At 38.8% G+C, this 69,798-nt stretch overlaps 8 protein-coding genes across 12 annotated transcripts in view; 3 read left to right on the top strand and 5 right to left on the bottom strand.

Moving 5' to 3' along the window:
* LOC122884285 (neurofilament light polypeptide) overlaps positions 1-1,335 on the top strand; it is a 5,363-nt gene extending 4,028 nt beyond the window's left edge. The window contains exon 3 of the mRNA XM_044214006.1: positions 1-1,335. This exon is cut by the window's left edge and continues 762 nt beyond it. Within this exon, the coding sequence (XP_044069941.1) occupies positions 1-568 (568 nt within the window). The 3' untranslated portion in view covers positions 569-1,335.
* A 2,022-nt stretch (positions 1,336-3,357) lies between these two features.
* On the bottom strand, positions 3,358-10,417 carry vdac2 (voltage-dependent anion channel 2). The gene is made up of 9 exons (XM_044214012.1): positions 10,130-10,417; positions 8,429-8,500; positions 8,268-8,317; positions 6,898-7,050; positions 6,740-6,792; positions 6,080-6,307; positions 4,721-4,871; positions 4,558-4,615; positions 3,358-4,351 (listed from the first exon to the last, which is right to left on the bottom strand). The coding sequence occupies exons 2-9, from the start codon at positions 8,493-8,495 to the stop codon at positions 4,260-4,262; spliced, it is 852 nt and encodes a 283-aa protein (XP_044069947.1). The 5' UTR covers positions 8,496-8,500; positions 10,130-10,417; the 3' UTR covers positions 3,358-4,259.
* A 3,358-nt stretch (positions 10,418-13,775) lies between these two features.
* LOC122884286 lies at positions 13,776-17,175 on the bottom strand. Of its 3 annotated transcripts, none has more exons than XM_044214008.1 (8): positions 16,983-17,174; positions 16,396-16,716; positions 15,707-16,006; positions 15,502-15,562; positions 15,135-15,232; positions 14,953-14,987; positions 14,792-14,826; positions 13,776-14,607 (listed from the first exon to the last, which is right to left on the bottom strand). In XM_044214008.1, exons 1-7 carry the CDS (start codon positions 17,026-17,028, stop codon positions 14,818-14,820), a joined length of 870 nt encoding a protein of 289 aa, XP_044069943.1. In that variant the 5' UTR covers positions 17,029-17,174; the 3' UTR covers positions 13,776-14,607; positions 14,792-14,817. The 3 variants fall into 3 exon arrangements, with proteins under 3 accessions (XP_044069943.1, XP_044069942.1, XP_044069944.1); XM_044214009.1 differs by having other exon boundaries at positions 14,063-14,138; positions 16,983-17,175; XM_044214007.1 differs by lacking the exon at positions 14,792-14,826 and having other exon boundaries at positions 13,776-14,138; positions 16,983-17,171.
* A 1,234-nt stretch (positions 17,176-18,409) lies between these two features.
* On the bottom strand, positions 18,410-22,927 carry LOC122884288. Of its 3 annotated transcripts, XM_044214010.1 has the most exons (8): positions 22,821-22,927; positions 22,248-22,568; positions 21,712-22,011; positions 21,442-21,478; positions 21,242-21,339; positions 21,060-21,094; positions 20,255-20,311; positions 18,410-20,071 (listed from the first exon to the last, which is right to left on the bottom strand). In XM_044214010.1, exons 1-8 carry the CDS (start codon positions 22,864-22,866, stop codon positions 20,000-20,002), a joined length of 966 nt encoding a protein of 321 aa, XP_044069945.1. In that variant the 5' UTR covers positions 22,867-22,927; the 3' UTR covers positions 18,410-19,999. The 3 variants fall into 3 exon arrangements, 2 of the variants coding, with proteins under 2 accessions (XP_044069945.1, XP_044069946.1); XR_006379853.1 differs by lacking the exon at positions 21,242-21,339 and having other exon boundaries at positions 22,821-22,925; XM_044214011.1 differs by lacking the exons at positions 21,242-21,339; positions 21,442-21,478 and having other exon boundaries at positions 22,821-22,925.
* A 3,119-nt stretch (positions 22,928-26,046) lies between these two features.
* LOC122884754 lies at positions 26,047-36,246 on the bottom strand. Its single transcript, XM_044215063.1, has 16 exons — positions 35,602-36,246; positions 33,786-34,109; positions 33,334-33,651; positions 32,966-33,095; positions 32,429-32,520; positions 32,304-32,338; positions 30,595-30,672; positions 30,390-30,458; positions 29,226-29,364; positions 28,629-28,949; positions 28,177-28,476; positions 27,911-28,025; positions 27,612-27,709; positions 27,457-27,491; positions 26,907-26,963; positions 26,047-26,461 (listed from the first exon to the last, which is right to left on the bottom strand). Exons 1-16 carry the CDS (start codon positions 35,657-35,659, stop codon positions 26,399-26,401), a joined length of 2,232 nt encoding a protein of 743 aa, XP_044070998.1. The 5' UTR covers positions 35,660-36,246; the 3' UTR covers positions 26,047-26,398.
* Positions 36,247-39,434: 3,188 nt separating this feature from the next.
* On the top strand, positions 39,435-43,963 carry polh (polymerase (DNA directed), eta). Its single transcript, XM_044214078.1, has 10 exons — positions 39,435-39,762; positions 40,697-40,831; positions 41,006-41,238; positions 41,384-41,562; positions 41,677-41,780; positions 41,909-42,028; positions 42,151-42,274; positions 42,374-42,439; positions 42,591-42,763; positions 42,859-43,963. Exons 1-10 carry the CDS (start codon positions 39,626-39,628, stop codon positions 43,838-43,840), a joined length of 2,253 nt encoding a protein of 750 aa, XP_044070013.1. The 5' UTR covers positions 39,435-39,625; the 3' UTR covers positions 43,841-43,963.
* A 571-nt stretch (positions 43,964-44,534) lies between these two features.
* Positions 44,535-56,523, bottom strand: gtpbp2a (GTP binding protein 2a). The gene is made up of 12 exons (XM_044214079.1): positions 56,093-56,523; positions 54,856-54,882; positions 54,200-54,384; positions 53,861-53,969; positions 53,563-53,760; positions 53,015-53,189; positions 47,947-48,166; positions 47,651-47,786; positions 47,466-47,524; positions 47,187-47,358; positions 46,792-46,956; positions 44,535-46,600 (listed from the first exon to the last, which is right to left on the bottom strand). Exons 1-12 carry the CDS (start codon positions 56,291-56,293, stop codon positions 46,418-46,420), a joined length of 1,830 nt encoding a protein of 609 aa, XP_044070014.1. The 5' UTR covers positions 56,294-56,523; the 3' UTR covers positions 44,535-46,417.
* Positions 56,524-57,605: 1,082 nt separating this feature from the next.
* Positions 57,606-58,976, top strand: LOC122884305 (otoraplin-like). The gene is made up of 4 exons (XM_044214080.1): positions 57,606-57,809; positions 57,998-58,137; positions 58,419-58,529; positions 58,671-58,976. The coding sequence occupies exons 1-4, from the start codon at positions 57,695-57,697 to the stop codon at positions 58,692-58,694; spliced, it is 390 nt and encodes a 129-aa protein (XP_044070015.1). The 5' UTR covers positions 57,606-57,694; the 3' UTR covers positions 58,695-58,976.
* The last annotated feature ends 10,822 nt before the right edge of the window (positions 58,977-69,798 follow it).

Raw genomic sequence — 69,798 nt, forward strand, 5'->3', positions numbered from 1 at the left:
CCAAGTGTCTACAGAATCAGACAAACCTCAAGAGCAAAGCAGTGTTGTGCAAGATAAGGTTCACACTTCAGAAACAGCTGAGAAAACCACAGATTTGACAGCAGAGACAAAGAGCTCTCTCTCCGCAGAGACAGAGGAGCTTTCTGGAAAAGCTGAAGTATCTTCAAGTGCAACACCCAAGAGTGAGGAAAAGGAAAACAGTCACACAGAGCCAAAGGAAATCAGTAAATTCAAAGTTACCGAAGGTGAGGGTCAACTAGCAAAGATCATTCAAGATGCTAGATATGACAGCAATAAAGGCGAAGATATAGAGTCATCTCTTAAATCTAATGTGAAAAGTCTTCCTGAAGTGGAGGATCAGAAGCCAAACAGTGGGGAGAAAACCCAAACAGTCCAAACTTTATTGCCAAAGGAAAAGACAACTGTCAATGCAGGAATCAAAGAGTTACATCAGGGGGCACCAGAAAGCAGCCAGGGTCAGAAATCAAAGCTGTCTGAAGGGTCAGAGAAAATAAATGATCCTCAAGGTAAAACTGAGAAGGTGGAGAGTAGTAAGTTAGAAAAATGAGAGCAAAGTGTACTCAAAGCCAAATAGAGGAAGATATCTGCTGAAGTAGAGGAAGTGAGGATAAAAGACATTTCCTTAAGTCATTTTCACCTTAAATTTAACGAGACAGCAGTTGATAAGCAAATATCAGGGATAGTGAAGCTGAAAATAGAGAATGGCTTAACTAATGCAGGTGCAAATTGAAAGGCACAAGCTAAGCCACGCAAAGAGAAGGAAGCTCAAAGATGTGATCTCTCTTCAGAACAACCACTTGAAAAGGAGAGAGCATGATTCTTCTAATGCAACAGCTTTGCCTTTGAACTTTAAAACCAACTTGTGATGTATTCAGATATTTTGACTCACCACTTAACTAATGTAATCACGAATGTAAAAGATGCAAAGTTACATTTGAATTTGTGTTCATCTTTATTTGCTCTGGTATGTGCTAACAAATAAATGCAATATCAAAAAAATCTTCTGAATGTTTTGCTGGCCACCCTGCCAAGAGCTACAGTAGATAGAACTCTTTTGTTTCTGCAATGGACAACTTAATATGTCTGCTTACACTGACGGGGCTGCTTCTGATTGATTGAGTATATTCTTAACCTATAAATGCTTGCTTTCCCCCCTCTTTCAATAATATATCATCTACCATATTTCTTGTAACCTTGTACCATTTGTGGGTAAAACAATCAATCTTGTTAGCGCACACATGATCATCTTTGCAATTAGAGGGCAAGACAAGTCATTCATAACTGGGCATTAATAAAATGGTGATCTCATCTCAAGTATGACTTACTGTCATTCAAACGTATGAATCTAGAAAATGGGGCGATGTGAATGGATGCATATTACAGGCTAAATGTAGATCATTGTCTTTCATTTATTTCCTATCTCTTTGTATCATTCATCATCTCTCTGAAGGTCTTTTGGTCTCCTTACTTCTAATGACAGATTGTTTGCTCACATTTCTCTAGATTGTTAGCTTGTTTATTATCTGGTGTTGCTTTTATGTTCACAGAAACAGTCTCTGGACCAGTTTGTGTTTAAATTCAGTTTTGCTGCTTTGTTAGAAAATGTCTCAGTTGGTCTCCATTTGGCTGAGTTTCCTTTATAGCTTCCATTTCCTTTCAGACTTTTACTCTTGCAAGGTTTTAAGTCTACACGCCTGAGACATTCATAATAGACTTTAGAGTGCAGACACTGCAGACACCCCTAACTACCCAATGTATAAGTATAAACAAATATTCCTAAAATGCAGTGGAGTTTGCAGTAAAATTATGCATCCTCCTTCCCAAAATATCACTTAAAACACCCCTTAACATTCATAGTACACAGCCAGGACCTTGGCTTCAAGGCAAGTTCCTGAAATACCTGAGCAGCACAATAGCTCAGACTTCAAGAACATTAAAACTGGAATTACCACCCTGCAGTTGTATGCCTCTGCCAACCAGTCAAGTTGCAGTTCATATCCATGTCTGTCCAGACTCAAATGTAGTGAATACTTGGATAGAATTGAATAAAAGGTATATAAAGTATATTTTTTGACTAAATGGAAGTTATGACTATATTGATGACACATATGTATGATTCCAGTGAATATACATTGTTGAACTTATTAATCAAGGATTATCATAGATGTATTGGCTAGACAGGTACACGTGTAAACATGGATTCTTATGTGTTGCTTTTGTTTTCACCTGGCATTAGTAAATTCAAAGCCTCTCTGAGCTGTAGGTGAAACTCACTTACGATTAGCTAGGCGTGCTACAATACGTTGTTTGCACAAACCTGTTGTCCCCGTCAACATGTGTGCGAAATCTGGAATCACCCAATTCATTCTTAAATTATGGCTAAAAACCTATTTTGAGGTCACAATGACCTTTGAGGCAAAAGTGTCACCTATTCAGTGTCCGACCAACTGTGAAATAGGGTCACAATCTCCCCGTCCGTTCCAGAGTTATGGTGTTGAATAATGCCCAAAAAAGTGCTTTTCCACGACATTATGTCAGTGAAGTTGATCTTTGACTTTTCGGGTTAAATTGTCAATTTCCGCATCAATTCTTGAGTTATAGCCAAAAATGTGTTTGTCAAGGTCAGTGAGGTCACAGTGACCTTGACTAATCAGTAGTCTAATCAGTTCAGCCTTCAACATTTGTGGCAAATTGAAGAAATTCCTTCCAGGCGTTCCGGAGATCACTTTCACGAGAATGTGATGTATGTAAGGACAACCCAAAAACACAATTGCTCTGGCCATCGCGGAGGCATAAAGAGACTTGAAAATGGTAGTTTTGACGTTCCCCATTAAATATGGCGGAGCTTGAGCTGATTCGCATGGAAGTATGGCAGAAAACTGCTTAAATTCAGATGTGCAAAGCGCATACAAGATTGGACACTCAAAAATTGACTGCTGTTAGCGGAGCTTCAATTATAAGAAACTGGTTAATCTGAATATACAGTGACTAGATGTTTGAAAAACCTTGCAGGATTTTTAAAACGTGCTTCCATGTTTTCTCTTTGGTGTAGAGTGTGTAGATGTCCAAACAAAAACAACTTTATATCAACTGAATAGAAAAGTTTCTGAAGCTGCTTCATTCATCTGCATTAAAAAAAAAGGTACTTAAACATGTCAGATAAGCTAGTAAATATAATTATTACTGCCTATTAAAAAAAAAAAATCCATTCAAGCGCATTTAACTACGACCAATCACATCCCACTCTACATGCTACAGGCCTCTAACAGGTTAACATTAAAACAAGCAAGCTAGTTGATGAGTTGTTGTTAATGGAACTTCAATATCACATTCAAATTGTGTTTGTGGAGTTCAAAGACTTTATTGAAAATTTATACATACACATAAGGACCTCCAAGACTTCCTGCAGGCTCTGTCTCTGCCCAGTACAGGGAAGCACTTTACGAGAGTGCACACATGCAACTTTACGTTACACCTCTTCCGGACAATGATCGTTTGGCATTACTGTGAACATGAATTACTTGCCCCCCCAATTGTATGTTAGTACAGAATAAACAAAAACGAATTCTGCTTGGTCGGCCAAGTGTACAGGTTTCTCTCAAACTTAGAGACCCACCTTTAAGCACCCCAAAAACAACCCAGTTAAAGGGAGCTTTAACAGAACATCACAAACCCTGATGGCCGACGCAAAATAAAACATTACAGAGGTTTAGTTTGTCCTTGTGTGCATGAACAGGAAGGGTGCAGCAGTATTTAAATAATAGCAGAAAGAACCTAGTGTACTTAACAAGGTCTGCAAATGAAAACTGTATAGATGACAAAGGAATATCAGATTGAGAGAAGGTATGACAACGCTCACCCCACAAAACAGTCAACTGATGTTCTCACAAAAGACAGTGTCTGGGATTATCACAATAAAGCCACACAGAGTTGATGACAGGCAAAGGGATTGTATTGGATATTATTATTATGGCAGTGCTTGACAGGAACAATGACATGATTTATAAATAATATGCCACCAACTGTCTCTTGAATAGATCTACAAAGTAAAAAGCAACAAAGGTAAAATATACCAGTGACAGAAGCACCAACTTGAAGTGGTACTTAACACGTTAGAGTTTGTTGTCGCAGCCTTTGAACCAATCTCTCCAAGATATCCCCTTGCTGGTTTGAGTTGGACATACATTTAAGGCCAGATTCTTCTGATATTCCCTAGTCCCTTGCAGTATGCAGAAAACTTATGCTTCCAGTTCCAAACCCAGACCCAGCTTGTGGCCTCCTGCGTTGATGTTCTTACCGTCGACCAGGCCAGAAAGGGTGAGTTTCACACCTGTACAGGTAAGAGGGACCAACATTACCCATTACACGTGCAATAGCAAAATAACTTTCCTCAAACATGGGTTGTGAGACTTTAGAGAATAAAAAGGTTGACAGAAAAACCTAGGCTGTTAAGTATTGCTATAAGTGACTCTATTCTATTCTAGGCAGCTGAATTTGCGCTTCAGCTGTCCATTAACCTGTAAAAAACAAACAAACCTGGTCTGAGTGTCTGGGTGTATCCAACACCAACAAGGCTATTGTTGTTCACTTTAGCCTATGGAGAAAAATAAACAAACAAACATAAGGCAGTTGGTGACAATTGTGACATTTTTCTTTGCATCATCTGCCCCACTCTGAAAGCCTCTGCTGCAATACTTACACTGACAGAGGCATCCTTATCCAGCTGGTATTTGGCTGCAATACCGAAGCGTGTGCTGTTGCTGCCAGCGGTCCATGCCAGGTTGACTGCCGTCTCGAGCTGGTCGCTCACCTTCTGGTAGATCGAGCCTCCGAACTCAGCTCCATCATTGCTTTAAAGATCATAAGCATAGGAAAGATCTCATGGTACAGAACTGGAAAATTTGTAATTTCTAACTAAAGGAGGTGTTTATTGTGTTGGAGGTGTTGCCTCAGCTCACAGAAACATATCCATACACTTGCTTTGCTTTCAATTTCTGATGTTTTATTAGTTTGAAACAATTCTGGACTGTTCGGCACAGACGGGGAAAGCTTCCAAATATGGAATACTTCTTTCCCTGGAAACAACCTTTTATTTGTGATTAACAGATATTAATTAGACAAGTACACCTCAGAGAAATGGCGACTTGCCAACCTCTGTAGTGTTGAGCTATGCAAGGAACATTACAGGAGAAACATGTCATTCAGCCAGGAATCAACAGCTACAAAATTAATTGGGATTGGTAAACAAGAGTGCCAGACAAAATAGTTCCATTGTTGGCATTTTGTGGAGTGTAGTAACAGTTAAATTTTTCCACAAGAGCTGTAAACTGGCAGTGTTGGCATATGACTATTCGATTAAATAAAACAGCCACCACACATTTTACCGTTATAGCTACAAGTTTGGCTGGAAATGAACATTTAACATCTTGTTGGCATTGCTAAATTAATGTGCCCATCATCTTCCCTGCAGTTTAATTAGACACCAACACCAGAATTTGTTTTCATTCATTCACGCATTCAGAGGGTTACCATGTTTAATACATTTGATGAACACAACAGATACAATCTGTGCCTTTTCTCACTTGTAACACTCTGCACGCGTTTAGTGCAAGTAAACAAACTTGCTCAGTTACTTGCTGGGTTGAACGTGAAGAGGCTGCTCTGCTGCATTTTTACCCCAGACTGTTAAAACTCTGCACATTGTATAGTTGTTGGGTTTGTGTGTCATCATGGCACACAAACCCAATGGGTAACCATAGTTTGTATTGTATCTTTTGATAGTTTCATTTTAATTCTTTGTGGCCTTCTTGATTTATTAGCATATAATAAAAGACCATAACCATGTTTGCAGTTAAAAATCTGAACTAACCTATTGTCATCTGTTATTCAACACTTTTTATAACTTGTAATGCACAATACATCACATGAATAGCTATTTATAGATAAGGGGAAAAACAAATTCTAGATCAAGTGAACTGAAGGTTTCATCCTGATGCAGAATGAAAAGGGCAAACAGATGATAAAAATCCAATCTTCCTGTGAAAGGTATTCTACTCACACATTGGTATGCAACTGGAAGTCTCCCGTCTTGTAGCCAATGGCAAAGTTGTTCTGGGTCATCTTGGATTTGGCAGTGTCAAAGCTCATCTGGTAACCGGCGAGCCAACCCTCGTAGCCGATGACAGCAGCTCCGTGGATGGTGGGGCCAGCGAAGTCAAAGTCGACATCACAGCCCAAGTTAACGTACTCACGCTTGTAGGCGGTCTTAACTTTGCCACTCTTCTTGCTGTTGATGAGAAACATAGATTTGGTTAACCTTAACTGAAATGAGGCCACCCTTCCTCTGGGCCATGTGCCATATTCCTCATGATTTACACTTCATAGAAAGCAAACACATTAAGGATTGCCCGAACATCTAGGCACACTAATAAAACAAAGATTTCTTTTTTTATTCCTCCCAGAGAACAACATACTGCAAAACATAATTTAAGCAAACATGTGCAAAACCTGACAGCAAATCAGAGTAATGTGTTACAATAGACTAGTTCCATATTGGGACTAGGGTCACATGGCTGGCAACTGCACAGATCAGGTTGCAGAAGTTACTCATGTAGAGAGGCAACAGGCAGAGCAGACAATATTTGCTAATCATGTGAATTATAATTGAACTGATTGCTCAACATACTTAATGAATTATTAACTGTAACTTCCATCTTACCCAGTGTTTGGTGAAAAGGTTGTGTCAAAAGTCAGCTTCAGTCCCTTGGCAATCTATGAAAAACAACATGGAAACCATTTGACAATAAAATAAATTATGTCCTGCCATGCTCACTGTAGACACTTACTTTTTAGGAGATGTTTGAATATTGTCCTTACCTGATCTTCAATGGTGATTTCTGTTCCTAAGGTGTTGTCAGTGTTCCACTTCTCAGTGAAGGTCAGGCCGTATTCTGACCTCTTGTATTTAGTTTCCAGGCTGCCTGCAACTTTGCTGGTATCAGTGTTGGAGGAACCAGCTGTTTTGAATTCCTGCAAGGGACAATTTTAGAGAAATGACAATCACGAGACAAGTTACTCTGGATGAAATAACTGAATGAAAAACTCATTCAGTGTTCTTTCATTTCATTTGGCAGTCAGTTATACTTTGGCTCGTGTCCTTTCGATGATCTATTTCTCTTTTTTTTTTTTGCCTTAAAGCCAAACATTCCATTTCTTAAGTTAAAAACAAAAATAGTGTGTAATCTAGAGAGCTGAAACAACTGGTCATATCGACAGAAAATTAATTAGCAATTTTGATGTTCGATTAGGTAACTCATCAAGCCACAAATCCAAATGGTTGCAGGTTTCAGTTTCTCAAACATGGGGCTTTGCACTTCTGTTTGGTATCATTGTAAATTGATTATCAGTGGGCTTCAGACTGTTGATCAGACAAAACATGCAATTTGAAGTTGTCACCTTGGGCTCTGGGAAATTGTGAAATGCATTTTTTTTTTACTTCTTTAATATAAAAAAAACAAATACAAATAATCAAAAAAAATATGGATTATGTTAATAAAAATAATCAGAACTTGAAACTTGTAATCAACACGGCTGAGCTTTGTTAAAAATTGAAGACGTGGCGGATTGCTACTTTTATGGCTGACAATGCCAATAAAGTCTTTTTAAAAACAGAGCCATAAATTGCTGTGAACTTAACTTTCATATTGCAAAATCTATATCATCCTATGAGACTTTAATGTGCAGTTTCATCACTTTAGCGACTATTAGGGGTGGGAATCACCAGAGGCCCCACGATACGATAAATTACATTACATTTTGCGATATGCTGAGTTTTGCGATATATATTGTGATTTATTACCTTTATTCATCTGCAAATTATGTCCCCAAAGGAAAACTTTGTAATTATCTGTTTTATTTAATGAGAAAGTTAACATTATTTCCATCTCACAGTTTTGACCAACTTCCTACCAATCCTGCTGACTATGTCCTCTGCTGACCTCACCAGAAAAACAAACAAAACAAACTTCCGCACCATCTGGTGGACTACAACTGATATTATTCTAGTACCAAAAGGTAATTTTTTTATGACTGCAATATTAATAATTTATATAATAAAAGATTGATACTTGGCATCCATTATTTTAATATCGCCACGCAAAATATTACAATACTATACTGTATTTTGTCCCCATCCCATGAAGTAAGTTCTAGTTTTGTATTCTTAATCCACAAAGAAATGACCTTACCACTCCACTGGCTGACTTTGTCTTGACATCGAGCTTCACCAAGCCAAATCCTGAAGAAAACAATTGTTTTGTTCAAATCATGTCTTCAATATCAACTAGACTTGGCAGTACAGAAGTTTCAACATCACAACACTATTCGGTCAAACTGTAAGAAACCATACCATAGCCTTTGTTGAAGATGTCCTTGGCAGACTTGCCTAGGTCAGCATAGGAGGGAGGCACAGCCATTGTATCTGTAGACAGAAGCAAAACGCAATGCTCAAATTATTCTTCTAACCTAAAAGTATATTTCTACCAGCTTGTGTCCAGTTATAAAGAAACCCAAAATGTAATGATGAAAAACACCATTAATTTTCCAGAATTCCATGATCAATTTAACAATTCACTTCCACTGTGTAATAAGGAGTGACATATGCATAACACTGATTTAACATCTGCAAATGCAAGGTCTGTCAGTGAAACTATCAAGTAGCAAGCTATCGGGCAAGTGTCTTTGACGTAAAGGACACCAATATTTCATTACTCAAGGGCAGGGATTTCTGTCTCATAAATGTACCACTCATGCTCACATATGTATTATATTGTGAGGTTACAGTATACAAATGCCATGAAGCTATGTACACATTGTGAGAATTATTTATGCATAATATTATGCAACAATATGAACATGTTTTCAAGCTATACACTTCTTACTCTTTTTAAAAGAATTCTAAATTCACTTCAGCTTTTTTTGTGGAATATCTGCTTTTTTGACGGTCACAGTAGAGAGAACCAGGAAAGGCAGTGGAGAGAGAGGATGACATTCAGCAAAGGGCCCTGGGCTGGATTTGAACCTGGGCTGCTGTGGTAAGGACTCAGCCTTGATACATGGTAGACGCTCTACTATGTGAGCTACCACTTCTTACGCTTAAGATTTGTGGTAATACTGGCTAGTATGGAAGATGCATTTTTTCTTAAAGCAAAAGAAAACAAGCCTGGTTCACATGAGAATGTCAACTGCTACAGTTAGCTGTTCTTCCTGCATTTACAACACATCCACCTGTGTTCTTCCACCTGTTGAGTGGAAAACTAGACATTGCTTTTGTGGCGATTTATAGCCAATATCTCACTATTATCCTGTTTATGACCAGATGCATGGTTCTCCCTTGCTGCACAGACTGACCTGTATCTACTGTATCGGTCAGCTCATACTGTACTAACACTGTGAGATACTCTTATATGGGATACGTTTCGTTTTACCAAGTTGAGGGTGTAAGCTGACAATGACAATGTTGGTTTCACTTTAAAAAAACACCGCTGGCACAGTAACCGCATTCCGGTGCAGCAGGTAGTCACAGCAGTACAAGTGTCTGACAACCGATGGACAAGGTTACTGAGCGTGAGAGGAGCCATTTTGCCGCACTGGAGTGCCTAGTTCAGGCGTGGCCTTTATTAAACTACTGCTCCACTTGAATTGGCAGGCACAGTTAGGCGTGGCAAGGCAAATGCCTGCGCCAATTGTTGGGATGTGTTAATTTACTCGTTCGCTTGCACTATCAGTCAGCTACCTCACTACTGCTAACTAGGCCATAGGGAGATTAACACAATTATTGCTAACATTAAAGTAATAAGTTGTGAATTTTATACTGAGAGTAGCGTTACAGAACACCTGCTGCTTCATCAGCAACATGAGACGTGTAATAAAACGCAAAACTCCCCTGCTTTTACTTGACATGTGTCAGACGTAGCATGCCGAGTGCAGCTAGCTCAGCTAACTTTACTAGCCTGCAGAGTACCGGTGTGTGTAAAGCACGCTTAAACATTAATTCTTGCTTGCTATGGAGTTAATTAGCAGTGTCATACTGAATCAATGACTCTCTTACCAGTAGAGAATTGGGCTAGCGGTAAACTTGAAGTGACTTTATTAGAGATGTTCCTCACAACGCACGGCCGAGGCAGGCGTCACCGGTTGGAGGGCGAGCTGAAGGAGACTGCACTGCAATGAAATCCAGACCTATCACATCCCGGCTCAGGACCCGGGACGGCCACATATGTGCCTGAGTAAAAATGGTTTCACGTCATGGCGTGGTTGTGTGTATACCTTGTTTCTTATATGTCTTGTTGTTTACCCCTTAAAAAAGTCAGTAAGATAGACAGGAAAAACTGACTTGTGTGCACGGATGGCGGAAATGGAGTCAGAGGAGGAATCAGAGCGCGAAATTAGAAATGAGGACCTGAGAGCATTTGAAAATAAAAAGAAAAGGAAGAAGAGTAACTCAAGTGAATCCAGTCAGAAAGATAAGTATCTTGTTGGTATGGTAGCTGTGACACAAACAAACGGCATTTTCAAGAATCCACATGAGGTCGGAAAGTTTGTAGGAGGAAAGCTTGGAGATGTACATCGGTCAGGATAACAAGTGGGGCGGTTATCATTGAATGTGTGTCATAGCGTCAGAGAGATAAAGCCCTGAAGATTCATGCGTTTAGAGGTCACAGTAGTGTGACTTGCTTCCCACTCGGAGCAGAAATAAGGAAGAAGGGAGTAGTAAGCGGCGTGCCACTGACAGTAGAGGCCGAGTCATTTCGGGAGGCTGAAGGGGTGCGTGAGGCAAGAAGGCTGACAAGATTCAGAAATGGGCAGGAGGAGGACAGTAATTCAGTGTGTTTGACGTTTGACGGGGAATTACCAGAAAGAGTGTATCTAGATTATGTGTGTTATAGGATGAGGCCATATGAGAGAGCGCCTCTCAGATGCTTCTGCTGTCAGGAATATGGACATGTTGCTGCAGTATGTAGAGGTGGCAGAAGATGTGGGAAAGACAACTGTAAAGTGGAAAAAGAGCAAGCAAAGTGCCTGCACTGCGACGGAAAGCACCATACGGGATCAGTACAATGCTCAAAAAGAATTAAGGAGATAAAAATGAAAAAGATCAGAGCAGAAAAGAGATTCTCATATGCTGAAGCTGCTAAGAGTATGGAGAGAAACGGTGAAATGGTGGCAGTACAAAGGGAAAAGGAGAGGAAAGGAAATGGAGATGAGCAGAACATCAGTATAGACAAACGATTTCTGGCATGTATTGCCATGGTTATAATGAAGGGGAAGTCAGAAAGGATTAATATGGTGCTGGATGCTGCAAGAAGATACTTGAATGTTGTGGACATATCTGGAGAGGAGCTGGATGTTACATTGAGGGAAGGAGTTGCAACAACTCAGACAATTGGGTCTGGGTTATAGAATGGACTATGGCATGGGATCACGTTGGGTGGACACTGTAAATACTTTAAACTGTGAAGCTGTTAAAATTCAGTAGGTGGCGGTAATGCACAATTAGGGATGCCAACCGCCATAAAACTCAACAGAACATGAAGAAGAAGAAGAGGTGTGCACAATTGAAACAAAGTATGAAAGCCAATTTTATTATGACACTAAATTAAATAGCCTACTGCTTTAAAGAGCCACATATTGTGCATTAATTAATTTATGTGTAGTAGTACTTAAATGCACAAAATAATGAGTGCATTAATCTATCATACCAGTAGATGTTTCTTAAAATAGCTTTAATGTGTTAAGCTACTTTTTCTGAGTAGCTTGTAGTGTAGCTTGCAGCTTTTGAGGAAAATGTATTTTTTCTGTAACTTAACTACTTCCAATGAAGAGTTGCTTTCAACTTAACCAACTACAGTTTATGAGTATCTTCCCCAACACTGCAAATGATATACATGTAATGTATACTACTTACAAAGTCAGTGGATCCAAACTTTCAAAAGAAAAGGGCAGCTCTCTGAGTATACTGACATGTGGTGTAGTCTTTCTCTTCACCAATAGTCATGAAAATACTGTTTTATCAACATCACCGTCCCTTCCATAACTCTACAATGCACTGATAATACCAAGTTACATGTTGCTATTTAAGTTCTAAATGTTTGTAGCTTCACAAAGCTGCTGAAATAAAATTATTTTGTACTCCACTATGCACTGCAATGGGAGTTGTTCTCAACCTTTTTTGGGCCAGCGCCCCCCTATCCATTATCCAGGTCCCTTACTGCCCCCCATCAAATAAAATGTAGGCTAACTGTCTTCCCTGAATATTAATGTTGATTATTATTCTGTATTATATCATTAAAAAAGCATGTAATTGAATGCCAAATAACATTTTATTTAACTGGACAGTAACTTGGAATATCATTATCACATGTTTAAAGGCAGAATGAGTAAGAATTTCTTAAAAAACACTGTAGGCTATAGATATACAAAACATTAAAAAATAATCCCTCTCAATCATCACTTATGACCGACTAGAAGTGTGTGGCGGTGTCTGTCCTCTGCCTGTATTTTCTTATTATTTAGCTGTGTTCGGGACATTTCTGGGTGTCAACCTGTGGGCAGTGGGTGTGTAGCCACCAGCCAATAACAGCACGCAGGGTGTGAGGTCGGGACTGTATAAAAATGTACCGAACAGGTTAGGCTGTATTCACACCAAATCAGGAGATTTGGAGATTAGCGCAGGGTTGTGTGGCGGTGTGGGAGTGTCGCAACATGGCCCATTTGTGTGACGTGTGTGCTGTTTGTAGCACAAGTAGAAATACTAACCAGGATTCCCAAATTGAAGAGCGCTACAACGCCAAGCGACTGCATGGCGATTAACGTCTTTGTACTCCCTCATGGCAGGGTTGTACCACTCTGGAAAGGTCAAAGCGGCAAACAGTCTCTTTTCCATCTTCAGTTACTCTGTAAACAGTGGAATGCTACATGGTAAACAAGGTTCTTCTTCCGTGGGCGTCTTCCAGTCTGATCGCCAGCTTACTTGATTGGCCAACTGAGTGTGACGTCGGGGTTGCGTTTTTGTTGGTTTCAACTTTTCGCCGCAGGGCCATTGTGTTTTCCCCCCCACAGCCTAAACACACTTTCATATGAACGGGAGGACTGGCGTTTTTGTCGCAATGCCTAATTTTGTGTAAATACAGCCTTACGTTGCTGTCTCCGTCTCTCTCTCCTCTGCACTTTGTGTCATGGCTGTGTAAAGAGCTGGTCTCACGCAGAGCAGAGAGGCCACAGCAGACAGGATGAACCATGTGCTTCAGCTGCATGCACAAAATCTGGCAATGCGCCACCTTCTCACAGGGCTATGTGGAGGTGTGGGGGCGTGTTTGTGCTTTAGAACGTAACTGCCATGAAACAGAAAACAACATTCTCTCTGATTCACTGCTTTGTTCTAGAGAACTGGGGAGGCCAGCTTTGAATAACAGCAACCGACAAATCCTACTCATTCTGCATTGAAGGCTTAAGCAGGTGTCGTCCCCCGAACACCTCAATGCCCCCCCTTTCAAAAATATTGCTTCCAGCACCCCCAACATTCACATTGAACACCTCCTGGAAGCGCTAAATTACATTTAACATCATGACTTATTCTCTAAACATGCAATATAAATGTGTATTGATTTTTAAAAGGAATGAAAACAGTATATACACATTTAAAAAGAAAGTTAAAATACATGGCTAGTGTTACAGACAGAATAGCAGGAGACAGATGGAGACACAGATGGTTTTATTGTACACAAGTTTAAACAAGCAGTGAGTAGAATGGGTGATGATGGTTACCGATACCGTCCTTTGTTTAGTGGGGTAGGAGACCGGGAGTCAGGAACTCAGGAGAGGCAAAAACACACTGTTCAACAGCTGGAGTCCACTGCATTGTCTGGTAGGGAGGCGCATAATGTCCTTGCAGAAACAAGACCAGACACTGACTGAGGTGAGTGGGGTGTTTTTGTACTGGAGCTGAAGCGATGCAGATGAGTATCAGGTGTGTAATTGGCAACAGGTGTCTGATTAGAATTCTGGTGAGGGAGTACGCTGTGGTTGTGAGGTTGTGGAGCCTGGCGTGTCCGTGACAGCTAGTATACACAATGAATTTATAAACATCAGTTTTATAGAATTGTATGTTGATGCCTATTAAATAAAAACAGTAAACCCAATATACTTGTACTGCAGATAAAGACTTGTGACTGCCCTTGTCAAACAAACAGGTCAGTGCTTGTTTGTGATGTTTTGCAGCTATGCAGAGGTGGATACAAATGCATGGCAAAGGAGAAAAAAACTAAATAAACTTGGTGCTGAGACATCATGCTATACATAACACTATCATCTTTTCAACCTGTTGGAGAACAAAAGAAAAATGAAAATGAGGACAGAAGAACAAAGAAGCTATGTCATGCAAAGCAAAAATGATGCAAGTTTGGAAAAATAAAGTAACTCAAAAAAAGTGCAACATTTTGACTTGTGCAGAAAATACAGAACTACAGTATGTGAAAAGTGTTCCTTTGTCTGTTGCTTTAACCACACACATCATTCCACATGTGACCTCTGGGGAGAGAAGGAGAGACAGATGTGAAAGTTTCTGTTTTTGATGAATTTCAAATTTGCTTCATTTAGATTTTGTTGTGGATTGTAAAATAACAAAAACGAAAAAAAACCCATACTTATGTGTGTATTAGCATGCTGCTTCTGTTGTGTATTACATATTAAGGTTTGAATGGTTAAGGGTTACCTCGTTTGAAGTTTTTCTGAAGCATCTTAGTTCCTCTTCCGTCCGTGTTGAAGGAGAAAAAACAAATGTCACAAATGACAATGAAATCCTCTCTACTTCTATGGCGTAATGCAGCCTTCTCTGTGAAATAATATGTTGGGAAATTAATCTGCATATCTTACCGTTGATGTGGCTGATGATTCTGCTTTGGTCTGCTCTAAAAGAGACAGTAAACCACCTGTTACTGACTCTGAATGCTTAATGACAATAATGCACAATAGTCCTCATTTCAAACTAAATATTTCAGAATAACGAGATTTTTTTTTTTACATGAATTTGATTTATCAGTTCACCGTATACTTACTGTGTCTTTTGAACATAAACCAGATGAACAAGGTCACCATTACAAAGATCAACAAGCTCAGACGGATGCTGAAACTCTTTAAGAAACTGGAGGAAATGCTGCAAAAAATTATAAGTACACAATGCAAATTAATAAAAAAAAAAGAACTGTTATTTAAACAGTCCTGCGATAGCGTCTAAAATCTATTTATCATCCTGGTCATTTACTGCACTACAGTTTTACAAAATCATATATGTTATTGTTAATTAATAGAACTTATCATCTAATATCAGTTAAAACACATGTAGATTCCCACAAAGACTGTTTTCTGGAACACAAAATGGCCACATTTCTTTAAATACTGTATGTCAATGCAAAGCCTACTGACCTTGGGTGTCCACCATGAGCTGTGGGTGCTTCGCTTGGAAAGACAGAAGGTTGATTCACTTCTATATTAATTCAAAACATTTAGAGATTGTTACCCGACAAGTGTGTATATATATATATATATATATATATATATATATATATATATATATATATATATATATATATATATATATATATATATATATATTACTTGTAGTACTTACTAGTGGTAGGTTGCTCAGTAACAGTTACATGCACTGGCATCTGTAAGTCTCCTTTAACACACAAATACCAGCCGCTGCTCTTTGTCTTCAGTCCACTCATAGTCACAGTAAAAACATTGTGGACACTCGTATTGATGGTCACTGTTGTTCCATCTATTGATCCCCATGGCCTTGAAACACAAGAGCTGCCCAGCCTACACCACTTTCCTTCTCCAGAGTTACTATATTGACAATTGATGGTTATTTTTTCTCCATTAAATCCTGTAATCTTCTGATAATCCACATAGAGACCGGGCGTACCTTAAGGGAAAACAAATAGTATTCAGTAGAAAGTTGTGGATAGCCTTTGGTAAATAAATAAATACTTTCCTCAACGGTAAGACGGTGTAGTTCCTCATTCGTCCAGGAGTGTTCTATCGTAGAAAAGGTTTCAGTCATAGTCATCTGGGCACTGTTTTCAGAATCAAGACGTTTCGGCTCCCATCCGACTTTCGTGTCCAGATGACTACGACTGAAACTTTCCTCAACCTTTACATTTATCCTCATTACTTTTGGCTGACAAAGTAACTATATGAAAAAGAATTGTATCTGCAGCAAACAATGAGACCCTCCTTAGTGTTTTTCCTCCAAATTGTTAAAATTTCACAATGGATTTGAAATGTGCATAAAGATGCTTTAAGGGCTCTTACCTCTGGTGACTGACAGGTGAAAATTCTCTCTGATATCTGCCCCCCCATTAATCCCCACAGCACACCAGTAATCAGCATCCTTATCCGTCAGATCTTTTATAGTCACAGTGAAGATTCTTTGGTTTTTGTCATCAGAGATTGAAAACTTTCCTGGATTCTGTGGTTGGTTTGTTTGAACTGCATATGAGCAGGAGGACCAATAATATCCTTTACACAAGTATTTCACCTGGTTTTTGTATTGTGAGTCATAGAGACATGGGATAGTGATCGACTCTCCAACTTTCACTGATACTTGACTGACTGTAGTTACACTGTGAATTCCTGCAACAAGAACAAATACAGCATGGTTATATTCACTAACAATAATTTTCCTTCACATGACCTGCCTGCCTATTGTAGGTGTTCATATTAGCTGTTATTTTATGTCATTATAGTCTTCAGAAAATATGAACTAAAAACTGTGGGGTATTACTTATCTAACTGATATTTAAAGAATCATAATATTGTCGTCATTAACATAACTGCCCTAACCAGTAGAAACATAAAAAAACATATATACAAATTGTAACATGACCCTTGTGACTGACCTGTGAGTCCAGTGAGGATGAGGAGAAAGCTGAGATGAACAGTCATGTCGGTGAGGGAGCAGAGTAAGACAAAACTACACGAACCAACGCACTGACAGACTGATTTTCTACTTCCTGATTTTCCTAAATATGCTTTTGCAACAGTTAACCTACTACTGTAAGACAGTTGCAGTTGGTCAGATGATGTATAGAAATAGCTATCCAGCTCTAGCGCACTTTCAGAATAAAGTTTACAGTAGATACAACATTTTAGAACAAAAGACCAGCACTCCAAGCAAATGGACTGAAAATTGTTCATTTATTAAAACATGGCAGAAGCAAATATTGCAACCTTTCAGTCCTTGTATATCCAATAGTGATAGAAATAATAAAGCTTTAACAGCATCACCCTCCTTTTAATACCTCTTAATTCCAATAATAACATTTTCCTGTTGACGGTTGTCAGTGCTTTAAGAGTATAACGAGTGTCAAATGTTGATTTTGGCTTCTCAAAAGTGGTGAAATAAAATAATAAATCTGATTTCTGAAACAACCCCTCAGTGTGACTGTTGAAAACCACTAAGCAATTATTCAGTTCTCTACAGCACCGCAGGACTCAACTGTTTTCCTACTCATTTTATGACACTGCAAGTTTTTTTTTTTTGCCTTATTCAGTTACATTTAATAATGATTTATTTTCTAAACATGCAATATGCCTAAATGTGCACTGAGGTATGAAGACTCATATATTGAAAAATAAATTAGGTAAAACACAGAGAAAATACACTATAAGTTTCTAAACATTCATTCAACAGTGAATGGTCTTGTCAAACACTTGGCGATTTTAGGATTTAAAAAGTTTCTAACGTGTTTCTACGAACACTAAAATTTCTACACACGTTTCCCACAGCAGCACTTAAGAGCGATTGCACGTCTCCTGTCCGTGGTGTCGAAGATGCTGAATATGCTTTAAAGTAACTTCTGTCTATAAGCCGTGCTATGTATTAAAACTACATACATCACAGTGTGTGGTAAACTAAATGTTTTATACTTGGAATTGTTCAGTATAATTAAACAAAGTAAACAGTTTGTTGCCCTTTATAAATCAATGTCCCTGGGTGTAAGTCAGCTTAAGAAAGTAAACTTTGATTGACCTGCTACTCAGGCAGACCTCACTCTTAAGCACATATTAAACCCAAAATGAAGCAGTGGTCGTTTCTATAATTTTCATGAATGTGCACGGCATCCATTGTGAAGGTCATAATTACTGTTTTAAACCTATAAGTGTGTGACAAACACCACACACACCATAAATAAAAAGAAAAGGGAAGATATGGAAACTGAAAAAACAACATTAGGAAAGTGTCATTTCAGCCAGAAGAGATGAATATATTAGATGAGAAGGGGGACAGGAGGATGATGATGACAGAAACAGGAAGATCAATGAATTATTTGTGTTGGTTTAATTTTATTTTCTTACTTTGTCATTTAAACATTATCATTCATTTTACATCAAACGTCACTTAACAGAGAAAATGAGTGTTCATGATAAAAGTATAGAATAAAAAATGAACAAAAACAATTAAAACTTAAATAAAACATGTAGTTTTTGGTTCCTCCTGCAGGTTATGGAGCTTCTTAAGATGCTCTTAGGCTCCTACGAGTGGGTAGGAGGCACTCGTTAATCTACAATCATTTCTGAGAGTGCAGAATGCTTTTGTCGATGCTTTTGGGAAACACCTGTTAGGCTCAAGAAGGTTCATAAGATGGATTTTACGATCATCTTAGCTTTAAGTTGCTTTTGGGAAACAAGGCCCAGATCAGTACTTGCTTGAAATGCAGCTATACAGAGGAGGATAAAAAATAGAGAGATGGTGTAAAACCTCAAAATGAAAAGGAAAAAGTTACTGAAAAACCAAACAACAACAAATCTACCCACTGGTTAAATGCCACCTGTAGTGTTGCCATGAATGTGTAGTTTTGTAGTTAATTACAGTATATCAGTTACAGACACTGAACTGTTTTAAGTAATGCTTTCCAGAATAGCAAGGTCATAGTCTATTTGCGAAGGCAATGGCCTTTACTCTTTATTTTCTCAGTGCTGTGTCAATATCTCTTGTGATTGCAGTGGATTATCTATTATCTTATCTTTCTGAAACAATCCTGTTTGTGGAAAAGTTTTGCCCAAAGCAAGTGTGAATGTAGCACATCATGTAAGAATTATGTTTTCAAATTGTGCCATATTCAGCTGTGTCATGTACTATTTCAGAATGTATTTAAAGATAATTATGACAAATTCTTGTCTCTTACAGAACATCTTTCACATGGTTGTTGAAGAACCAAGATGGACAAATGCAAAGATGGAGGTACACATTACAACACTGCTGAGCCAACCTATTCTATGTTACATCTTCAGTTTTTGCATTAACTTGTTGGAAAACAGAAGACAAAATGACAATTAGGAAGAAAGATCGAAGACAAAACAGAGTCTGCAGCCATACTAGCAGCTCCGTGAGCCTGCACTTAGGCACAGTGGTGCTTTGAGCTAAATGTTAACTTTAGCACGCTAACATGTCCACAATGACAATGCTAACATACTGATGTTTAGCAGGTATGTTTACCATGTTCAACGTCTTAATTTAGCGTGTAAACATGCTAACAGCTAATGAGAAATAAACACAAAGCAAAGCTGAGGCTGATGGGAATGTCATTAGTTTTGCAGGCATTTGGTCATAAACAACAAATTAAAATTTTGACCTGATGATGGCAGTAGATGAAAAGTGGATCACCAAAGTTGTTTGGATACATCCTCTGGACACCAGGAATGTCTGTACCAAATTTTATAATAATCCATCCAATAGCTGTTGTGATATTTCAGACTGGACCAATGTGGTGGACTGACTGACAGACAGAATTACAGTGCCATGTAGCCACGCTGCTAACGTGGTTAAAAAAATGTGTGAAAAAAGCTTCATAAGGTATGTAAGAAATGGTGTGAGGCTGGGCTTGGATCTCTTAAAATATACCCTTTTGCTTTTTTACCCATTTTGCTGTTCTGCAAAAACCACAGAGCTGTATGTCATGTCCTCATCACTCTTAGCATCTGACCTCTGGGTAAGAAAGAAGAGACAGATGGGAAACAGAGATCAATTGAACAGGTTTAACTTTTTTGTGCTTTATTCAATTACAAATGTATATGATGAAAAAAATCATTCTATTTGTGTGTACTTATGTGTCTTTTAGTGTACTTATATTGTGTAATACAAGTTATGGTTTTAGTGGATTTGGACTACCTTGCTTGAAGTTTTTCTCATGTGCTTAACAGTACTGTATGTTACTTCCTCTTCAACCTGATAAAGGAACAAACCAAATGTTAGTTACATAAAGGTTACAATGTTAGATCTAGATCAGATTAGATTACATGAACATGACCACCTTTGTTAAAAAGTAAGCATGAAGCATTTCATACACAGTAAATACTTCCTTATTAAAGCAAACACATGAAAGGAGGAATTACCATAAGAGTTTACCAAAACTTTATTCTATACAATTTGTGGGGTCACATAGTTTCATTGAGTTCTGGTAGTGGAGGTCAAAAGAAAATATTAATAAATCTGAGGAAGAAACATAAAGTTCAGTCCCCATGACTTTTTTTTAACAGTACTGTATGTTACTTCCTCTTCAGCCTGTGTTGAAGGAGCAAACCAGTTGTCAGTGGACAGAAAAAGAATGGCAAGTATAAACCAAAAAACATAATTGGTTAATTCATTATCATTATCTATTACCATATTTGTGATCACAGATGAGCTCTATTAAGTTTCTATCTGTTAATGCTTACTGAATTCTCCAATTAAAAAATCCACAAGGATGATATTAATTATCAAAATGTATTATCAATCTAATGTAACTATTAGATATGAATCTGCAGTGATACATTGTAGTCCTGCAGCTGCAAAGGGACAGTACAGTATAGTTACAGACATTTTTACTCGTGATTTCACTTGGTATCAGTGCAGTGTTAGATTAAGAAAATGACAATGATAGCACGTCTCCTTCTTTGTAAAAAATTGTATTGGGAAATGAATCTGCATATCTTACCGTTGTTGTGGCTGATGATTCTGCTTTGGTTTGCTCTAAAGGTGAAACAAGGAAAACTCCTTTTACTGACTCCCATTGACAATAATGCACAATAGTCTACATTTAAAGTAAAAATATGTATGAATAATAAACAGTTTTGGCATTAATTGGATTTATTTATTGTCTGTTCAGCATAGACTTACTATGTCTTTTTAACATAAACCAGATGAACAAGGTCACAATTACAATGAAGATCAACACACTCAAAGGGATGATGAGGCTCTTTAGGTCAACTGGACGACTGCAGCATACATTTAAAGCACACAATGCAAATTAATTAAGATAAACAGGCTTGTTTAAACAGTCCAAAAATATAGTTGCTGCAAGTGCTAAGCCTTCTGACCTGTACCGTTCACCCTGAACTGTGGTTGGTGTTTGGTCTGCAAAACAGAGGTGAAATTCACAGACTCAGGAGTGGGTGATATGATGGTTAAATGGCTTGTTGCTGTAATTGTGAATATAATCCAAAACAGCACAATGAATACTGGAGTAATATGATAATATTGAATCCTAATCCTTGTCCGTATTAAATCAAAACATTTACAAATAACTGTACAAATATTTATAATTTACAATTTTACATTTTAAATATATAATTACTTATAGTACTTACTAGTGGTAGGTTGCTCAGTAACAGTTAAATGCACCGGCATCTGTAAATCTCCCTTGACACACAAATACCAGCCGCTGCTCTCTGTCTTCAGTTCACTCATAGTTACAGTAAAAACATTGTGGACGCTCGCATTGATGGTCACTCTTGTTCCATCTATTGATCCAGACTGATCTGTCACACAGGAGCTGCCCAGCCTACACCACTTTCCTTCTCCAGAGTTACTGTAGTTACAACTGATGGTTATATTTTCTCCTTTAAATCCTGTAATCTTCTGATAATCCACATAGAGACTGGGCGTACCTTAAGGGAAAACACATAGTATTCAGTAGAAAGTTGTGGATAGCCTTTGGTAAATAAATAAATACTTTCCTCAACCTTTACATTTATCCTCATTACTTTTGGCTGACAAAGTAACTATATGAAAAAGAATTGTATCTGCAGCAAACAATGAGACCCTCCTTAGTGTTTTTCCTCCAAATTGTTAAAATTTCACAAAGGATTTGAAATGTGCATAAAGATGCTTTAAGGGCTCTTACCTCTGGTGACTGACAGGTGAAAATACTCTCTGATATCTGCCCCCCCAATAATCTCCACAGCACACCAGTAATCAGCATCCTTATCCGTCAGATCTTTTATAGTCACAGTGAAGATTCTTTGGTTTTTGTCATCAGAGATTGAAAACTTTCCTGGATTCTGTGGTTGGTTTGTTTGAACTGCATATGAGCAGGAGGACCAATAATATCCTTTACACAAGTATTTCACCTGGTTTTTGTATTGTGAGTCATAGAGACATGGGATAGTGATCGACTCTCCAACTTTCACTGATACTTGACTGACTGTAGTTACACTGTGAATTCCTGCAACAAGAACAAATACAGCATTTTAATGGTTATATTCACTAACAATAATCTTCCTTCACATGACCTGCCTATTGTAGATGTTCATATTAGCTGTTGTTTCATGTAATAGATCATTATAGTCTTCAAAATGTATGAAATAAAAACTGGAGGATATTACTTGTCCCACTGACAGTTATCATCATTATCATCTTCTGACAAAACCATTAGAAGCATAAGACATATAGTTATAAAAGGATTCATGTGACTGACCTGTGAGTCTAATGAGGATAAGAAGAAAGATGAGATGAAAAGCCATGTCAGTGAGTGAGCAGACAAAACAAAATTAACCAGTGATCGTCTACGTCCTTACTAAATATATACAACATTACAACAGTTCAAAACTTTCTTCCTCCTACAGTAGGAAGTTGCATTGCAATGGGTAGTTGGATGATGCATTTACATATCTATTCAGCTAGAGTGTACTTTCAGAAAATGCTAATTACAGTACATGTATATACAGTATATGATAGTCTTGATTTGAATTTACGAATAACCTTCCTGTCCGAGACACCAAGCTCACCAGGACCCTTACAAGTACTGAACTTACACACCACCCTAATTGTACTTTGTACATATCGGTGGTTATGTAGCCTTGTGATTTCACAAAGCAGGTGAAATAAGATCATGACCATTATTTCTGAAACAGCCCCTCAAATTTGACTGTTGAGGACCACTGAGCGATCTCTAACTGAAAAACCTGTGTTTGAGGAGCTACAGACGAGACACATATTAAGTTGAAGAGATGAGGAAGAAAATCTGTTGCCCATAGAAATATTCTATACACTGCAAGCTGGTTCTTTCAGTTGTATTCAGTTACATTTTATAAAATGATTTTCTTTAAACACAGTATGCCTGAATGTACTCTACATGTAGGAAGATAAATATATTAAAACCAAGATCTTATATACACTATGAGTTCCTAATCATACTGAAAATAGAAGTCAGGATTATTCATAAATATGAGTTTTATGCCTAATAATTAATACAGTAAAACATGCAGCTATGCAGAGGAAGGTAAAAACAGAACTGTACATCATGTCCACATCACTTTTCTGACTCTATTTTACTGTAGATGCACTGGAAGTTCTTAATAGCTATCCTGCTCAATGGAGTGAGTGGTGTTACTGAAAGTGATGGTTGTTCTGATAAAATAAACAGGAAGGAGATGCATTTGCATCACTTACAGTCTTTCTTCATCATAAGTAACACAGTTGCATTACACAAGTTGGTTGATGAAGTAAATATTACATGCAGCCACATGGTGTTTTGGGTATATAATTAGTATTATTGATAAACATAATTAGAAAATAAGGTACAGTGACAAAAAAATATAGAAGATTTAGTTAAAACTGGTGTGTGGAGGGGGATAAGGGGTAACTAAGCATCTCTGTTGATCAAGATAGTTTTCAACAGTAAAATGCCAACTCAGTGGTTGAGCAAAAAACACTTCCTTAATTAGGGCAATTTCCGTGGCCTCTGATCTGAAGTGCTCTTGTCTTTGCTCTAACTCAACTTGTCTTGCAAAAAAAAAAAATCCCCACCCCACATCTTTATCTTTAGAGTCTATTGTTTCATCTGGTTTACTTTCTTTTGGGCTGCTACATGTTGATTATGAACAATGGTAGCGGAGAGCACATCAGGATCACTCCCAGTTGATGTCCCCACAAATGGCAAGGTGGTACTGAATTGTCCCTATAATTTTCTTTGAGCCAAACAATCTTTTATCATTTTAACTCCACACAGGGTTAAACAATAAGATCTATGCAAACCTGGCAAAGGCTTGTTAGTTTTCTGCATAAAGTGGGTTATTTTGATGGAGAACTGAAGAAATGTTCTGTGGAGACAAGTGAATCGCCCCTAGTAGCATTGTAGCAAAACTGGTGATGTGGAACTGACCAGCAACGCAAACAAACGGAGGGTTTGAAAATGACAGAAATTTTAACTTTGTGTAAATAAGGATTGAGATTCAGTAAAAGTAAATATATCAAAATAAAAGCCAAGAAGATAGAATGGCCATTCTATAAAAGTGTAACATTACGCAAGCACATGATCCTATGCCAAGCAGGGAAACGTTAAAAGATAAATAAATATATATGTGCATACATAGGCCTACATCGGCTACATAAATAAAGATCTTTTTTGTTTTGTTTTTTTCATTTAGACATGAAATAGCCTTTCTTTTATCCAAAAAGGGTGTGATATATTATTTAGTTGTGTAGAGTGAATTAGCCTAATAAATTATGTATGGAAATAACATGTGTGGTCCTTCCGAAAGATAATATAGATATAGCTAACATTAAAAGCCAAAAGGAAGTACTTGTTTTTATTGTCGTATGTATATTATCTGCTCCTACTGCATCTCTACAAAAATATTGTCATTGGTTATGCTTGCAATAGATCGATCGACATCATCCGAATCCGCACGTACGCATAAATCATCCAGCCGCCACCTCTCCGAATGAATGATTTTTTTCCGATTTAGAGACCCGCACCCGCATGGACATTTCTCTCCACCTCTACCGGGTTATATAGCTTTCCAGGTGATTTCTGTATTGTGTGTTGTATTGATGTTATGCTGTGAAGTTATGCTCTGTGAGTTGAGCGCGCACGTCTGTCTTAATGGGGAGACACTTCACCCTATTAAAACTAACTGCCAGAACGGACGGGACATGGACCCTAGTGTCTTATCATCAGCCACTTCTCGATCTCGGCGCTACTGGGAAAAAAGCAAACTACCAGCCTATCTTTGTCCTCTCCTATAATCAAAAGTGACAATTCCAGCTCTGAAACAAAAATATGACGCTAACTTAGTCCAGCCAACGAGCAAACCGCAAGGAGGGAGTGAGAGTTATGACCAAAACAAACAGCTCATTTCTTAAAGTTCTCCTTACAAATAATCGCATCATAACACAAGCTGGGTCATCCATTTTCCCCCAGTCACTCAGGGAGGCTTAAGGGAAAATATCTGTAGCTCCGGGAGTAGACAAGTCCCTTAGCTAATAAAAATGTGCTGTTGTCATATCCTTGCAAAAAATTCGGCTTTTAAACAAGTAATTTGTAGAGTCCATTGCTCCCGTGATTTTAACATAATTTCCAGCGTATCAAAACACGGAAAATTAAGTCCTGAGCTTTGTATTGTGAGCCATTCATTGCCAGCCCCTTTAGAGAGAAACAGTAGCCATAGGTAGAGATTTCAGAGTAGATGGCTGGACTGAATAACTAACAAATGGAGAAAGATGTTATAAATCTACAAAACAACGGCCATCTACTCTGAAATCTCAACAACATTCACATTTCTGGAACCTGGTAGATCCAGAAAATTACATGAACCTTCACCAAGCCGCCCTGGTATCGACTTTATTTGGCTCTACAGTATATACTTTTGTGAAGCAGATTTTTCCGACACAAATGTAATGAAATGAGAACAAGACAGATGAGGATTTAAATGCTTTTATAACAGTGAACCTGAATGGATATATTCTAGCATACACCTATCAAACAATGCACTTATTACCACACATGAAGTATAAAATGCTGATAAGCTTTTGATTTGTAAAGGGTGTGTGATACATTGATAGATGAAAAAAAGTAATAATTAAGAAATGACTGTGAATTTAAGAGATACAGTACACTGAGTGATCTTCACACATTAAAATCTGAAACATGGATAGGGAAAGTATTTGACAAGCTACTGATGAATGAATTTAAGATGTTTCGATACATGTAGACCCCTGCACTGTGAGTCAAGATTAGATAAAAAAAATAGACATACAAATATTCAACATGTGCTAAACTGTGCTGGTGCTACAAGCCAATGTGCTGTATGTAACACTCTCATCATTTGCCACAACCTGTTGGAAAAAAGACGTAAAGAATTACAACAATGAAGGAAGAACAAAAGAATACAATTTGGGGGGAAAACGTGACATAATTTAAAGGCAACATCTAGTGAGACAAACAGCAAAATGGTTAAAAAAAACTACTGAACAACAGTATGTAACAGTCAGCATGAGACTCAGTTCTCGTAATATTTAGCCTTTGTACACTTTGTGGCATCATGGTAACCACAGAACTACACATCACGTCCACATCACTCTCAGCATATGACCTCTGCATGAGGAGAGACAGATATGAAAGTTTTGAGTGTACTTATTTCCATTAATAGAAATATATAAATAAATATGGTACATATGGTCTCAATGGTACAACCATGCAGCGTATACGATAATGAAAAGAGTAGATTCCCTGAAAAAGTTACGCTTGATTGTTCTTGGTATCTCTGCAGTAATGGATTACCTGTCTTGATGTTTTTCTCATGTGCTCAGTATTAGAGTAAGTTACGTCCTCTTCAGCCTGTGTTGAAGGAGCAAACCAAATGTCAGAGAGGACTGAAAATGAAGTCATTCACTTTCTCAACCTTTAAATTTTGTTTCAACGAAATTTAATTTACAATAAAAAAATACTAGTTTATGTCATTACCACGCTTAAAATGAGCCATTTTTACATATTGCTTTTTAAAGTGAAAGAGGGATTACCATAACTAGAACACTTTGTGATCACATACCTGCTCAGTTAATTCTCCATCTGATAATGGGTACTGTAATCTATATTTTATCTCATAGACATATTAGTTATCCGTCTGCAATGATATAGTATAGTCCTGCAGAATTTCTGCAAAGTGACAGTATATTCTATAAAAAAATTTACACTACAATTCTAACCCTACCACTGCAGTGTAAACAGAAACAAATGATCACTCTCCACTCGCACACTTCTATATTTTCTGCACTGTGGATCCTTAGAGCTTTCTTTGTGAAAAATTGGGAAATTAATGAACGTATCTTACCGCTGTCATGGCTGATGATGCTGCCTTGTTCTGCTCTGAATGTGAAACAGTAAAAATTCCTGTTATAGTCTACAGTCTACATTAAAAATAAATATTTAAGAATTACAAACATACATGGTATGAATTGGATATATCAAAGTTCAGCATAGACTTACGGTGCTTTTTCAACATAAACCAGATGAACAAGGTCACCATTACAATGAAGATCAACACACTCAAAGGGATGATGAGGCTCTTTAGGTCAATTGAAGCACTGCAGCATAAATAAATAAAGCACACAATGTAAAGTAATGCTCCTGTTCAAACAATGCTACACTATAATTTAAATTCTATTCATATTCTTATTTATCATACAATACATAAAATACGGATAAAGATTCCTTTACAGCGATTGTTTTATTTGACCATAAAATGGCCACAGTAAATATTTTATGTAAATGCAAAGGCTTCCAACCTGTGCTGTTCATCCTGAACTATGTTAGGGGCTTTGTCTGCAAAAACAGCGGTGGGGTTCACAGGTTCAGGAGTGGGTGATATGGTGGTTAAACATCTTGTTGTTGCAAGAGCGGCTGTAATCCAAAACAAGACAATATTAAGCAGAGTAAAATTACAATATTTATTCCCAATATCTTTTCTATATTGAATCAAATAATTTACAAATGGCTATACTCTACAATTATTTATAAACATATATTTGAAACTTTTAAATGCAGTACTTACTAGTGGTAGGTTGCTCAGTAACAGTTACATGCACTGGCATCTGTAAGTCTCCTTTAACACACAAATACCAGCCGCTGCTCTTTGTCTTCAGTCCACTCATAGTCACAGTAAAAACATTGTGGACACTTGTATTGATGGTCACTGTTGTTCCATCTATTGATCCCCATGGCCTTGAAACACAAGAGCTGCCCAGCCTGCACCACTTTCCTTCTCCAGAGTTACTATATTGACAGTTGATGGTTATATTTTCTCCATTAAATCCCGTAATCTCCTGATAATCCACATAGAGACTGGGCGTACCTTAAGGGAAAACACATTCAATAGAAAATTGTGAATAGCCTAATAACAATTAGTCTCCTAGCAAACAGACCCTCCTTAGTGTTTTTCCTCCAAATTGTTAAAATTTCACAAAGGATTTGAAATGTGCATAAAGATGCTTTAAGGGCTCTTACCTCTGGTGACTGACAGGTGAAAATACTCTCTGATATCTGCCCCCCCAATAATCCCCACAGCACACCAGTAATCAGCATCCTTATCCGTCAGATCTTTTATAGTCACAGTGAAGATTCTTTGGTTTTTGTCATCAGAGATTGAAAACTTTCCTGGATTCTGTGGTTGGTTTGTTTGAACTGCATATGAGCAGGAGGACCAATAATATCCTTTACACAAGTATTTCACATGGTTTTTGTATTGTGAGTCATAGAGACATGGGATAGTGATCGACTCTCCAACTTTCACTGATACTTGACTGACTATAGTTATGCTGTGAATTCCTGCAACAAGAACAAACAACAATTTAATGCGTATAACAATATTCTTTCATATTACTTGCCCACTGAAAATAATTATGTTTACGGTTATTTTAGATGATACATAATTGTCTCCAAATTACATATAATTTGAAGATAAACTGGTGTATAACTCATCTGACTGACATTTAAATTACAGAATTGTGTATTTAATTACTCATCCCATAATCATCTGACATAACCAGCTAAGGCATAAGACTTTTAAACATCTGTACACATAAAATGACTCCTGTGGCTGACCTGTGAGTCCGGTGAGGATGAGAAGAATTCTGAGATGAACAGCCATGTTACCGAGAGTCAGGCAAAGCAATGTGGACTGAAATGTTCTACTTCCTGTCCTGAACATGTAATAGCAACTGCAAAATGTCTCTTCTTCCTCCTTTTAAGGAAGTTACATTAATTTGATTTGATGACAAAGCACATAGTTATAGAGCTACCTTTTGCTTTGAATATGTGAGCATCGTACACAGTGAGCAAGTAAAACTTTATTGAAACCTGAGTTACAAAGTGCTTTACATTAATGGAAAAATAAACATCAAAGTAAAAACAAACAATCAATAAAAAATCAATAAAAATGCCTTAGATAAAAATAATAGTTATAAAGACATATATTTTAAAATTTTCAGCTTTTATTTGCACAATAATGAAGGGGCGACACTTTGTTGTGAGAATCAAAACACAACTTTGTCACATTGTTTACCAAAAGAAGCAGAATTATTTTTATTTCTTTCACGCAGTAATACAATACAATAGTACAATAAATGCAATAGCACAGTGTGGTGGAGGATTAGGGATGAAAATGAAGTAAGGTTCTCCCTGGATCATGATGTCTTCAATGGCAAGATTTTTGTCACAAAGCCACTTCACTGCTTTTGGTCCATATTTAAACATACATCGCACTTTTAACATTTGAGGTCTAACACAGCACCACTATGCAACTCTTGCCCTCCTGAAGTCTTGACTTTTAAGCATGTGCTTGCGGGGAAAAAGTCTGGGGAAATCTTATTTTTTCAACATTATTTGATATACTGTGCATGTGCAGGTTTGCATAAAATAACATCCGTGACCGAGAGTCTCTAAATTGCATGTCTCCAATACAGACTGCTGTAATAATTGATTTATCCAAAATGCTGTAAGATACTACTAATAAAGTGCCTATCAAAATGACTTAATGTTGCCGTACTTGCAGGATTAATGTCCTCCCATCTTATTATATTTTAGTGTGTAGTGTGCTGTAGATCACGCTTCCATCAGCTGGTCCAGTCTAATGAGAGAAAACAAGCACAGAGAAGAGAACGCTGAATAATTATGGACTAATCATAGCAACAATACCAATCCATGTAAGTTATTAACAGACAGTCGACGTACTGAGATGCCTGTATGAGTGTAAAATTAATCACATACCATTTGTGGCACACTATCCTTCATTACAATGGTACTGTACGTCACACTCTCTTCGGGCAAATAGTTCTGCTGGATGAGATTCACAGTGAAAGTGATACAGTTTCAGGGGAAAGACAAACAAATACAAATGTCAGGAACTGTGTTTTCAGGCACTGTTCTCTTTTATACTGTGTTAAATAAAATGAGATTTTCTCATCTGGTTTACCTTCCTCTGGGCTGCTACATGTTGATTATGAAAAATGGTACCGTAGAAAACATCAGCATCACTCCCAGTTTGTGAGTCCTATGATGTATGAATTTGAAATTTGACATTAATATCATCATATATTACGTTATGTTGCAATTATTTGCTTTCTCCTGTCTAACTGCACAATTGTTTGGTTAATTTGAATATACCTGGACTAGTTGCTTTGCACTTCAGAGGTTTGCTGTTATGGAGTGTATGTATGTGTTATGCTGAATACTGATACCTACTGAACCGTAGGTATCTCTGGCAGGACTGCCATTAACCCCTTCCACACCCAGTTTAAATGTAGTAAACCTATTTTTATTTATATGATCTGGAGTTTTACTTATGTGAGGAGCATTCATATGCATTATCATTATCATACATTATTTGTAATTTCCTGTTAGAGTTTAAAAATTCAAAGTTGTTTTTCACAGGTCTATTTACCCTACTTTACAGCACTTGGTGGATAGTGTGTGACAGTGTTGTTTAGCGTGGCACAGAAACCCTAGGAAGACATTGTCACTGCAATTACATTTTTTTAATTTGTGCTCTTGTGTATCTGCCCTCCCTTGTGTTTCCTGGCTGTGCCCTGTCCGTTGTTGTCTGTGTATTGTATATGATTGCTGTTAATGTGGCACCTGTAAAAATATTTTATAATACCTGCCCAATTCCTTCAATTTAACATTCTGTTTAATAGTAACATTTACCATAGTTCTTTTGTTTAGTTTCACATTATTGCACTCGCCAATAGGTGGCAGAGTAAGCTATATGCGGTTCATTACTGCAAGCCAAACAAAGTTGCAATTGTGAGTTTTTAGTCCATAGTCTGTGATGGAAGTGTGTGCCTGTTGCTGCTGTGCCGACAGCTTGTATGTCTTGCCAGTGAAATAATAAAAGTGAACGTTCTAGTGTCACAGAATCTGATGGGTCACAGCTTTTGGAGTACAGTAACTTGATAAACTCTCTCTAAACAATGTCCTCTCACTATCAAGCTGTCATAATCAAAAGGAGAAAAGCTCAGATACTCATCAGGGTTGTCTCCAGCTGTTAACATACTCACAGCACTGAGCAGCAGCGAGTACTTTATCAAGGACTTATTTGCACTGGATTTCACCTCTCAATCTACATAGAGGCTGCTTGGGAAAGTGCAAACTTGCAAAGAACAATTATTTGAATGTTTGAGAAGGATTAGCTGCTGCTGAGTCTAAATTATTGTTCTGATCATAAAATACTTCATTTCATTTTATCAAGATTAAAATTTTAAGATAATGTTTTAGCCAGACTTTCCAGCTTTTCAATTTTGCTGTATTGAGCTGAAAATGAGCCAGGTATGTAACATCCATAGATCCATTGTGGGCAGGGACAGTTTTTTTTCTGGTTTAAATAGTGCAACTGTCTGTATTATCTATAGTATATTACCATGTACCAAGATAATGTAGATCTAGTCATTTAAAGTCAACAACTCACGCTCAGTGTAGTTATATTAGAACTACTGTATATTATACACTTGATTGGTCATGTTTCTTATATGCTATTCACTTCATGTGTTGTATGATCAGTCCAAATTTGGATATACTGTAAAATGTTTTGTTATTTACCAAGCAAAGAGGAAATATGCCAGTGATGAAGATGACCATATGTTTATTACCAAACATACTAATGGGAAATACATGGCTATATCTTACCACAGTGATTTCAGGCCCCTCAGATTTGGTCCTATCTAAAACACATTCATTTTTGAAGAGGATATTTTAAAATAACAGATATTTTATTCCTGAATTTGTTTTAGTGGAGTTTACAACAGACTTACTACGTCTTATCATCCTCCATCCAAAAAAGGCAGCAATAACAACCAACAGCTGTAAGATGAGGGTGGTGATGAGAATGGTCAACTTAGTGGAACTAGAAGATAAATGGAGATCAGAAGTACATTACAATTATAATAAATTGAAATTAAAAATAAAGGGGCAAGCGTATTTCCAAAACTCATAATGTTTTATGCCTATGCATACATTCTTCTTTCATAGGTCTAAATTATAAAACTGAAAATCATTCAATGTAGCCACATTTAATCTATGAGTCGCATAGAGTTTGACTGAAAGAAAAGGATGTGCTTTATGCAACAAAACAATCTGTGCTCAAGAATGAATGATTAAAAAAACATCAAAAATTAACTTCCATTGTCAAATATGTGCTTTAGTGTTTTGAAGAGATTGTACAATATACAGTATATCAGTTGTTTTGCATTAGGAAACACAAAGGGTGGAGAGAGGATGATATGCTGAAAAAGTTGAAAATCAGATTTGAACCCAGTTAAGCTGTTCAAAGTGAAATAAAGAGTACAGACCTCTTGTGTTCATCTTGCATCTCTCCGCCTGCCCCGTTTATGGTAGAGTTTGTGAGCTGAGCTGTATGTGGCTCTGTACTCGTAAGCAGGGAGGAATGCTGGGTAGTGGTTGGACGTGTCCCTGTAAAGTCTGAGTATTTAAAATGTGAAAAGCCATGTTAATCCACATAGTAGATGATATCAAGGTATTTTTATCCTGTATATTGTGGATTAGTATACTATAACAATGAATATATCCTATGCTGCAAGATGCAACACGCATTATTTCAGGGTTTTATTTGTGTTACCTTTTTGGTGTGACGACTTACTGGCTTCATTTTTATAATGAGTCCCTAATTTATGAAAATAGAAAATGGTTTGTATCTTACTTGCTGTACTAGTTGTGGTAGTTGAGGTTATTTCATGAACAGTTAAATGCACCGGCATCTGTAAGTCTCTGTTGGCGCACCAATGCCAGCCACTGCTCTTTGTCCTCAGTTCACTCATAGTCACAGTGAAAACTTTAGGGACACTTGCATTGATCGTCACTGTTGTTCCATCTATTGATCCAGTCTGATCTCTCACACAGGTGCTGCCCAGCTTGCACCACTGTGTTACTTTTGGATATTTATAGCGGCACTTAACAGTCACACTTCCTCCTTCAAATGCTATGATTTCCTGTTGGTCCACGTACAGACTCGGCATACCTTGAAAAAAGCAGAACACAAAAATGTAGCATAGTCTGATTTTATTAACTGAGACATGTGAGTAAAACAGTTTCTCCACCAAATAGTTCACAGAAAGCATTTCAGATGTGTTTAAAACATTTAAAGGGTTTTACCTGTCGTGACTGACAGCTGAAAACGTCGTCCGATATCCTTCTTATATTTAATCTCCACAGCACACCAGTAATAAGTGTCCACATCCGTCAGATTATTAATAGTCACAGTGAAGATTGTTTGGTTTGTGTCATCAGAAATTGAAAACTTTCCTGAATTATCTGGCTTGTTTGTTTTAACTTCATATGAGCAGGAGGACCAATGATATCCTTTACACAAGTATTTCACATGGTTTACGTACTGCTGCTCATAGAAACATGGGATAGAGATGGAGCCACCAGCCTTGACTGACACTTCAGTCACTGTAATAATTTTACAGTGAATTCCTGACAAAACAACAGCAGACACTTATTTTATAGTGGTGTCAAATGCATTGTGTATATCACTATCAGTTACTGGTTACACATAAGACGGTGTAGTCCCTCATTCGTCCAGGAGTGTTCTATTGTAGAAAAGGTTTCAGTCGTAGTCATCTGGACACTGTTTTCAGAATCAAGACGTTTCGGCTCCCATCCGGAAGTCATTCTCAATTGTGAAAAAATGGGACGGGAACTAGAAATTTAAGCTACTCTGTGTTACATAAGCCCTGCCCTCAGGAAGGAATCTGCCTGAGTTATCTGTTAATAGCTAGTTTCACCTGAAACTGAACTAATAGTTTCCAAGATGGCCCAGTAATCAGTAATCAGGCCTATTGTTTTCTGGCTGCATCTACTTCATCACTGTTAAGTACCTGATTAGCAGTAGAGAGAAGAGTTGGTTTGAACGGGGCGTCAAGGAAGCCATTTTTGTGAAAAAAGAGAACCCCTCTTTGAACAGAAATGGTGGTCTGAGATTTAATCTGCCCAAAGTCTATCAGAGTGTATTATCACCTTGGTCACGCCAATCACATGCTAATCAGGTACTTAACAGTGATGAAGTAGATGCAGCCAGAAAACTAGAAACTAGCTATTAACAGATACTCAGGCAGATTTCTTCCTGAGGGCAGGGCTTATGTAACACAGAGTAGTTTAAATTTCTAATTCCCGTCCCATTTTTTCACAATTGAGAATGACTTCCGGATGGGAGCCGAAACGTCTTGATTCTGAAAACAGTGGTTACACATAGTTACATAAGATAAATTAGGATCATGACATCAAATTTTTATCAAACATGATATTAATGATTATTAGTGGCTCGTTGTCACTTTAACTGTAAGACTAAAATTGTATTACTCAACAACAATATATCAGTACCAAAAATATTATAATATTATAAACCTGACTATAATTTATGCATAGCGCCCTTATTAAGGCTTAGCTGACTTACCTATGAGTCCAGAGAGTATTAGATGAGGAATATATGAAAAAGTCATGCCTGCATTAAAGTTGTCAGTGAATGAGCATTTTCAGTTTTACAGTGTGTAATTATAACTGGGTCGCTTCCTCATTTTTAACACTGTTCTCTTGGTCCTGCTGTAAATCTACCGGTCACAGTTTTTATGGCTTTTAAAACAATGTATTACATTACATTACATACATTCATGAATACATGAACATTTATGTTAAATAGTTTATCATTCATGTTCAATATTGTACATTGTCCCTTACATCTAAAAGGGGGGAAAAAAGCTGGAATTTTAAATCTAATTTAAGAAAGTTTTTTGTGAGGAAGAGACACAGTACCTCACAAATAAATTAAATAAAAGTAAAATAAAGTTGAAAGTTCAACAATGTCCCAGAACTTTTAAAAATAATTTGAGATGATGATGAAGACTAAATGATGAGTTTGACAAATGAAGCGCTAACAATTTTGGCTGTGGTTGCTGGAGTGCAAACTTACCCAAATCCAAGAGCAGGACAGAGTTGCTTAATTTTCCTAAACTCTGACATAGTAGCATCCAGGACTGGCTCCAACCCAGCGGCTGTTTCGGTCCTGAATAGACCACACAAAATAATGTACTCAGCTAATGATAAGCTAACTCTTGGCCTTAGAAGTAATAGTAGGTTACTGAGGTGGGTAGTTGGGGGGCTGCAGTTTGCCCAGGCCTGTAGTGGGTTGATCTGGCCATGGTAGTGGAGTATTTTTTAAGGTTCAAGGTTTTTTTTGTCATGCATTCCAGTGCAGTGTACTCTCTGGTAATGCTACTTTTACTGAGGTAAAGGATCTGATTCCTCCATCACTGTTCTCAGGTCAGTGTAATTTGCCATTCGTTCAGATTTTGCCAGAATGTGGTGATGTTTTGCCCACTATCCTCAGCATCTCGTATGGTAGGCCTATCTTCAAAATATCACAACAATCCAAATATGACAGCTCAACAAATGGCCAAACTTGAGTTTTGAGGTGTAATAGCCTAAAGTTAACAGATTATTTTTACAGGGTACACACTAAGTAAGAACAGCAGGCCGTGTACAGCTTCCGTAGTTAAGTTACGACAGTAGACACCGACCTCACCGCTATGGCCGACGTAATGGCCGACTGTCTTTGTCGACTTTTGATGACGTTTTTATATGACTTCGGATGTCCACGCGAATATAAAGCGACAGGAACAGAAGCATATTTCGGCGAGTGGGCGCTGACACGGAAGAGTGCTGAAGTTTGTTTGGTAAAAAGTTAAAACCCATGAACCTGGCTCAGCTGCTAGATATAGGGGTGTCATATCTGGAATAGCACTCTTTGTCTCAATGGAGGATCAGAAAAACAGAACTGAAAGGAGGGAAAGTGCTTGATGCTAAACGTAGAAAGAGTAGAAACGCTGTCAGTAACCATCGATTTGGAAAACAACCTCCCGAGAAAAGTTATGCTAGGCTTCTTCAGCTATGTAGTAAGAGAGTTCATTCCTCCGGCATTAAGATGCTTTAAATGTTAAAGAATGGGTCATACTGCCAGCCAGTGCAGAGGAAAAGAAAGATGTGCAAGATGTGGAGGTATTTTATTTGGAAAGTGTGGGAAAGATGTGCCAGTTAAATGTTGCAATTGTAGAGAAGACCACAGTGCAGCTTATGGGGGATGCGCAGTTCAAAAGCATGCAAGAGAAGTCCAAAAATAAAAAACAAAGTGTCATATGCAGAGGCTGTTAAGAAGGTCAACAACGAACATGTAGCAAAGGAAAACAGCACTGAAAGTTATAACCCAGGAAACAGTAATGATCCCCCAAGTTCAGAAAACAGACAAACACATCAGAGGACACATCAGGACTACATGAGACCTCCCACAAGTGCAGGGTAAAGGAGGGAACCATGTTAGTAGATAAAGTCAATTTTATTGCATTCGTGTGCAAAGTGGTGTACATTGGATTACAACAAAATTACAGGAATGAGAGAATCAAAACAATTGTGGAAGCAGCAAAAGAGTACCTCAAGATGTCAAATACAGAATGTAAAACGATACAAGAATTGATGAACCCCTTCATATATGGTGTGTCTAGTGATTAAACTAGTAATGGTACTTACCATCTTTCAGTGGAATAGCACAAGTTTAATAGCAGATGTAGAGGGATTTAAGAAGGTCATAAAGGATTTAAAGGACAAACCAGATATATGCATTCAAGAAACATGACTGAGACCATGTCTAGAGTTTGTATTGGCAGGATACAATTCAGTCAGATATGATAGAGATAGGTGATTTCACTGCACACAATAGTCTGTGGGGAATTGATCATACTGATTATAATGGTACAGTGATTGAAGAAGTGATAGATAACAGAAATCTTTTTTGTATAAACAATGGTAAAGGAACAATATTCAATATAAATAGGCATAAGATGTCATGTATTGATTTAACATTGGTTTCTGCAAATATGGCTAGTCTATGTGAATGGAAAATATGCAACGATAACATATGATGTGTAGTTGGCTATTAAAGAAAGAAATAGTGCTTTCAGAAACTTGAGAAACAACATGAATGTGGACAATTTCATGGAATATAAAAGGAAAAGAGCCATAGCATGCAAAATAATTATAACCGCTAAAAGGAATACCTGGAGACAGTGTTGTTCTGCTATTGGAAGAGAGAGAGAGAGATGTGGGTTGTGTATGGAATATGGTTAAAAAGATGAGTGGGAGAAGGATAAGCAATAAAATATCAGTACTTGCAGATGGAGACAAATTAGCAATAACAGATATGGAAAAAGCCAACCTCCTAGGAATAGTATTTGCCAGTGTTCACAGTGGAAATCACCTTACTGAGAGACATAAACAAAGGAAAGAAGAAATCCTAAAAGATAATGAATGGTGCTTGGTAAAAAGGTAGAAATCAGTGCAGCTCTGGATATGGAATTCACCTTGAGGGGAATGAGAAGGGCATTAAAGGGCAGCAGATATTCTGCTCCGGGACAACATTAATTGAGTTATGCTATGTTCAGTCAGTTACCAGAGGGAGCATTAGAAATAGTGTTGAATGTTTTCAATAAGATATGGACAGAAGGAAGACTACCTGGTAATTGGAAGATGGCATTAATTTTACCATTTGCTAAACCAGGAAAAGATACATCAAATGCTGAAAACTACAGACCAATAGCACTAACCTCACACTTATGGATGGAAAAAAATGATTGTCTTCATGCTATTATACTTTTTAGAAAAAGAATACAGGCGGGTGGAGATGGAAATTTTTGCATCAACTGTTCTGCAGAATTGTTAGGAATACACAACATTTTCTGGTAAATGTTTTGGGTGGGACATTAACAAGAAAGTGAAACAGTACAAATTAGATACTATACAACACAGTATATTATTAGCAAGTATTCATAGCACCATTTCCCCAATGATATTTCCACAACCCAAAATAAGTTACTATAATTATCTTAATATTTTTACAAATGGATCAAAACACTCAAATGACGAACATGCACGGGTGGGTATATACATCCCAGAATCTGACAAAGGAATTGTTAAGAGAATCTCAAACAGGTTATTAGTATACACGGCAGAAATTACAGCAATAATCATCAGTCTTCAGTGGGTAGAGGAGGTTAAACCGATGAAAGTAGTGATATGTTCAGATTCTGCTGCTGTATTATGGATGTTGGAATAGAGAGAAATGAGATTGCAAAAAAACTTGCTAAAAATGCACTAAACAAAAATGATAATGACATTTTAGAAATTTGTTTTGTGAGATCAGAAGCAAGATCACTAACTCATCAGGGAATAATGGCATCTTGGTAGAAAAACTGGAATAAAGACATTAAAGGTAGAGAATACTATAAAATCCTAAAATAAGAGTCAGAAATAATCAAGATAAATGTAGGAAAGAAGACGTTATCTTTTCTACATTAAGATTAGGACACACATGACTCAATGCTACCTTGTATACCATGAAAAGGTCAGTGTCAGATAAATGTGAGGAAGGAAACTGTTGAACATGTGCTGATGGGATGTAGGAAGTTCAGTGTAGAAAGAGAAAGACTGAAGGGCAGAGTAGTAGAGATGGGCAGGGTGTGGAGCATCAAAGGTCTGTTAGAGACAGGGGATAAACAGTTACATGTTCAAAAAGCTTTATTCAAATATTTAAAAGAAACAGGTATAATATCTAGAATATAAAATCTTTAAAAAGTTATTAGTATCTCCCCCCGTTTGTTAGTTTTGGTTAAAGTCATGATGTTACACACTCCCATACAGTAGGTGGCGGCATGCACCTTTAACGTTGGTTTGTAGCAAGCCAGTAAAATCAAAGAAGAAGCGGAAGCAGAAGCAGAAGCAGAAGAAGAAGAAGAAGAAGAAGAAGAAGAAGAAGAAGAAGAAGAAGAATAAGCAGAAGTATATTTCGGCGCCCAGTATAATGAACATCCCCGCGCTGTTGAGAGCTGTCAATTAACAGCAGTGTGTGTGTATGTTTTGTCCTCGCTGACTGATTCACTTCTTCAGTGATGGAGTACGGGAAGGAGAGAGTGGTGGCGTTAGTAGACATGGACTGCTTTTACGTCCAGGTGGAACAGCGGCTCAATCCAGCTCTGAGGAACACTCCCTGTGTGGTGGCCCAGTACAAGACGTGGAAAGGAGGCAGGTGAGTTTCTGACACAGAGACACTGTTTTTATGATCAACGCAACTGAAACATTGGCGAGGAGAGCAGGATTGTTTTGCCGTCTGGATAACAGCGTGTAGCAAAACCCCATTGTCCCTCGATACGAAAGTGATGCAAAAAGCTGTATGTATAGTGCCGTTGTCCAGTAAGCTTAGTTTATTCTGCTGCTTGAGACAGCGGTGCAGTTCAGTCAAACGGAAAAAAAACCCTCTTTCTCTCAAAACTCAGTTCAAGGAGGCGGAAGTTACTGTTGTGATCATAGCGACTCCATATTGCCACAGCACGCTGACAGTATTGAAAGGTAGTAGGAGCATAAATCATAGAATACAGTATTAGTAAATGATTTCAGAAAGTAATAGTCAAAACAAGAGCTGCAGAATGAGATCAGAAAATAACTGACCAGAATGACAAAACTTAAGCATTGAAGTTCATTCTTGAACTTAGAAATAGTAGCTTTTACAGAAAAATCTGTACTCAAGGTCCACTTACTAGCTTTTCCACACCTTTCAGTTATCTCATAGTCTTCCTCAGCAGATGGAGTTTGCTCAGTTGTCATGGAGATGGCTTAGTTGTCATCACGTGACCTAAATATGAATCTGAGAGGGAATCATAACCCCTTCTGCTCTGTTCACGGATGGTTTTTGGCATTGGATGTAAATGGCCTCTTCGATCTTTCTCCGGCTGTCCACTGACATCTGGTCGATGACTTTTACTCCGTCCCAGTGCTGTGATTGGACAGCATGAGGCTTGGTCTGTTCAGTTACATGGACCATTTAAATAGCTGTCTCTGTGTTGGCAACTCACCCGCCTTCATCTCCCACAGATAACCACCTTGGACTTACTGCTAACATGTTCTCACGGTTTGTAAACATTATCTAACAATGCTGTTCTCAACTAAATATCATCCTCTGTTAGTATCATAGCTGTGAGTTACGAGGCCAGGGCCAATGGTGTCACCAGGAACATGTGGGTGGACGATGCAAAGAATCTGTGCCCAGATCTCCAGGTGGCACGAGTGCGCGAGTCTCATGGCAAGGCAGACCTGACGTAGTAAGTGCTGGTGATGTACTATATAACCTCTACACCTATTCACAGTTCCTGGGATTGTGCCATAAAATCTTTTTTATATTTATTTTTTCAGAAGATGAATAGTAAATATGTTATTTTAATACCTCGACTCCTGTGACCAGTTGTAAAGTAAATAACCTATTCACTCCTGTGTAGTTACAGGGAGGCGAGTGTGGAAGTGATTGAGGTGATGTCTCGCTTTGCTGTGATTGAGAGAGCCAGCATTGATGAGGCCTACATGGATCTGACTGCTGCGATCCAGCAGCGGCTGAAAAACATGGCCGACAAACAAATTGATCCTCACATGCTGAGGACAACCTACATCCAGGGGTACCCACAAAGCTCACCTGAGCAGGAAGCATCTGCAAAAGACGCTGCCTTGGATAAAGGTAAGCTATAACCAAACTTTGATTAATGGATTACTAACTGTTTCAGAACTGGACACAGGAAGGTGGTGTTGAAAAGTAACACTTGACAAAACCGCAAAAACTCTGGTAGGATTTATCCCCCTAATGGCTTTGTGTTTGTCCCCAGAGGAGCAGAGGTCCAGAGGTCTCCAGCAGTGGCTGGCATCCCTGCCTGTCCCTCCATTAGGGGAGCAGAGCTCCGCAGAACTGCAGCTAACTGTGGGGGCCCTCATTGTCGAGGAAATGAGGGCTGCCGTGGAGAAACACACAGGTTTCCGCTGTTCAGCAGGGATATCGCACAATAAGGTAGGAAGACCTCATTGTTTTACTCCTATAAATACAGTATAATGCTGGTGCAATACTTTTAAAGAGCAGCAATGAACTTTGCTGTGGTCATAGTTTACTGTCTGCTTTTTCCAGGTATTGGCCAAACTAGCCTGTGGTCTGAACAAACCTAACCGACAAACGGTTCTGCCTTTGGACTCTGTGACAGAACTTTTCAACTCTCTACCCATCAGCAAGATGTGAGTTCAAAGTACTACTCTGCCATAAATGATTTACTCATCACAAATTACACTTATTCAGACATAGAAGTGTAAAAACAGAAGTTGACTAACAATACATTCTTGTTTTGCTTATTTCACCTGTGCAGCCGTAACCTGGGGGGTAAGCTGGGTGTCTCCATTACAGAGACTCTAGGAATAGAGAACATGGGAGATCTGACTCGCTTCTCTCAGGCCCACCTGGGACAGCAATTTGGAGAAAAGACAGGGTAGGGACAGCTATTAATTTAAAAATCAAAAGTGTCACAAGATAACTGGCGGACTTGATCTCTGAGCATTTTATTTATACTTGATTTATCAACCACATTTACCATTGAACCTCTCTTTGCAGCCAGTGGCTGTATGACTTGTGTCGGGGGATTGAGTTTGAAGCAGTAAAACCCAGACAACTTCCTAAGTCCATTGGCTGCAGTAAAAACTTCCCTGGGAAGACATCGCTGGCTACAAAAGAGCAGGTACAGGTCATCAGTCTGTTTCCCCAGTGTTACACCAGGGTATGAATTACATTTCTTTTTTAATTTATGATTTGCAAGATTGTTTTCATTATTGTGTAGGTACAGTATTGGCTTCATCAACTGGCCCTTGAGCTGGAGGAGAGACTGACCAAGGACAGAGAAGTGGTGAGAGAAAGCTGTGCGGTTGTGTAATTTGTTCTGTTTTTGTTATTACAGCAGTATTACCTATTCCATCAGCTGGGTTTCACAATGATGTTATATACAGTAATATAACTTGGTTTCACATCAGTGCCTGTCATTTCTCAACACCTTGCAGAATGGTCGCGTGGCTAAGTTGTTGACAGTTGGGGTTCGTCAGCTTGGGGATAAGAGGCTGAGCAGCTTCTCTCGCTGTTGTGCTTTAGTGCGCTACGAAGCCACCAAACTGTCGAGTGACAGCTTTGCCATTATCAAGAGTCTCAACACAGCAGGAAATCACCAGGCAGCATGGTATTTAGAACATAGTAACACTTAATATTTTAAAGTCATTGGTTGAAAGGAAACCTGTGTGATTTATTACACTCTGTCTTGCATCATATCCACAGGACTCCACCCCTCACCTTGCTCCACCTCTCAGCTAGCAAATTCAGTGATGCTCCTTCTGGGGGGATTGCTGGCTTTCTTTCCAGTGATGTCACTTCAACCCAGAGTCTTTTCCCCACCACTCAATCCTCCACCCAGCCACCCTCTGAACTGAAAAATGACTCCAGATGCAAACAGCCCGGCAACATCCAGTCCTTCTTTCAAAAGGCAGCTGAGAAACAAAGACAGAAGGTTACAAAAAACGTAGATGAGGAGGATGACGATATAGGCTTCACAGGAATTCTCCCATCTTCCTCCTCTCACAAACCCTCTGCATCTGATAGTCAGTTGGAGACAGATACCAATTGCCCTGTTTCTTTTACACGTTTTTCTCACTCTAAAAATGGTTCATCCATCCCTCATTCTGGCATTACGTCATTCTTCCACAAGAAGACTCTTGAAAAAAGTTTACAGGCGTCAGCCTCAACTTTGAACAAGCTGGAAAGCGGACAAATGCCTGGGCCTGTCAAAAAAGAAGACTCTGAAGGCACCATTGCTGCTGTGTCAGGCCTACAAGCAAAACATAGCTCAGGGTTTACGTCTCACCAGTCGCCATGTGAAGAGTTAAGGGATGAACTGGACATTGATCCAGAGGCAAATCACCATCCTCCCAGTGTGGCCAGAGAAGACCTGTTAAACTGTGAACGCTGTGGCCAGGAGGTTTTGGTCTGGGAAATGCCTGAACACAATGACTATCACTTTGCTGTGGACCTCCAGAAGTCACTCTCTTCATCCACAGGTTCAGCAACCATCTCTTCCTCTTCCTCCAACATCTCTCCTTCTTCCAGTGCCTCTCTAACTCCCCTCAGAGTAGGAGCAGCAGGCTTAGCCCAGTCCTCCAGGGGCAAGACAAAAACCAGAGGCCAGTCAGGACCCCAACCAAAAAGGCATCGCTCCCAAGGTGGACTTACGGGCACTCTGGATTCTTTTTTCAAGAGGAACTGAAGATGTGCTGTAGAACTGCATTTTTATTTTATTTTTTTAACTAAATAAAATATCCTAATGATCAATGTTATTGTGCTTTTATATTACAAGAATGTGTACAAATTAAAGAACATGTTTTATTTATGTAATTTGTTTCACATATGCTTTTTTATTATAAAGGGAAAGGCAATCATTTTAAGCAATAGTTTTGTATAGCTTTGAGTATATCAAAGATTTTGTAGTAGTGTACGTTATGTTGTAGTACTGACATGCCAGCAGATGCCGCTAATCAGTTGAATGAAGAGCAGGAATCCTCACGTGAGTGTCAATATTAAGTTTTTTTGTGAACTCCAAGAGATACAGAAAATGTTTGTTTTGTCAGACAAGAGAGTATATACTTGAAATACTGATTGCCAATAGGATGAGAGCAATTGTACCATTATGAGCTATGACCTATTGTTCTGTAGTGCGTGGGCGTTGAAAGACAGCTGAATGAAGAAATCATTCTTGCATTGTCTTGCATCAGCTGGGGAGCAGATTAGGAGGAGCGATACTAGGTCAATGAAACAAGCCTTTTAAACCTCAATTTTGTGTAGTGAGTCATGGCTCTGTGACATGTGAGCCAGTAGACAAAACACTAGGTGCATGATGACATGGTTGAAAACATTGAGCAATTGTATGTTTTGCTTAAAATACAACAAAATCAAACACCTGCTAAAGAGACAATAAAACGTTTTATTCATGTACATCATGATACACAAATTGGATCTGTACATAAATATTGCATTTCACCCAAATAATTAAAATATTACACTTAATTAAAAGGAGAACAGGTCTTAAACGTGATTTCAAAAAAGTGAAGTTGTGTTGGTGTCATTAAGGAGACTGCGAAAACAGTGAAAAATGTGTGAATGATTTGTAAAATCTGGAACTACAAGAAATCTATAAAATACTTCTCAGATGCATTAAAACAAACACCTGATAGAACTCTTCATAAAGGCTAAAAAATATTTTGGTTGAAATGCCGTCTTTTCCTCTTGCACTCAAACTGTGCATAACAACAACATGGGTGCAACAAATCAGGGCACATATTTCAGTTGTCCTCTCTGTCAGTGGGACAACAATCTATGTATAAATCAACATGCTATGATAAGACATGATAAGGCCAACAGCGGCCTTGAACAGAGTAGCAATTAACATTCATTTTCAAAGTCATCTTCTAAATATCAAAAGCTGTTTCAAGGAGTAGCACCAACTTAATTAGATCTTTTACCAAGTAGTAAAACTTTGGGGTGTAATGGAAGGCTACTCAAACGGTAGTTCCACCAGGCACTGTGTTAAACCCCTTCACAGGCAGTGACATCAGTAACTTGTGAAGAGAGACATCAAGTACCTCAAACATAATTGCTTTTAAACAAAGCTGCATCAGTAGGTAGCTTCATATGCTTTATAATCCATTATCAAACATCTCTTTGGGAGAAACACCCTTGTCTTTTTTTCCCTCAAACCTCCCTCTCCCCAAGTCAGCAACAGAAACGTCCAATGGAGTAGTTCCGTGAGAGTGGAATGCTGTCTAATAAGATATCTACACTGACCTGAGTAACTAAAGCACTTGAAACGTAGGCAGCAAGATCATTGCCATCTCACTGCACTATCGTGAGGCATTTTTTGTGAATAAAAAAACGTAATTCTCACAGACATGTGACATAACAAAACCAGTTACAAGGTGATTGCCAATGTGAGTTATCTTGGCAGGCTGACATACAAACTGGGTCAAGTTCTAACTTTGCATACCTTGCATACCTTGAGCTTATATACAACTGACAAGCTGTGTTTGAGAACCACAAAAGTATCTCAATGCTTTTACTATTGTCTCGCATAATTCTTTAGCGGTTACTAAGAAAAGGGTATGATTTAAGAGTATTCAAATACAGTGAGATCAGAGGCTTGTCTTTCTCAGTCAGGCACTATGCTGGTAACACAGACAAGCTGCTGTGGCATGATGACAACAATGACATTGGTGATACAGGTTACACCTTAATGTCCAAGCATCTCGTACAACTGTGGAGTTTGTAAACGATAATCTGCTAAAAGTATATCAACACTGGCATTTATGTTTCAGTGCAAGTGTGCGGGTGCATCTTTTTCGACGTGTGTGTTAGGAGTGGATTTAGGTGTAAACTGTGTAAGTAGCACTTCAACTTAGGTGTGAGAAAGCAACTTCGTAGTTGCCACTTATTGATCTGTGCATTGCAACTATGTGTTCTTGACAGTCAATCACTTTGGTAGATGTTGCTAAGTGAATGTGTTACAGAGGTGGCTGAGGGGTTTCCTCTTATCAGTGCCATGAAGAGCAACACCCAACACCAGAAAGCAGAATAAAATATAAACAGTTATTTAAAAGGCTGAAGGGGACAAATGAGAAGGATGGTGACAACAAGGCTTTTGAACAGGGTGATAAAACAACAAAATCATGTGACAGGGATTTACTGCGCAGAGAGCAGGGCAGAGTGGCCTTTGGAAAAAGCAGGAGGCTGTTAATAAAGCACCTTGTTTTTGGGTGGGACGGTGTTTTCTGTTGTGGTTCTCAGAGAAACTTTAGGCTTCGTCGTCCTCGCTTTGGGATGGCCGGTACTGGGCGATGGGCTGCAACTTGGTGACGTGGCCGATACCTTTGGTCACGCCCTCTCTGAAGAGCATCTTAGCCCCCAGCTTCAGGTATTCTGGGTGCTTGATGAACTTGAAGAGAACCACTGCTTTCTCACCTGTCCTCAGCTCTTCCTGTGGTACAGAGATGTATCATAAGAATAAGACGAAAAGAGAGACAGCATTAAGAATAAACCAAATGTAAGAATAGTTGGACATAATCTGCTTAAGGTAACACATTGGGATATAATATTGGGAAGCCCAGGTTTTAGAAGTAGAGGACAACTTTCAGACAGTAGCAGTTGTAGCTCAGTGGATGAACTAACCTTGCCATACACAGCTTCGACAGTGGCGGTCTGTCTCACATTGCCAGTGTGCACAGTAACCTGGAAGCCCTTGTGGAAGGTCTTGGCATGGAAGAGCAGCACAATCTCAGCCTCAAACATCCAGCAGATGGTCGGATCCATCTCCGGACTCACCATCACCATGCCCTGTAAGTGGAAAACACACGGACATTGTACACACATAGATTAGAATTCAGTGTGTAACATAATAAAATGTATTTTTATATATATGAATCAGTGATAAAGTACCAAATCGGACATTTTTATTTTCATGAAAATACAAGGAACACACACTCCCTCTAAATACTGAGACAGGCAAACAGTATAGGGAAAAAATAAGAGTTAGACAAATTTGGCACAAACATTAAGTGTCTGACCTTGCGTAGTAGTGACCGGTCGAAGTCGCCCAGGGCAAGTGTGGCAGCCTGGCCGGCCCTGAGTACCCTGCATGCAGAGCGGTTCCTTTGGATGCTGCCGATGGTCAACTTGTGGAAATGGCCTGAGTCTGTGGGCCCTACTACAAGATTATCTCCCTCACGGCAGATACCACTGCACAATCAAAGAGAATAGTGGGTTAGAGAGAGTCCAAGCTAAACAAAAACAAAGAAATGCAAGTTGAATGGAAGAACGTGAAGTGAGCATTTCAACACACTGACCTGTACAAAGTACCTCCCACCACAGTCCCCACCTCTGGTACCGTGTAGATCTCATCCACCTGTAATGATGCACACTGTTTTCAATCACATCAAAATCATGTGTATGTATTTACACTGCATCTGAAAGAGTGTGTATGTGCCAGCTGATCAGTTGCATGCATACACAAACGTCATCTCAGACCTACCTGAAACTCGGTTAGCTGTTGCATAAGCTCCTCCTGCTCCTTGCTGTTGCTGAGAGGAGGGATGATGTTGAAGAAGACCTTGAGCAAGTCTAGACTTTCTCCAGACACACTGGACAAGGTGAAGATGGGTGTGATGCTGCCAGGGAGAACACAAGCACGTGACCAGGATGCATATCACTGACTAGTTCCTACTTCTAATTTATAGAGGGAGCACACACGTAACTACAAAACATTAAATGGAAAACATTAAATTATTCATGTACTCATTCATTTATGTATATGTAGTTGTCTCATACTTGGGCGACTGGGCAAACTGCTGTGCTGCTGTGACGGCATCGTCCGTACTGCCTATGACCATGGGCACCTTGTTGCAGCCCGGCTGCTTCAGGACACGCTCCAGCTGCCGCACAGTGCGCTCCACTGTGGCCCGCGTACAGAGGTCCACCTTACTGATGACGATGAAGATGGGCACCTTCAGGGCCATGGCAAGGCCAAGATGCTCCCGTGTCGTACCAGCTGGAAAAGAGGAAGGAAGGAACGAAAGTAAGGATTAAGTTAGGTCTAGTCAGAGGGTTTCACTAAATTGAATTTACTCGTTCAGGTGCACCTCACTCTACACCACTTCACATCATCAAAGCTCTCACTCACACACACACACAGTTAATTTTAGGTATTGCATATGGTGTTCTTATACAGATCAATTTGCATTAAATGAAACGGAAGGGATCCAGTGTCCTCGGCAAACATGCCTTTGGACACATAAGGACATCCACATCCTTAAGGGAAAAGACTGTTGTGACCTAATATAACACTGCTTATCTGCGGGAAACATAATGTGAGATTAAGGGTCAAAAGACCATGTATACAAACTGATAAGACCTCGACCATGACGTATGATTGTCATGCCATCGGAGGAAGTAGATAGGATAGCAGTACAGGAATATTCAACCATATGTGGTAATTATGTCATTCATGTCTAGGTTGTCCAGAATAACAAAGACAAACTTTTCTAAACACAGTGACTTCTAGCATAGGCAGCAGTGTCCTGGAGGCATGTCTGGTTTCGTTGTAAACAAAGCTGAAACGTGAGAGAAAGCGATATGTATAGTAGGTTATCTCTAGGTTCAGATATACAGTTGTATGCAAAGTTTAGGAACCCCTGACAATTTCCATGATTTTCATTTATAAATATTTGGGTGTTTGGATCAGCAATTTCATTTTGATCTATCAAATAACTGAAGGACACAGTAATATTTCAGTAGTGAAATGAGGTTTATTGGATTAACAGAAAATGTGCAATATGCATCAAAACGAAATTAGACAGGTGCATAAATTTGGGCACCCTTGTCATTTTGTTGATATGAATACCTGTAACTACTTAGCACTGATTAATTGGAACACACAATTGGTTTGGTGAGCTCATTAAGCCTTGAACTTCATAGACAGGTGCATCCAATCATGAGAAAAGGTATTTAAGGTGGCCAATTGAAAGTTGTTGTTCTCTTTGACTCTCCTCTGAAGAGTGGCAACATGGGGGCCTCAAAACACTTCTCAAATGACCTGAAAAAAAAGATTGTTCTACATTATGGTTTAGGGGGAGGCTACAAAAAGTTATCGCAGAAATATAAGCTGTCAGTGTCCACTGTGAGGAACATAGTGAGGAAATGGAGGACCACAGGCACAGTTCTTGTTAAGGCCAGAAGTGGCAGGCCACATAAAATATTGGAGAGGCAAAGGCGAAGGATGGTGAGAACGGTCAAAAACAGCCCACAGACCACCTCCAAAGACCTACAACATCAACTTGCTGCAGATGGTGTCACTGTGCATTGTTCAACAATTCAGCGCACTTTGCACAAGGAGAAGCTGTATGGGAGAGTGATGCGAAAGAAGCCTTTTCTGCACACACGCCACAAACGGAGTCGCTTGAGGTATGCAAACACACATTTGGACAAGCCAGCTTCATTTTGGAATAAGGTGCTGTGGACTGATGAAACAAAGATTGAGTTATTTGGTCATAACAAGGGGCGTTATGCATGGCGGCAAGAACACAACGTTCCAAGAAAAACACTTGCTACCCACAGTAAAATTTGGTGGAGGTTCCATCATGCTGTGGGGTTGTGTGGCCAGTGCCGGTACTGGGAATCTGGTTAAAGTTGAGGGTCGCATGGATTCCACTCAATATCAGCAGATTCTTGAGAATAATGTTGAGGAATCAGTCACAAAGTTGAAGTTACGCCGGGGCTGGATATTTCAACAAGACAACGACCCAAAACACTGCTCAAAATCTACTCTGGCCTTTATGCAGAGGAACAAGTACAATGTTCTGGAATGGCCATCCCAGTCCCCAGACCTGAATATCATTGAACATCTGTGGGGTGATTTGAAGCGGGCTGTCCATGCTCGGCAACCATCAAACCTAACTGAACTGGAGATGTTTTGTAAGGAGGAATGGTCCAAAATACATTCATCCAGTATCCAGACACTCATTACAGGCTATAGGAAGCGTCTAGAGGCTGTTATTTCTGCTAAAGGAGGCTCTACTAAATATTGATGTGATTTTTCTGTTGGGGTGCCCAAATTTATGCACCTGTCTAATTTCGTTTTGATGCATATTGCACATTTTCTGTTAATCCAATAAATCTCATTTCACTACTGAAATATTACTGTGTCCTTCAGTTATTTGATAGATCAAAATAAAATTGCTGATCCAAACACCCAAATATTTATAAATGAAAATCATGGAAATTGTCAGGGGTTCCTAAACTTTTGCATACAACTGTAGGTCTCAATTCGGCCTATATCACTAAGGAGTTCAAGGGTACTGATCCGTAACACACATTTACAGGTGAATACCCTGACGCCCATGTCAGCTGTGCAGCAGGTTGTTTTGCTAGTTGTGTGTTTTTGTGCATCCAAGGTAAAGGGGCATAGGAAAAATCAAAGTTCCTCATCCTGTGTAAAGGTAATAAGTGAAGTGGAGGGACCAAAATATCTGGTAAAGCATCACAGAATGATACAAGATGATTACCCACCCTTTGGCTTTTTGGCTTGTCACAGATAGAATCTAAGATGATCCCTATGCATTACACAGATCCATTACTCTGTTTCATAATTAAAGCTGTTGCGCTTGGGTTGCAGACACTGTGTTCCCATACTGTCTGTTGCGTAGCTAAGGTGGTCCTCATTCTTGACCCCATTTCCCCCAGCATGTCCTATTTTAGAACAAACACCCACACAAACACAGCAACACCCACAGTGCAACAAGTACATAAATCCAAGCATAATTATATATGAATTAAAGAATAATAATGTATAGGCTTTAAAAAAGGTGTTTCATTGCAGGTTGAGCTTTATTCTCAGATTTCTAGAGAAAATAAGTGGCACTATTTGAAGACCATTTCAGATTTCCCCTGCAGTGTAGTACTGGTTCAGTTTTAAGCCCCACAAGGTTTAAATGCTGAACGTATTTTTCCTTACTTATTCTGATGAAAATCTATTTTTCTAAGCATGAGGACTGAACTTATTATTCCTGTATAGAAATTATTTTAATTATCAGTTTTTACAGCAGTCAATGTAATTTTCTTTTAGTGGTGGCATATTACTACTGAATTAATGTAAATAAAATACTGCTTACTTACTGAAGGACACATCTAAGTCAAAGGTACATTAACCACAGATTTAAGTCTTTCTTCACATGGCTAAAAACAGTAAAAACAAACCAGCAACAGCTATATTGTGACTGTGCCTTGGAAATTCTTTAGCATTCCGCTGTTTATCTACTACTGCAGGTAGACTACATCTCTTTTATTTCTATATTTGCCACTAAAAACTGCAACAAAAAAATGGTTTACGACAATTTGCCATTTGAAGTTAACATTGTTTAGAATAAAACAAAGGTCTCAAAAACAACTCGCAAACACAGGACTTGGGTCTGAGTCATACTTTTGTTTACAACCTTTTCAAAATCAGTGAAATCACATATTCAAAATTACCTTAAAAAACTAAACTAAACTGAAGACTGCCAGCCATACATTAACAGTAGCTGAATATAGTTCACTTAATAATTCTAGCAGGCTGTGAGCTGGAGTGCTAAGTAACAAATGTTGTTTCCAATGCTCAGGTTTCTATCTACATGTCTGCTTGTCATTTTCAAAAGTAAAACATAACTACAGATTTCTTAATAACCCTATGTTATTATAAGGCTATTGCTTTCAAAAGCACAGATACTCTTTACAGGTCACAAGCTTCTAACAGTGTGTTCTTATCTTGGCACACTTGCTGTGCCTGTCAAAGCCCCTCCTCCTCCCAGTCATCTGGCAGAGTCAACACAGTTTAAGGCGCTACGTTCAGATCGCAGTCTCCCCTGGAGGCATGGGTTCGAGCGCATTTCTGACAATGTGTTTTTAACCAGATCCGACAAACTAAATCAAATGGTGTTCTTCTGTTACAGCAAGAATAGTAAACAAACAATATGTCTTCGGAAGCAAAGCAAAGAACCACCTAGCCAGTCCCACCACTTTCTGCAGATCAGGTTTCAAAGTATGTCCTTCCTGGACCTGGGTATCGTACAAGCTTCCCAGTCTCACTTGCTGTTATCATAAAAAGTCATTTTCCTCTTCAGTTCGAGTATCGAAAGAGTATTTTGAGCTGTTGCCTGACACTAGAGGACCTTGTTTATCTTGCAAACTGCAGAGAACAGTGTCTTCTTGTAGCAGGAAATAATAACTTTTGCACGTGTAGAGACTTAAAATTTTGTTGGGATTGAGTCTAAACTGATCTGCTTCATTTTTTAAAAGCTACAATGCAAATGGCTAACTCCTGCAAGTATTTGGGGCATAACTTCTAGTGATTGTCAAGTGTTATGTCCTTTCTGCAAATGCAGCAATGTTGACATATACAGGAGCTTCCTGACCCATTTGTAAGTCTCAGGTCCAAATTTTCATGGGATCAAGCACAGAGCTAACTCCAGCGGGTCAGAGGACTCTGACATGAATGGATGGTATTTGAGATATTTTGGGACTAGTAGTGGCAGTGACAAGGGGTAAAGCGGCTGTTGTAGGAATGGTGGTCTGCTACATTAGCTCAGATATTACAGGTTTGTAAAGTGCTGAGCCACAGCTGGCTAAGCCAACTACAGTATGTAGGTGTGGTGTACATAAACATAGGGTCTCTGTCAGACTGGCCCTGCAAGTGTCTATTACCAGCCTGTATTTTTGTGACAGATCCACTTTCAGCTTGGCTTATCTGAACAGTAAAGTGACTGGATAATTTGCACACACACAGACACGAGTAGATTTGATCTGACAATGATGCGCAAATTCTTACAAAATTATGAGAAACTTTAATTAATCAATTAATACTCACCAATGCCGGTATTTGCGCTGACAACTAGCATAGCGAAATCCGGACAGTAGCTGGTGAGGCCAAAGATGGTGGTCTTCAGGTACTTGTGGTGACCCGCCAGATCAATGAATGTGATCATTTTAGAGGCACTCTCACAAATCTCCTCTGCTGTTCGAGACTCACTGTAATTTACAACCTAGGAAAAGAAGTAATCATATCAGGAGTGTCATGATCTAAATTACATAAAGAAAAAGCAATAGCACCAGTTATTTATTTGAAAGTATATGTCAGGCTAGATATCAGTAACTAACATTACTTGCAGATGCAGTAGTTTAATGAGTAATACATTGCTACTTTAATGTTACATTATATGAAACTTTCTTTCCTCTTTATATCACTATTACCAAGACCATATTGTCTTATCTGATCTACTTGAACATCTCAATAAGAAAACTCTGTGATAACTATAACATAATGTATTTAACTCATGTTGCTATTTATGACAAATGATGTAAGAGTATATAACTAACTACACATTATTTATTCTCTGTCGTTGGATCTTTTCTCACCTCTCCTTTACTATTGAAGCCAAGGATCTCAAAGCTGATGCTTGAAGTACGTCCAGTCTGGATCTCATGTAGATGTCTGAAGAGGTTGAGCCTCGCTCTTCCCCGTCCATTGTCCAGCTCACCTTGTGTCAAAACACCCAAGAGAGTGGACTTGCCCGAGTCCACATTACCCAGTACAGCTACTCGCAGGTCCAAGAACTGCAGGAAAAACACAAAGAATAAAAAAAAAAAATGAACACATCAACAACAAAAGAACAACATCCAGAGAGCAACATGCCTTCACAGTAGCCCTACTAACCTGCTGGTCATCTGGCACCTTGCGAATGAGAACCTCAGCAATCTTATGAGGCACATCAGAGTCAGAGTCCACCTCTCGCTCTCTGAGGACAGTGATGTCTGCTCCAACTCTGTCATAAAATAGAAAAACAAATATATAAATAAATTAAGTGCAGTGTTTTGATTGTGTAATTACAAAATGATCACTTATCGTATGCCTATGCAAAATGGAAACTGGCTTTGTTTTTAATGGCATATTTTTATTTACCATTTGTTTGGTTAGGGTTTTAACCTGATGTCAAACTGTCACAATATACTACGGTTTCGAATAAAAAGTGAATTTGATAATATGATGACTTACTTCTCCGCCAGCTTATGGAGTGTCTTCAGTGATGTCCTCATGTCTTCCTCTGGTAGTCCCACCAGCATGCCATTATCCTCAACACCTATTTGATAGACAGCCTCGCCTCGACCCTCCTGCAGTCGCCATTTCATTTGTGTTGCCAGGTGCTCAAAGCGGTATTGCGTGGGATTCACCAGCTTCAGCTAGACCAGTGAGAGACTTTAGAAATCAGTGCTGAACTTAAACCTAGATTGTGGAAAGTTAAATGGGTCTAGTCAGTGGTTAAATAATTCTGATGAAAATAACTAACATTACAAATGATTACTGTAGGGCTGAGGCAAGAAAAATCTGAAATGAAGTCTATGTTGATGTGGTAAGGGAAGAAGCTGTCCAGATACTAAAAATGCTCTTGCTAATCCACTGTGGTGTTGGTTTTCAATGGTAGGACCATGTAAGGCAGCACTTATATATTCTGGCATATTACCTACATATTGCTGACAGTATATTGTAATAATGCTTGCTATAACAAATAACATCCACACTCTTGCCATGAAGAGGCTGACCTTACCATGAGCTGTTATAGTGTTATAGTGTTATTTGAAGCAACTAACTCACTTTGAGGAACACCAAAATATCTGAACATAACATGGCAGCATGACAGCTAATTTGCTTACCTTGTACTCTATATTTCCCTCTTCAGCCTGAGAGATAGGGAAAGAAATAAAGAGAGACAGACAGAGACAGAACAGGAACAACAGCTGTCAGACTGTAGAGAAGTGAGACAACAGGCTATTGATTTGTTAAAAGACACAAAGAAAAGCAATCTGACTGAATGAGCAGTCAGTGCACTACTGTGAATAGGTAGTCACTGGGAGCTATACAAACTGACTAACTGCTTAGCTAGCCCTAATACACAGTTACTTAATGTGTTATTAGACATAGCACACATATGTATACAAGTCAATATACATTTAAGGTTAACTAGTCAATATCCCTAAAAGTGGGACAAATATCTTAAATGCAAACTAACAATTATGATCACGGCAGGACAGTGGTGCTGGTTACATGCTGGGAATCAGCTGAAACAGCCGAAGCCATGGAATATGTTGAGACTTGCCCCGTTAACATTAAGAGTGTATCACCATGGTGCTGTGAGGATACTGCTAATCTATTTAAATTCAAGGCTGAGATGCCTTCAATAATCTATATTAATATTAAAAACACAATCTAACCCTGAACTTATTTTATTTGGCTCCAGCTTAAGTTAGGTTGAGCTTTAGTTAGCTTGAGGTCAACACAATTATTTCTTTCACGTTTCTGAGAAAATAATGGTCACGTTAACTGTCGGGTGAGTTTAAGTTAAGGTAACTAACGTTACGGAAGGACGTAACACAGTCCTTCAGTTAATGTCAGGGACTGTCATAGTAACATTAGCTAACGTTAGATATAGGTCGACCGCCCCCTGTTAGATATTTACAAACACAGCTGATCCTCTTCTGCTAGCTAGCAAAATGCCAGCCAGCTACAGCAAGCGGCTTTTAATTAAACACACATTTGGCTTACTAACGTTACTGTAAAACTACTGTGAATGGCAAATTGTAAGTTAACAGCAAATGTTAGATTGCTAATGTTGGCCGAGTATAACCATCTCATTCATTTTCCCTTTCGTTACCGACTAACTTAGCTACGTGTCACTGCGAGTTCAAAGACAAGTCAGGGCAGCATAGCAAACAGTTAACCCCGACGACAGGGGATGCAATCAGAAATATACAGTTATTAGTGTTGCACATCACAACATGCACACACACACCCATTTAAGTTCACATTGTTATTAGCCGACTTTGCTTTGGGTCGTCAATAACATTAGCTTGACTACGCTAGCAGTAGCTGTGCGCGTAATTTCAGCCTTACCTCTGGAGGTAGATATGGGGTGTTATTGCTTGGTTTGAAGTTGCGGGAGAATCGCGCCTTGGCTTTCTTGTTGTTCTTTACACAAGCTTTTTTGGGGGCTACCCCATAGCCAATTCCCGGTTTGACGTTAGACGCAACACCTTGACATCCAGAGCCGTGTCCATTTCCTGAGCAAAATAACTCCGATACCCGGGCGTCCATCGGCTACTTCGGGACCTAACTTGTTAGCTTACCACTACCTGGATAAATATGATGATATATTATTAAAATATATCACGGTCCAGGAATGCAGGTGTTTGAAATCTGAGTGGAATTAGCCTGCTAGTGGTAGCTCACAGCCCCCAAAATAAAAACAAAGCACCGACCTCCCCCAAACTCTTCAAACCGAACAATAACATCACCGTCCGACGGACGTTTTGAGTTTACAGTGTGCATACGTCACAGCCGAAATGTCAAGGAGTGTGCCTGTTTTTAACGACTGCAGAGCGCGAGTGAGCGGTGCTATATGTTTTCTGACTTGTGCGAGGTTGTATGTAGGTTTAAAACCCCGCCCGCCTAGCGAACTAGGTTAAAACAGCGTACACACACAGAACAACGCCGTTTTGCAGAGCTTTACATCAGACGAAAAAGGAAATAATAACGTACTTGTTTATAGAGACTTTAGAAAGCTTGTTTAAAAAAAATGATGCCACAAGATCAGTTGTGTATTCGTATTCAATAACGTCGTGGTGAGAAGCATAGGAATGATATTCACAGTAAAAGGACACAGAGGGTCTCTTAAACCATTTCCTGATTGTATAGACTATTTGACTATGTTACTTAGACTGGGTTTGGTTAAATTTATTGAACACATTTGTTTAGCAAATTACCAGACTAGATTATAACTGGAACTAGTTGTCGCCAGGCCCAGCAAGCTTCATTACATCACATTTGCCCCTGTTGTTGCAATTACTTATATATCTAATTAGTGGTGGTATCATTCTTAAACTATTCAGGTTCATTAGTGTATTTCACAACATTATCACATCCTGTACAGAGTGATTTTTTTCAGCTCTTTAAGCCTGGGTTTATTTACGTTATACACTTTATTTTGCAATTTGCAATTTCAATCATTTATAACAATTTAGTTTGACCTCAGGCCTTTAAAGACCCTCAGGCCTACAGTCACATGAGAGAATCATCAGAGCTGAATGTAAGTTAGACAAATAACTAAGTAACTCAGCTCAACATTTTCCAAACTCGTTATAAATTAGTTGCACCGTTACCCAAGATTATCTATGGGCAACATGCTGTATTTCAACACATGCACTTGCTTTTTCCCCAGAGATAAGACACACAGCTCACATGAACTGTGACTGATTGTTCCTGCAAAGAGACTGAGATTTGAGAAAAGTCCGCCAACTCTCCTGTGGGAAATGAATAGTTCCAGAGTGTGGCATTTCTGAAACTCAACACTGATTGGTCAGGCGACCTCTGATGTAGGGGCTCAGCCCATTCCTGGCTGACAGAAGTGTTTTGAGATTTTTATAGCCTTAAGTTCCTTCAAACGTCCACATTCACATCCACTCTCACACAACACTCCTTTGGTTCTGCTCTGTCAGCATGAGTTATCCACTGGTGATTCTGCTCTGTGTGGGACTACTGCACCAGACTGTGAGGGCCGTCTTTATGGATAAACTAGCAGACAACAAGATTTGTGGGGATGCAGAATGCTCATGTAAGTCAGTGCATTAAACAGAAGCATGAAGAAGTGTGTAGAGTGTATCCTGAAAACTATTACGTATTAAAAGCATGCAATAAAATGCATGGGCTTGATAACTTCTTAAAAATAGTAATAGATAGTAATAGTAATAGATTCTTTCATCTGTATTTCCCTTTTCTCAATTTTTTTCTGTGGTTTATTAGATGTTCTCTCCATGGCCACAGCCTTGGATGACTTCATAGCTCCTGACTGCAGATTCATCAACATCAAGAAGGGTCAGATGGTTTATGTGTATTCTAAACTCATACCAGAGGAGGGCGCCGGAGTCTTCTGGTCTGGAAGTGTATGTGCATATTTGTTAACGTGTTCTTTAGTAGCAGTGCACACGTCACTTACAAAAGACACAGCAGATGTGAAGCAGTTGTGACAAACAAATGTGAACTTTCTGGCCTTTTTGAGCAAAATGTCAAGAAAAACATTTGGTTAAATATTCAGTTTCATTGTACTGGAAATGAGCAAGAATTTAAATGACTTCAAGTTCAGTGAGGATGGTTGAATGCATAAAGCATGTATAATGTTGTGTATGGTAATTTGTTAGAGAGGGCATGTTATTTTCACTGGCAGGTTTATAGTGAGCGCTATGTGGACCAGATGGGCATCATTGGATACTTCCCTGCAACTGTGCTGAAGGAGACACAGAAGTTTATGGAAGACACAGTTAAGATTCCCACAACTGTAAGTATATTTGTCTCTTTTTACAGGACAATACCTGAGATGAATACTTTCTCTTTTTTTCATTCTCTGTTCATTTTCTGGAGTGGGTAGTGGTCTAGGTGGTGGTCAACATTTATCTCATTTTATTTTGCCTTTTTTCAGGACATGGACTTCTACTGTGATTAAAGCATGATAGACTGAAGCCTCTTTCTTCTCAAGTCTTACTTGTAGTAACTCTGGCTTTTATTATGGATAGTAGACCTTTCCTCTCTTGAGCCAGTTTTTCAGACTATGTGCCATTACATCCTGTGGCATTGTCTCCAGCTGGAATGAAAACCTGGACACTCTCAGCCCTCAATAGCTCACAGTCTGACACCCCTGCTGTTGAGCCAGCTAGTCCTTTCTGTATTGCTTTGTCCTAACAAGACACTTTGCTCAATAAATCATTTTTTTCACATCAATCCAAAATGTTGATTACTTGAAAAGATAAGAATTCATTTTTTCAGATTGCTACTTTACAGTATATGCTATATGTCCATACTTGCTGGTTTGTTTATGACTTATGACAACTGTTCCCTGTTGATGTATTCTGTGTTTGGCCATACAGCGGCAATCATTTTGCTCTTTTTCTTTTAGACTGATGCACCTGCAGTTTTGCTAAAAGCTCTGTTAGATGTCTCATGCTGCTTTGAAATATATCAAAGTGCCCCATGCCAGACCTCCTCACAAATGCTGCTTACTGCCACTTAGCGTAATATGACCTTTGTAACTTTGCTTTTAATTGTGATGAAGTTACTTCATGGTAAAGTTATTTTCCATGAAGTGTTATTACATTATTTTGTACGTACCACTTGTCTAAATTTGATCTATCTTGTCTAAGCCAGTCTGTCCGTCTTTCTGTCTGTCTGTCTCACATCGACCCACCCACACACATGCAGCTTCCAGAGAACTATCATGATTAAATATGGCCTGACATATTGTCACAGTTATGACTCTTTCCAAAGGAGGATTTGAATTATTTTAGATTGGTTTTGAATTATCAGTATCTCTTCTTTATGCGTCATAGCACCCACCCAGATATAGTGGTGAATATAACATCTCAATCAAATGTTCTCCATTTACAACGGTGGATTATCAGATCCAAAGATGTTTCATTTCGATACAGAATGCCTCAGTAATTTAGTTAATGTTCTTCAGCGCTGCCAGTCAATTTCTCTGCCATCCCAGGAAGTCTCTTATGTGACCTGCTGCATGCATTGATTTGTGTGGCCACTACAAACAGGTCATTTTCATTCATTTATTTCTGTATGACCTGAGGCATTCTTAGAAAGGCAGGCTTACGAGTTTAGGGAATAGGGCTGTCACACATTACGATCAATCGCCTGTCCCCTTCTCAGCCCAGATCAATACAAACCTGTTTCAAATGGGGACATTCACTACAAAATGTCTCTTATTGAAAACATGGGGCATGTCTGAGGGGTCTGTTAAGAAAAGAGAAGAAGAAATATTTCCTGAAGCATTTTTGGAAAAATAGCACCTGTCTCAATATGTGGTCATATTGCAATGAAATTGGCGTCATTACACAGTATGTACAGAGGAACGGGATGCTGACTCCAATGGTTATTATTAGCAAATGTCCCAAAGAGGTGAAAAGCTGATTGCCAATTGCAATTGCAGTTGTATGTGTGTGTATGTGTGGGCCTATACGCAAATCCACAAAATCCACAAATCACAGCAAGTTACTCCTATCTAAAGTCAATCTTCCATCAGACAGCTGTAGTTTTAGGGTGTTACCATGGTGACAGGCAGGGAAACTGTGACAGAAGAGATTGATGTGCACATGTTTGTGTGTGTATGTGTGTTTCCTGTGCGTGAGCTTAAAGAAGCAGCTGCCAAACACAGGCTACAGTGGGTGCGTTTTTTCCATCCGGTGTCACACCCACACCTCTACGCCCAGCAGCACAGCTCCTTGTAGAGCTGAGAAATCAGCAGCTTCAGGTCTGGTTAGCATCTGAGCGTGACATTTTAGACTGGGCAAAACATGAGTCCTTTTTTTTTAACATCCCAAAAACTCACGTCTGTGTGATGCAACGAGTTCTGATACTGTGAAACAAACGTAGTCTAACAGCTCTTACTAAGAACAGTGAAATGACTTCTTGATTCCAACAACTAAGAAGAAAATATAATCAGCAAAAGATAAATAATAGACAAAACACTCCAGAGCACTGTACTGGAAGAATAAGTACATTTTGTCTGGCTCTGAAAAAATACATAACCTTAGATTGAGCAGGATTGAGGTGAGAATGAAAAAAAGATTGAGGTTAGAAGATTATTTGAAACAAACATATTGGCCCCCCCAGACATTGGATGATGAAACAGCTCATTTCTTTCCATGGGAAAACAACAAGGGGCTATGTCCCCCTGAGAGGAGGTATTTATGCAGGGCAATGACAGACAGAAAACTTCATTTGTTATCTAGAGTGATGGAAGACTGTGCTCTATGTATGCATGGCTAGAGGAAAAAGCATGCATGTGTGTGTCTGTAGTGACTGACTTAATCAGTAGTGTCTTCAAGGTGCTTGAATGACAGGGTTTGTCGGCGTAGATTTTCCTCAAGAGTGTCAGAAAATGCCAGCTCGCTGCTTGTTTGAACTAAATCAATCAATCTGTCGGCATGAATCAATCACTGCTAAAGCCTGAGGATCAGCGGTGTCCTTCTCACTTGATTAATATCCTGTACATTTGAAAATGTATTTGTCAGTCTAGTTTTGTGTCAAGATGGTGTGACCACCAACTGGCCATGCCATGTGCATTGACACCATATTTCAAGGATAAAGTGACAATAGAAGTGTTTAATTGAGAAGAAAGTGCAACAATATTCTTTTTCTTTCAGTATTTATCTATCTTACTTGTTCTCTCTCTCTGTGTGTGTCTGTGTTATATCTCTGACTCATATAATTGCACAAGCTAGTGTAATTCCACCCATTTTCTCTGTCACACTACCACACAAAGAAACCATTGATTTCATTTCTTGTGTCAACCTTCCAAAAAAAAACTCAGGACTTCATTGTATCTACTTCTTGCGGGTTACTGATCTATTCTGGTACAGGAAAAAAATGCATCTGAGAAGGCATTTGAACCTGTATTTTTAGGGGGAAAAGAACAATTGATAAATGGTGAAATAAGTTACTCTTCCCTGTGAGTCAATTTGTTCACTTCACAATCACCTTTTCAGTTAATCAATGCATGTATACTCCTCCAAAGAACTGTGTTAATGTATCCTAAAAAGTGTGTGTGGAAGAGGATCGGCTAAATGGGGGGTGAAGAAGAGGAGAACTATCTGAAAGAGATAAAGTGGATCTTTCCCGAGTGTAAGTGAGTGAGGTAATGATCATTTTCATGTTGCTCAAACTTTTCTTCCTCATCTCAACGGTCACCTACATTTCTGTCCCACCTGAATAAACACCTTTCTGCAAAACAACCCTCTCCTCACCTCCTTCATCTAAGGAAACCAACTTCCTTTCATCCTTTTTTCCCCCCTCTGTTTTGCCCATCACCGTGGTTACCAAAAAGATTCACTGTGTGTGCATGTGGGACAATGGATGTGGGTGTTTGGGGGGTTAACAGTGTGTAAGAGGACTTTCAATTATGATCCAAGAGATGCTTTATATGAAGCAGCTAACCATCTCTATTTGGCTAATGAAGATCTTGTAGGTCAAAGGGTCATAAAGCTGAAAGAAAAAGACAGGAAATGAATGATACCTTGAGGAAATTAGGTGTAGCCATTAGCGTGTAATTTTTAACAAAATCATATCAAGAGACCTCATTCTGAGACTAGTTTTACGCATTAGTTACAGATGTATTAGATGATAAATACATAATTAAAGGTCCAGAAAGTGGCTAGCTCTAACAACAAAATTGCAGTGTATGTCATAGGTGGAAAGAAATCATCCAATCAACTGCGGATTAAGGTTTATGTCAATCAGACTCCTTCCACTATTAATTTGCTTTTTTGCAATGTGTTTGCATGAAAGAAAATTTCACTGGCCACCATGTTAGCCAAATGGTACCCTTAGAAAGTTCTGATCATGTAAGATGAAATGTCTGGATTTAAATTTAAGCGCATGTGGCTAGTGCAAAACAGGTAAGTAATTCTCCATAAGAGAATGAAATCTAGAGCATTCTGTTACAATGCAGTGAAGAACAATGTATACATCTCAGTACACTCTCCAAATTTAGCTGTTTCCATGGTGCCGATCTTAAACATCAAATTCAAGGACTTTCCAGGCCCGATTGCCTCAAATTCAAGGACCCAACCTGGCACAGTTTGAGACACAGATCAAAATTAATTACTGTTACAACAGTGAGAATTTCTATAATGAGAACTAGCAGGCTTTACAGAAGCTCACAGACAACAATTAAAAAGAGAGAGAGACTTGAATGTGTTAACAATTCTCAATTGTGCTGTGTTACAGTGATGTTACTTTAAATAAAAAAAAATATCAAAAGAACTTTAATTTCCTTTCTCACACAAAATATATCAATTCAAGCACTTTCAGTGACCCATGTCTATTTATGTCTGTTTTCAAAAACTTGAAGGCCTTGATTTTTTCCCTCAAATTCACAAACTTTCAATGATTTCAAGGGGCCATGGGAACCCTGTGTTTCAAGCACACATAAAAGTGCCAGGTGCTTCTCTGCACAGACCTGAGTGAATATTGGACTTAACATTTGTCAGGTGGTCAGAAACATGACTCCAAAGAAAAGCAGTGTTTTACCTCACAACAAGAAGGTTCTGGGTTTGAAACTGCCGGCCGGGTTAGGGTTAAGGTCTGTGTGGAGTTTGCATGGGGAGAACATGTTCCCTCTGGGTGCTCTGGTTTCCTTCCGCACTCTAAAGACATCCAGGTTAGGTTAATTTGCGACTCTAAATTTCCTGTAGGTGTTAATGTGAGTGGGAATGCTTGTATGTTTCTATTCGTGAGCTCTGTGATTGACTGGCGACCAGAGTGTACCCTGCCTATATATGTAAGGATATAATATGTCAATGTTGTGTTAAAAGCTTGTTCTGCTGCCCCCAAGTGGCCAAAAAATCAATAAACACTGCTTTATGAACTTTTAATCATACTGCACTTAAACTTACACTTACACTAGGTTAGGTGAGGCAAGTTAACAGTGTGAGTACCGAAAACTGAAAATGATTTTAAAAATTTTCCTTAAAATATCTTGATGCCATCAAGTAATTGCCAGATTTCCAGAAAACTGTATAGATCACCCTGTCTTTATCATTAAACCAAACTTTAGTTATATGATCGTGACTTGGAGGTCACACATACCTCACAGTCTTGTCTATTTCCTTTCTTGTAACATAAATAATGCATGTGTTTCGGTAACACATGGCTGGAGGTCTCACACAACGCTCAGAATGCTGTCTGCTGGGTTTGATGCTTACCTGTCATGACATCGTCTACATCTCTCAAAGAAAAACACTTGAAATCCCAGTAGAGGCATGCTTTCCAGTGTGTTTGCATTAAATACACTAATGAAAATGGTTCACTACATTTATTTTCTTTTATCTTAATTTTCTTTCAGTATATAAACACCATAAAAGCTATTTAGCTTCTCCCAGCAGAGACAGAATGCTTTAGTACTCTCTCAATATGAAAGTATGCTGTTAGGGCTCTTAGTCATACTGAATGACTGTTTTCTCACATGTAACAAAAAGGTGGGGTCCATTTTGTCCTAAGGAGTGTCCCTGCATCAGGCTGCCAGATTATTTGGGGAGAAGAGAAATAACAGGCTATCATATCTTTTAATCCTAGCTTTTGGAGCAGCGGAAAGCTTCCATCAGAAATCTTCTACGTCTGGTCTTCAAATGTTTTTGCAGAGGGGTTTTTGCACAAGCTTCTGAGCTATGAATAGACTGAGTGTTTGTCATGACAACCAATTACCCATTACAAAAGCAGTGAGGCAAAGTAAGGCAATTAAGTGGTGAAACAAAATTGTGTTTTGTAGGATTTCTCAGAGTGTTTCTGATCATATATATATCTATATAGATATATATAGTTGTATAGTTTTATATACGCACATTTGTTGTGTTGTGCTTCATTTCTATGCTTTCCTGATACTTTAAAAACAAACTGTCTATTGCTGACATAATTCTAATACTTTTCTACAGGATGTGTTTTACTTTAGCAGTTGCAATCATACAGCAATGTTGTTTAATTAAGTAATAAGCAATATACTTTTAATTAAGCAATAATATTTTACATTGAATGGGCATTGTTATGCACAACAAGTGGAAAGAATGACCCTAAATGGGTCATTACGTTCAGATAATGGTTGTTAACACACCATTGTAAGAGAATAACTCAAATTCAATAAATATTTTTCAATAAAAAGTGATTGAATAACAATAAACAGCATGTTTGTTCTTCCAAGCTGTATAGCTCTGCGGTCAGTAAGAGTACTGACTTTTGATCACTGAATTATCATTTATTTAGGGTTTTTTAAGCATAGCAGCTCTCATTTTGAATGTCAAATCTTGGTGTACTGTGTCAACACACTGCACAAAGCTGCGGTTCGTCTATTAGGTTTGTCCTGATTCTTTCAAGTTCCATATCTCAGTCTTGCAGCCACCCAAAGCTTGCTGCCAGAGAGTGACATGACTGACAGTGATAAAAAAACCCAGCTGTAATAGAACTTCTCATTATGGAAAAAAATGGTCATGTATTACTCCATTTGCTAAATGTCATAGAAAACAGTGTAGTTTAAACAGAGCACATGCGCACACATACATTTGAGGTATTACAGCATGTAGTTGGGGGGTTATCTGCGTCACCACATGTACATTAACAGGAGAATGACAAATGAGTGTCAGAATACAGTATGTCAGAATAAAATTACATGCTGCTTTGTACAAACCACCTGCGTCTGAGCCATTACAGGTAGGCAGGCTTTTCTAGAGTACATGTTGTTGCTTTAAAGAGGCTGTGGGCAGTTTATAGACAAACCAGGTTTGTTAAGCCTAATGGTCCTTGTATTGATTGGCTGGGGTATCCTCACAAATTGCAGGGGTAGAATGAACAATAAGATTCTCATTGATGATCTCTAAATGCATTTCAGCTTGTAGTTTTATTGACTCTCCTGGAGCTGCCAGTGCAGGGTTTATTTACACACTTTGCTCGCAGCCTATTTTTACAATGGCATGATCTGAGAAGAAGGTGTTGAAGGAAATATTGCACATCATCCACTGTACAGTTGACTGGTTATAATGAAGTGAACTGCTTTAATAATATCTAATATAAAGTAGCTATGCTTAGTAAATTTGTGAAGTGAAAACAATGAAACTACATGCAAATGAATTACCTTTACTCAATTAAATAAATGAGGCTACACTGAATAAATTAATCAGCACAGGACAGAACTGCTAATTAGCTTTGCTGACTTCACAGTCAGTAGTTCAGAATGGCAGGCTTATCGCTTAGCTGCTGTCAACTCAGTGCAGCTACTGAGCCATAAAGAGACTGTGGCCATCACTAATCCCAGGCTGGATCAAACCAGGTTCTCACATCTGTGTTAAGAGTCTGATGAAAGGTGTCAAACTCTGTGTTTCCGTGAGAGTCACTGCTGCAGCTTATGTGTGAACTGTTCACACACAAAGGACATAATCAGAGAGAGACTTCTCAGCTGAGCGACATGGAAAAACATGCTCATCCACATGCATAATGCACATGCACACATACAATAGACTGTTTTTTACACAGCATTTCTCAGCATCCATTATAACCTTTTTTCAAAGTTACTGATGCCTAAATGTCGAGTGGTTGTGTTAATGACTTTGTGTATAGATTTCTGGACATGTTTACTCCTCATTACCCTTTTCCTCAGAAAATCTTCTCCTTCATTCATTCCTTCCTGGCTATTTGTACATGTTATTAAAGGATAATGTCTGAACTTTGAGCATTGCTAAATAGCTAAAGCACATGATATGTTGCTAATTGTTTGCGGCATAGCCATGTTTATCCTGTGCCCTGTGTGGGCAAAACAATGAGTATTCATTGTTTGCTTTCTTAATGGACTATGCTCTTTGGCTCCTAGTATATAGGACAGCAATGGAAAGAGGCTTAGAAACATCTGAGATACCATTACCATTAGCCCTAATGTCCTTTTAAAATGGAAAGAGCATCAGAGCCCACACACAGAGACTGCTGTGTATGCTGTTTGCGTGATACAGCCCCATTGCCATCATATCCTGCCAAGGTCACTTGGCCTGTCCCCTTCCTGTACAGACACATTAAAAATTAGCCTCTTAGCAAAACAGGCACATTTCTGATGGCTGACACTGACCATTTTACTCTCCAATTCCAACATTCCCAGTGCAGTCATGACAATCTCCTACATTAATATTCAGATTCTTGACAAAATATGAATCAAGTGTTTGCTTTGAGGATACACACACACTCTCACACACACAGTTTCTAGTGACTATAACCTAAAAGAAATCGGTGGAAAGGATGACCTCTCTCGCCAATACTTCAGTTTCCCAGTGAGTCAGGCTGTGGTATATATGTCCAGACTGAGGACGTGGAGCTCAACAGGGTTTGTGACAGTGACCTTAGTTACATGGTGATTATTTCCTGTTGTACCTCAAAGGTCAGGCTGTTTCATCAGACTCTAAAAAGGCATGCAAAGTTAAACACTGCATCGTCAAACGTCACAGCCCGACTGAAGCTGATAATTGCTTAGACATCAGATTGGAGGTGGCTGATTTCGGTGATGACTTAATGAGCGTATGAAAGGAAATGGGAAAGTTGGCAGTGCTGTGAATAGCTGAGGACTAGGTCCAGCTCAGGAGGCTTGATTAGAAAAATTAACTTTGAGGTAATGTTTTCCACAGTGTCCAATCAAAATCATCATCAGCAAATGTGTTTGAGGTGTTTGATTCTGGCACGTTGGGGGGCACTCGGCATGATACACTAGTAATGGCAATCAAACCACTGCAGTCATGACATCAACATAATTTCTGAATACATGCTGGGCATGAATGCTTGCCTGAGAGATGAAAATTGCTCATCCACAAACTTACTGTAAACTCTGAAGCACCCGCTGATATGATTTAGCTGATTACTGTTGTGCTTTTGACAAATCATCCTATTATGTGACATAGAGCAGTAGCTGCTGGTAAATGGGCTCTGCTCAAAATACAACCCAAACAATGTTGTACTTTTCTACCTAAAGCTCATGATCAAAACACATTTTCCAAACTGCCAATTTGACAATACTACAGTGACAACAATGAAATTACAGCAGCTTGTTGTAGTGTCTGGAAATGTTTCATTAGCAGCCAAGCAGGAACCCAAAGACCATTTGAAAAAAGATACTGTACAGCATGTGTAGAAAGAGAGAGACATAAAATGAAAGGGTCAGGTTCAGATGTCCCAGTAATTGGATTGTCACAGATTCACCAGCATTGTCTGAAATTAGCGCAAACTATTTATAGAAATGGTGAAGCAAGGTACGAAAACAACCCAATCTTGAAATGTCTCTTGACATCACATGTTACAATATAGATATTGCTATTTTTCTGGCAGATTGTGAAAAATGCTATTTCCTTCAAAGTCAGAGTGCGCTAATTAATCAAATTAGATGGAATGTTTTTTAATTGTCTCTCTCTTTCTCCCTCTCTCTCGATGAACGTGATTCATCTCTGACGTTAATTTGCATGTCCTTTTATTTACTCCTAGGTGGTGTATTCATTAGGCAGCACAGAATACTCACCTCGAAATAAGTAATACACAGAGGGAAATAATTATTGTGATTATGCGTAATCTTTGCTCACAGAGTTGTTTTTCTTTCCCAATTAAACAAAATTTATATTGGGAATATGCTTTGAATAACAAAGCAGGTGGAGCCATTGCTCTCGCTGCACCTCCATTGCTGTTTGCGAGGAAAGCTGAGAACTGCACTGCTACAGGCTGCAATGGCGGATTGTTTTGTAATATAGGACATTTTTCTATATAATAATGTAAGACATTTTCCCCCATACTGATGCTAAGCCATGGCATGAACCCAATGAGTTTATGTTTCATTTCTGCAGGGATTTATAGAAGCAGGGTAGAGAGAAGAAAGGAGAGGAAAACAATTGCATAGTTTATCTTTTCAGTTGGTGAATAAAACATAACACAGCTGGTGAAATAACATTATAATGGGTTGTACGTTTATTCACTGATTTTCAGAATATCAATTTTAATGTAAGAAATGTATGGTCATTCGTCTAAAAAAAGATTTTTGGTAGCCAAGACAAGTCAAGACTGATTGCACTGATTTCATAGACATAGTTTGGATATTTTCACTGTGCCAGACTGCTGCAGCATTAAGTATGTTAGTGATGGATGAATCACAGATTACTTTTTTTTACAATGAATACATACAGAGAGTTTGGTAACACCCTAATAATATTAAATGTTCATGTTAAGTTGCAGCTGCATATCCAATATGAGGTAAAAGTTGCTCACTGTGACAATGAAACCTACCTCTTCAAATTATGAATAGACAACATGATAGACTCTCTGAAGTATTACAGTATTTTATGGTTTGAATTATGCTCGAGGTTGGCTAAAGGCGAAACAAAAGCATAGGCAGCGATATCAATAGTGTCCATATTAGGTAGCACCCCGCAGAGAGAAACATCAAAACATCACAGCAGTGTACTGGACATCACAAATGATAGCTGTGGGTTGTGGTAACTCGAATTACCTGTTTACCACATGATAGTCTTCCTTGAGACTGCCTCAATCCTGCAGGGGGGATGTAAACAGCACTTACATGGTAATATGACAATTTTAGGAGATGGAAGGGAGAGGAAACGTTAAATGATATACTGATTTTCAGGAGAGAGAGTGAGAGAAAGAGGGCAGAGTGATAAAAGAGTTGGGGATGAGTGAGGAAGAAGGAGAGTGATGAGTTCAATTTAATCTTCTTCTGTGCTGAGTTGTGTGGTCCATGACAAATTGAGCCGGTGTTTCCACCTGAGTTGGCTTTGCTGCCTGCCACGCCTCACAGCACATCAAGCCCAACATAACCTCGTGCTGTCCCTCTGCTCCCTGCTATCTGCTTCTCCAGCTGGCCTGATAGAAGTTATACACTACAACACAATGTTACAGCCCAATCTGCTTGTAGAGTAGCTGCAATTAAATTCTGCTTCCACAGTGACTTACTCTGGCAACTTGATAGATAGATTACTCTTCAATATCAGAACCAGGAGACTTTACATCTCCTCTGTACACAG

This window comes from Siniperca chuatsi, linkage group LG11 (assembly GCF_020085105.1).
Source record: "Siniperca chuatsi isolate FFG_IHB_CAS linkage group LG11, ASM2008510v1, whole genome shotgun sequence".
In the NCBI taxonomy this organism is placed as follows: Eukaryota; Metazoa; Chordata; class Actinopteri; order Centrarchiformes; family Sinipercidae; genus Siniperca; species Siniperca chuatsi.

Coding starts and splice junctions, on each gene's coding strand:
- vdac2 (XM_044214012.1), bottom strand. CDS start 8,495: ATGGCTGTGCCTCCCTCCTATGCTGACCTAGGCAAGTCTGCCAAGGAC. Junction 7,051..8,267: donor CAAAGTCAGCCAGTGGAGTG/GTAAGGTCATTT, acceptor TGTCCCTTGCAG/GAATTCAAAACAGCTGGTTC. Junction 6,308..6,739: donor ACCTTTTCACCAAACACTGG/GTAAGATGGAAG, acceptor TCTCATCAACAG/CAAGAAGAGTGGCAAAGTTA.
- LOC122884286 (XM_044214007.1), bottom strand. CDS start 17,028: ATGACTGTTCATCTCAGCTTTCTCCTCATCCTCACTGGACTCACAG. Junction 16,717..16,982: donor CATCCTCACTGGACTCACAG/GTCAGTCACAAG, acceptor TTCTTGTTGCAG/GAATTCACAGTGTAACTACA. Junction 15,563..15,706: donor TACTGAGCAACCTACCACTA/GTAAGTACTACA, acceptor GAATTAATATAG/AAGTGAATCAACCTTCTGTC.
- LOC122884288 (XM_044214010.1), bottom strand. CDS start 22,866: ATGGCTTTTCATCTCATCTTTCTTCTTATCCTCATTAGACTCACAG. Junction 21,340..21,441: donor GTTCAGGGTGAACGGTACAG/GTCAGAAGGCTT, acceptor TGTATGCTGCAG/TCGTCCAGTTGACCTAAAGA. Junction 20,072..20,254: donor TGAGAAAAACTTCAAGCAAG/GTAGTCCAAATC, acceptor TTTCTTACCCAG/AGGTCAGATGCTAAGAGTGA.
- LOC122884754 (XM_044215063.1), bottom strand. CDS start 35,659: ATGCTACTATGTCAGAGTTTAGGAAAATTAAGCAACTCTGTCCTGCTC. Junction 28,026..28,176: donor TACTGAGCAACCTACCACTA/GTAAGTACTGCA, acceptor TTTGGATTACAG/CCGCTCTTGCAACAACAAGA. Junction 27,710..27,910: donor GTTCAGGATGAACAGCACAG/GTTGGAAGCCTT, acceptor TTTATGCTGCAG/TGCTTCAATTGACCTAAAGA.
- polh (XM_044214078.1), top strand. CDS start 39,626: ATGGAGTACGGGAAGGAGAGAGTGGTGGCGTTAGTAGACATGGACTGC. Junction 40,832..41,005: donor GGCAAGGCAGACCTGACGTA/GTAAGTGCTGGT, acceptor ACTCCTGTGTAG/TTACAGGGAGGCGAGTGTGG. Junction 41,239..41,383: donor AGACGCTGCCTTGGATAAAG/GTAAGCTATAAC, acceptor GTTTGTCCCCAG/AGGAGCAGAGGTCCAGAGGT.
- gtpbp2a (XM_044214079.1), bottom strand. CDS start 56,293: ATGGACGCCCGGGTATCGGAGTTATTTTGCTCAGGAAATGGACACGGC. Junction 54,883..56,092: donor CCCCATATCTACCTCCAGAG/GTAAGGCTGAAA, acceptor CCTATCTCTCAG/GCTGAAGAGGGAAATATAGA. Junction 47,525..47,650: donor AACAGCTAACCGAGTTTCAG/GTAGGTCTGAGA, acceptor GCATCATTACAG/GTGGATGAGATCTACACGGT.
- LOC122884305 (XM_044214080.1), top strand. CDS start 57,695: ATGAGTTATCCACTGGTGATTCTGCTCTGTGTGGGACTACTGCACCAG. Junction 57,810..57,997: donor TGGGGATGCAGAATGCTCAT/GTAAGTCAGTGC, acceptor GTGGTTTATTAG/ATGTTCTCTCCATGGCCACA. Junction 58,138..58,418: donor GAGTCTTCTGGTCTGGAAGT/GTATGTGCATAT, acceptor TTTCACTGGCAG/GTTTATAGTGAGCGCTATGT.